This window comes from Chelonia mydas, chromosome 3 (genome assembly GCF_015237465.2).
Source record: "Chelonia mydas isolate rCheMyd1 chromosome 3, rCheMyd1.pri.v2, whole genome shotgun sequence".
In the NCBI taxonomy this organism is placed as follows: domain Eukaryota; kingdom Metazoa; phylum Chordata; order Testudines; family Cheloniidae; genus Chelonia; species Chelonia mydas.
Genome location: NC_057851.1, coordinates 6,199,142 through 6,267,274, shown reverse-complemented (window position 1 = coordinate 6,267,274; position 68,133 = coordinate 6,199,142). Strand labels below are relative to the sequence as shown.

The 68,133-nt window shown below is 45.4% G+C and overlaps 1 protein-coding gene across 1 annotated transcript; it reads left to right on the top strand.

Moving 5' to 3' along the window:
* The first annotated feature begins 8,750 nt into the window (after window positions 1-8,750).
* PNOC (prepronociceptin) lies at window positions 8,751-54,740 on the top strand. The gene is made up of 3 exons (XM_007066918.3): window positions 8,751-8,962; window positions 25,350-25,492; window positions 49,995-54,740. The coding sequence occupies exons 1-3, from the start codon at window positions 8,842-8,844 to the stop codon at window positions 50,559-50,561; spliced, it is 831 nt and encodes a 276-aa protein (XP_007066980.2). The 5' UTR covers window positions 8,751-8,841; the 3' UTR covers window positions 50,562-54,740.
* The last annotated feature ends 13,393 nt before the right edge of the window (window positions 54,741-68,133 follow it).

The following is a 68,133-nucleotide window of genomic DNA, read 5'->3' as shown; positions in this document are numbered from 1 at the left end:
TTTTGGTCCAAAGTTATTTAGAGAAGAGAACCCTCACCAGGATAGACTCTCTCTTAAGGGGCAATCTGTTGCAAGTTCTCCACAAAGAAGAGATTACAATTGAAATAGCCATTGTTTGTGTTCTTTCTTTCTCTCTTTTTGTCATAGTTAATAATTGTGACTATTTTGCTTGTCTTTGCTCGTTCTTGGGCCTGGCAAAGAATTCCATGTGGCCAAAATAGCAGGAGTCACATCCCTGAACTGGCATTGAAAGACGATTATTGAGATTTGGCCTCCCATTTCTTGTTTCTTCAGACTATACATTTGAGTAATTTTTGGGATAAAATAACTTGGCACTCAACAACTTGAACCACCAGTTTGTACCCCACAGTCACCTTCTTGTGTTGACTGGTGCACATTAGAGCAAAGTTTCCAGACCTATCATAGTTACACGGTTACAGTACAATCTTGGAGGGTCCTGCCAGCTAGTCTTAATAAGATGTTGTTAGTGTGCTGAGCATTTGAATTGTCATGATAATCATAGTCTTTAAAAACATCCCTCTCATATAGTCTTGCTTTAATAGATTAGCAGTGAAAGGTTACCCTTGTCATGCTTCAAAAAAACATTGAAAAGCAATTACTCTTTTCACAGCTAGAGCAAATCCTAGCTTTCAGAGACTGAGGAAGACAGCCACAGGCTGCCTTCCAAGGACCTCCTCACAAGTCCTGGTATAAGGTACATGGGTGGGACTTAGGAAGGGTGTTGTTGATGAGGCCAAGTGCTGCAGCCCCTAGGCAGTTGCGAAGGCTTCTATAACTTAGGTCCACAGGACTTTCTAAATTGTGCTGGGGGCCATGGAGCAGCCCAGGATCAGGAGGGGGCAAAGGTGGCTTAAAACTACCTCAGCCCCCCCCTTCACCTTGGGCTTCAAGTTCTGGGCTACACCTCTTGGAGTCATAGCACGGAACCTCACCCAATTATTTAGTGGGCCCATTCATGGGGTAATGTGCTACTCAGCATGATAAGGGCTGGTCTACACTAGAAAGGTGGGGCAACCCAGCTACCCTGGAGAGATGTAGTTAAACCAGCCTATGCCCTAGCGTAGACAATGCTAGGTCTTCAGAAGATTTCTTCTGTTGACCTAGCTACCTCCTCTCAGGAAGGTAGATTTGCTACAGTAAAGGAAGAACCCCTCTTGTTGCTGCAGAAAGTGTCCACACTGAAGTGCTACAGTGGCACAGCTGCAGCTGTGCTTCTGTAGCATTTCTAGTGTAGACATAGCCTAACCCTAATGAGAACCCAAAGAAACCCAGGAAATAAACGTATGAGAGGAAAGGCTCACAGCTATACTAACAAGCTGGCTTTCATGGTAAGTGACTCAGCTAAGCAAGCACACCCAGTGTTCTTCAATTAGAATTCAACTGAAGGCTCAGAAAATGATGAGACCACCTTTGTCAGCTTGTCTATTTCGACAGTCAGCTCTTGGAGGCGGGGACTGTTTCTCATTAAGAGTATGTACAGCGCATAGCACAATGGGGCCCCGCTCTGTGCTGAAGTCACTAGGGGCTACCATAATACATTCATAATACCAATTTATATTCACCAGAAAATTCACCAAAGAAACCATTTTTAGAATTACAAACAAAAAGTCTTTTTTTTTTTTTAAAGTTCCACCTCAGGGTCTGGAAAGTGACTATTTGCCCCACATCTGCATATTTTTTCCCTTCAGAATTCCACAGTGATGACAGGAGTGTCAGAATTTAAGATTCCCACCCTCCGCTCATACATGTGTAACCCATGCTCACTTGGTGTGGTGCTCTGTCCCCGTCAGGTGGTGGCAGGGTCACATAGAGGTTGATGAGCCTGCAATAAGCTAATTTCAAGCACTAGAGACTCATCCATTCAGATACGGAGGTCCCATCCCCAATAACGATGACCCACCCAAAAGCATGGCATTACACATGCAATGGGTAAGTGCCAGCAACAAAAATTTCCCTCATGCTCCCTGATGACATAACCTGAGCTGGACTGACTACCTTCAGCCACAGCTCAGTCTCCATGGTTCATTCATTCCTTAGCCTCTCTCTTTGAGGGTGACAATTAGTGCCACCCTGAGATGGTGGCTTCTGTAGCCAAGGCAGAGACCAGACTACACTTATTCCTTTAAAATAATTTCACAGCCATCTGGTAAAAAGAGCTTTCAGTCACTACAGCCCTGGGCTGGATTGGAGCTTGCCATTTAGCAGTGAAAAGCCCCATATTGCAGTCCTGTCCCAAAGCAGCACAGTCATAGGGAGCCTGAGTTTCAGCAGCACTGAGCAAGAGCTTCCTCAAGGAGTTTAGGTAGAGTTGTGGGTGCTCAGTGCTTCTGAAAATCCGGCCTACATTCTGGGAGCTGGTCAGTACAGATGCGGATAAATTGGAGAGGGTTCAGAGAAGAGCCACGAGAATGACTGAAGGCTTAGAAAATATCTCTTACCAAAGAGCTCAATCTATTTAGTTTAACAAAGAGAAGGTTAAGGGGTGACCTGATCACAGTCTGTAAGTACCTCCATGGAGAACACATATTTAATCATGGGCTCTTCAACCTAGCAGAGAAAGGGATCACATGATCCAATGGCTGGAAGTTGAAGCTAGACAAATTCAGTCTGAAAATAAGGTGTACATTTTTAACGGTGAGAGTAATTAGCCATTGGAACAATTTACCAAGGGTCATGGTGGATTCTCCATCACTGACTATTTTAAAATCAAGGTTGGGTGTTTTGGTAAAAGATCTGCTCTGGGCATTGTTGTGGGGAAGTTCTCTGGCCTGAGCTCTACAGGGGGTCAGACTAGATCGGGGCAGGGAACCTTTTCTCTATCAGGGGCCACTGACTCACAGAAAAAAATCAGTCATGGGCCACACACAGCCCCGCGGTGGCCCCCAGAGGCTTGGGGCTTCCCCTAGGCTCCTGGGTGGGGCCAGAAAGGAGGGGTTCAGGGAGCTGGAGGGGGCTCTGGGCAGGGGCAGGGGGTTGGGGTATGGGAGGGGGTGTGGGCTCTGGGGGGGGGCTGGGGATGAGCCATTTGGGGTGTTTGAGGGGGTTCTGGACTGGGGCCAAGCAGTTTGGAGTGTGAAAATGGGCTCAAGACTGGGGCATGGGTGCGGAGGAGGCTCGGGTGTGGACTCCAGGAGGGAGTCTGAGTGCGGGAGGGGGCTCAGAGCTGGGGCAGGGGGCTGGGGTGTGGGTGGGAGTCTGGGAGGGAGTTAGGGTGTGGGAGGGGGTTCCAACCTGGGGCAGGGGGTGCGGGAGGGGGTTCCGACCTGGGGCAGGGGGTTTGGGATGTGGGCTCCGGCCGGGCGGCACGTACCTCAGGTGGCTCCCGGTTGACAGCGCAGCAGGGCTAAGGCAGGGGAGGGGCCAGGTGGCTCTGCGCGGTGCGTGCTGCCTGCACCTACAGGCTCCGCCCCCCACCATTCCTGGTCAATGGGAGCTGCAGAGCCAGCGCTGGGAGTGGGGGAGGTGTGCGGAGCTTCCCTGATCACCCCTGCACCTAGGGGTTGCAGAGACAGGCTTGGGGCTTCTGGCCCACGGTGCCGGATTAAATGAAACGGGCCGTAGGTTCACCACCCCTGGACTAGATGATCACAATGGTCCCTTCTGGCCTTGGAATCTATGAATATGAATGGCCACCATATAAAAGGATCTGAGTTCAAGGATCAAGAATGGTGCAAAGGCAGCATGCTTAAGCAGAGGAAGGGAAGAAGGAGGACCTCACATTGATCCCCGTCCAGTGGATGCATGAAGCAGCAATAAGTGACTCAGACGTTTTGGCTCCTCTTTCCTGGAAGGAAAGTCACAGCATGGGGCCTTTTAAGGAGAGTGGGAGGAGGAAGCTAAGATCTACCAGACTCTACGAAAGACATGGGGTAGCAGCAGACCTCCGGGAAAAGGGAGGTGGTGAGAGGACTGGCTAGAGCCAGGCAAACTGCAGGTGAGGTCTGTACAAGCTTCCTACACACAGCAATGTCAATGTACCTCAGTCCTAACACCCCCCTGCTATTCCAGTCCTGGCCTCCTCCCCAGTTCTGCCAGTGCACTCAATCCTAACTCGCAGCCCCGCTGCTATTCCAGTCCTGGCCCCCTCCCCAGTTCTGCCAATGCACCTCAATCTTAACTCACAGTCCCCCACCCCCGCTATTCCGGTCCTGACCCTTTCTCCCATTCTGCCAGTGCACCTCAATCCTAACTCGCAGCCCCACTGCTATTCCAGTCCTGCGCCCCATCTCTGCCAGTGAACCTCAATCCTAACCCACAGGCCCCCTGCTATTCCAGCCCTGGGCACCCCATCCCCACCTCTCTGCAAATGTACTTGTGCTGCAGGTCTACTAGTTACATCTTTAAAAAAAGATTTATTTGTGAGATGTAAGACATAAAATCCAGTCAAGTAACACCAAAAGCAATGTGGAAACAAAAAGGTTTAACACACAAATACAAATCCTTCTCGGTCTGACTGATGTTCAGACCTTCCTAGGGTGTTGTTACAAGAAATTACACAGATTAAATCTCACCACCACTGAGCCTTTTGTTGTCTAGTTTAAAACACTGAGCTGAGGAAGCCTTTTCTCATCTCTCTGACACTCAACTTGGGCCAGATCATGGTCGAACTTGAGTTACCCGCAATTTTGTCATTGAGTTCAGTAGAAACAAAAGTTTGACCCTTCCAGACCAGTTTGTTTAGTCTTCAGGAGCATCCTTTGTCGGTGTTGGGTTGCTCGAAAAGATTAATTCAGAAGGACCCGCCCCCACCCCCAAACTATCAGAAACTCTGAACATGGAGAGAGTGGTCTGGTGGCTAGCACAGGGGTTGAGCATCAGTACTCCTGAGTTGTTTTCCTGGCTGTGGGAGGGAATGCATTCTGGTGGTTAGAGCAGGTGCACATTCCTATATTTTATTCTTGACTCTGCCACTGGTTTAGCTGTATGACTAGTGCAAGGCACTTGATCTTTGTGCCTCAGTTTCCCTGCCAGTTGCCTGATCTATGGATTGTGTATTAATTATATTGATTGCTTAAGAATTCCAGTTATCACTTTGAGGTTTGACAGGTACTTGTCCCAAGATCAGGCTCTATGGGCTACATGCAGGATGGAATTAATACTTCCCTATCTCACAGGAGTGTAGTGTGGGTTAGCTAAGAAATATTATTATACAAATGCTATTGCACTAAGTCAGGGGCCACAATACTTATGTTCACAAAGGCTAGATCCAGTGCATGACTTTAAGGGGGACACCCTGTACCAGTCTGACCAAGACTACAGGCATCTGGCGATGGAGCTATGCAGCATTTGGCTTAGTGGTGAGATTCACTCTACATTGCCTCTTCTCAGTTTCAGCCTGTTACTCTGGCCCAACCTGCGCCCCTACATCTGAGCTATTCTAATAGAAACCCCAGCCTGACCATCTGCACAGAAGGCTGCACAGCTCCTGCAGACACACAGCCCCGCCAGAGCGCCTAGGGTTTCTCTGCCCTTTGTTTGCGATGTGCCTCGGCGGCCACCTCCCTCCCTTGGTGCCATTAACCCTCCCACCATAATTAAAAAGAGGATCCTCCTATTTCGGGCATTGCGCGGGAAAAATTAGAGGGAACACTGCTCACACTGCTCACTGCCCAGGAAGCATCACAGGGTACTGTGAGATTTAGTGTGTTAATAGAGAATAAGGATGGCACAGGGGTTAGGAACTTGCCTAGGACTCAGAAGAACTAGGTCCAGTTCAGTGCTTTGCCACAAACTCCCTATGTGACCTTGGGCAAGTCATTTAGTCTCTCTCTGCATCAGTTCCCCAGATGTAGCCTGGGGATAATAGTACTGCCCTTCCTCACCAGAGTGCAGTTAGAATACATACATTAAAGAATGAGAGAAGCTCAGATACTACAGGAATGGAGGCCAGATAAGTACCTAAGAACAAAGGATGTTGCGTTCTTTGTGTGTAAGGAGCTACAGCAAATGCCTCCGGAATGGATCTGAAAGAAATGGACTGAGAATCCAGATAATCTTCCTCATAGGATTATGAACTATTTTAAGAAGGTCAAAGTTTGGGATGAAGATATTTGATAGTGACTCTCTACCAGATAATGTGTGATCCCCCTCTAGTTTGAGGTTCAGTAAATATGACCTATTTAAAGCATAATAGCTCATATTTATAGTATCTTTCATCCTAAAGGAGCTCAAAGTGCTTTCCCAACTTCCCACAAATACAGTTCCTAGATCACTTCATCAGCCTCTGATGCAGCCACCTCTAGTGTGGTGGTATGTGGCAGCTGTTTCACAACAAACAGTAACACCAGTTAATACAGGAACCAGAGAAAAATCTTATTTCCAACTAAGACTGCAGAGTGGGGGATCGGAGAAAGCAGAATGTAACTGCTAGAGTTGGAATTCAGCAGGGAAATGGGACTAACTCGCCTGCTCTGGGGGTCACTTCTACAGGACCTTTGCTGATCAGGAGTGGTTAGGTTCTTGTTTCATCTGACACACCAGACTGACATTCCTTGTCTAGCTCTTACTGCTCTATGGGTTTTGTTTCCAGCATCATCACTCTGAGTGTTTCAGCTTGAGTGGCCAGTGACTCACGCTGATCCCTTTGCTCTCTGACTTTCAGTTGTTGTTTAGCATACACCGATTCACAGAGCAGGGTGACACACTTTCCGAAGGTCCTGTCTGGAGAGGATGTTGGCTGGTGTCTCTCATATCAGTGGTCAGCTGCCTTTGCAGCGTCTTAGGGGAGAAAAGGATTTTAGTTACCTTGTGCTGCTCTTCGGGGTCTAAATTTTGAGGATCAGATCCATTCACTGCTTTTGCACAGAAATTAGTGGCTGTCTCTTCACAATCCATGGTGATCACTGCTTGATTAAATAATCCAATGCAGGGATTTTCTCCTGGATACTGCAGCCTCTAGTCAAGGTCAGCCAGAAAAATAAGACAACCAGGTAACTGCTCAGAGACTTCTTGTTTAGCAGCTTGCCACCCAGTAGACCTCAGATGAGGGGCAAGACCATGGGAGAGGCAAGTGATGGCCGCATTTCCCTATAGAGCAAATTGGAGGTGGGGCTTCACACTCAGTTGGTGCTCTGCAGATGCAAGATCACTTTGTCCTGAGCACTCACCTACATCTGGCTAGCAGGACCCATTCATTTGCTCTCCCAAGAGGTCTGCACCGTCACCTATCCACATGGACACAACCACATCAAACCTCAGCGATCTCCACCGCCTCCCAGGCACTCTGAATTCCCACTGCATCTCTACACATGGCTATGGCCCCTCCTATGCAGCCCCACTCCCTCCTCCTCCCCACTAGCAGAGGCTATTTCTATGCCTGCTGCTGTTGCAGCAGGATGAAATTGGGAACCTGACTCCCAACCCTTGTATGACACAGCCCTGACCCCCAATGCTTCTCCGTTACCACCTCTTTTCCTGACATCCCCACCCACATTCTCCCTCCTGCCCTCCAGCGTAATGTTTCTGCTGCTGTCACTGCTCTATATTGTGAAAAAGCTTCATGAATGGCCTGTTATAGATACGACATGCTGGTGTAGCAGGGTTGGAGAGTGGGCTAAGGGGGTGGTGCTTAGATTTTAGAATGGGGTGGAATGGGAGATCTCCAGAGAGCATCTAGGAGATGCAGGAAGTAGTGCTGGCAATTCCGTAGCTGGCACTCCTTCCTGAGATAGTACTGAGCCAACACCCCAGCAAGGTGCAGGCCGGGGAAGGTGCTGTGCTGTGGGAGGCACCATCTTTCAGGAAAGGTGGAAAACCCAGGGCCTATTCATTTGGTATCTTTGATCTCCTGGTACTTTTCATATAAAAATGCCACTTAATCCTGACGTTCTGGCAAAATTCTAGCTAGCGTCTTCCTAAAATTCCCCTTTGCAGTTTCAGTGGGATCCAGAATTCTCCTTAGCACTCCGGCTTATACTGTTGGGTAGGTTCAGATGTGCTTCTAAACAGCTGCTGAATTCCATTCCAGCACTGCCTGTGTTTCAGTGGTGGGTGGAGTGATCCCTCTTGATCTTTTTCCTACTTCACAGGGGTCTTGTGAAGCTTAATACATTGAGCTTGTTGGATGAAAGCTGCCGGTAACTTTATATAAAGGCAAAGAATTATTAATAATACTCTCAAACTCTTCAGAGCGTACAAAAAAAAATCACAAAGCGTTTATCTAGCACTATTCATCCTTAGATCTCCAGGCACTTTTACAGAAAGGGAAACTGAGTCACAAAGCAATAAAGTGACTGGAACAGAACCCATCTCCCAGTCCAGGGCTCTCTGCACATCACCACACAGTCTCCCTGTCAGTGTTTTTTCATATGCAATGATACAAGCCCTGGGAAGAGAACAAGAGGTGCTAAATGTTCACACCTCATCCTTCTGGATTCAGCTGAAGTGCTTTGTGAGTGAGGTGCAGGCCAGGGGATTGGGAAGCTCAGTCCCTTCCTGACTGGAAACCCGGGATTCTCTTGGCTCGTTTCTGGGATGCCGTGGCTCTGACTGAGCTGCTTTGGGGTTCTGTGCTGCAGTTCGCTGGCACTGGGAGGTCTGAGCGTCAGTTACTGCTGCACCTCCTAAGAATGAGTAATGCTGTGAGGTACTGCTTGTCCGCAGCAGGCCGGTGTCACGGCGTGTACGTTAAAGGGTTCCGGTAAAGAGATCGCAAAGTGACACTGTTTCTGGAAGGGTTTTGGGGGAAGTGGGGAGGGGGGGAGATGCTAAGGGCACAGTGCTGCTCCCCGGCTGTTAGTTAGCGTGTCAGCCAGCCAGCATCCTGGGGGTGGGCTCATCGATGCACGTGGTGGTAGGCTGGGGCGGGAGATACGTGGATGTATGTGTGTGTGTGTGTGTGTGTATACTGTATATATATATACACACACACACCACTGTGACAGAGACACTGTGGAAGAGTCACATATCAGAGGAAGCCTTGCTACTGACAACACACCCTCAGGTAGGTAATTGCTTGATAATACCAGCACTGCTTCTCTTTGTGTCGTTGGGGAACAGAGGACCACAAGGGCTCTCTCTCTCTCTCTCTCTCTGCATGCAGGTGCTTCTTCAGATCAGGACATCCTTTTAGTATAAAGACAATGGGAGAGGCTTTTGGTTTTACTGAGATTTCCCCCCCGTTTAAAGGGTTACAATAAATACATTCTCTTTAAGGAGTTTCTCTGGCTGAAAGGGACTAAAAGATCAGACCCTGCTTAAGATGCTAGTTTGAGTGAGTGGTTCAGAAAAAAAAGTTTTGCCTTCACAATCCAGCTGCCTAGAAAATCTTTCTTGGACCTAATTACATGAAAGACCAAATGTAACTGAAGATGGAATTGCTCGGTGTATTGAAATCTACTAACCCTGTGGAAAAACCACATCATCTTCTTAGTAATATGTTTATTGATTTCTACCCTCCCTGTTATTTCTATTGATATTTATTAGACAGGTATCATTTACATGACTGCTCATTCTAGACAAATATTTTGCAGGTGCCTGATCCTCAGTTGAACAAAATGGGGGATTTTTTGTTTGCTATCTTTAAAAAATAAATTGCTATGAGCCTTGTGCAGTTATTCCCAGGAGAATTTCTTTGACCCAGGCTCAGAATTCCCTCTGGCACTGCACCATTATTTTCCCCATTCGGTATTTCTATCTCATCTAATTTAAAGCAAGAACAAAAGAGATCACTAACTTTGGAACTTGACTGGAAGGTGTTCTCAAAGACATGTGAATTAGGGGCGGTGCCTTGATCTTTTTGAAAACACACAAAAAGCTAAACAGAGTATTCTTGCAGTCACCCGTGCAGGACAAGAAAGGGTAGGAAGACTGAGATTCAAACTGGGTTATACTGGAAGGAGAACGGCAAGGAAACCTTTTCCCAACATTGCTCTACCTCTAAATTGCATTTCTGAATCTATAGATTTACTCCATCTTATAATTTGGCCAATTATGACCAATTGAACAATTTAGTGAATTAACAAGAGAATACACTTGCTTTTCTGCAAGCATCAAATAAACTAGAGGAATCTATGGCCAATAAAAACCCTCACTGAAATCTCACTAAAGACAGAAATAAAATTTTCTTCTTATCCGCCCATTCTTGCAAAGGAGTGTGATTTCAATAATGTTTGTGAACTGCTTTAAGATACTCTAGACATGTTAAATATTCTTATTATTTTGTATACATACGTCTTTTAAAACAGCATTTTCTGTTTTATGAATCAGATTCTTCCTTGCTTACAGACAGGCTAGTCATAACTTTATACTTAGCATTGGAAGAGAGATTCAGAGAGCAAAACTGCCAATGTTTTAACTGTTGCCAGTGGGGGGCACTATGGGACAATGTTGTGGCTATTTGCTGAAATCTGTTGGACACATTCCCTGTGACTAACAGAAGCTGACATCTGCTAGCCACAGCGTGTTCAGACCAAGGGCCTGATCCAAAGCCCATTGAAGACAATGGGAGTCTTTCCAATTGGGCTTTCGCTCAGGCCTCACTTCGGTGTGTGTGCATGAATGAATGAATGAAAGAATGTTATGGATGGATTAACTTTATAAATGAAAACTTTAAAGAATGCAGGGTACAATTCTTTGTCATTCCCTGGTATGGAAATCACCCTTTTCCTTGTCTGTTAGCTCAGTAAGAGCATGACTGATTCAGTATCACTTCACCCACAGAGCAACAGCTCCACACACACCAACAAAGCTATAGAAAACTGATCGTATTGTCACCGATTCTAACTTTTCCGGCTGTTGAGTCTACAGAAGGAAAACTAGACCATCCAGCCCATCCCCTCTCCCCGCTGTGGGATGGTTCCCTCCTAGACATTGTGTCCAGCCTCATGTCCCAAGCAATGGGGCTTCTGCCACGTCCTTTAGGAGATTGCTGAGCAGCCAGTGGGTGGGAGGGGGAATTAATGATTCTGAGCCTGCTCTCACAAACGCTCAGTATAAAAGCATCAGTACCTTTTAAATTAATTTTCCAAAGACAAACAAGAGGGCAAAGATCCTGCCACTGGTTCTCTGCCTGGATAAAGTGCTTTAGTGCAATAGAAAATGCCTATGAGAGGAAGTATTCGGTCTTTAGTACTGCCAGACTCCAGCATTAAGCTTATCTGCAGCGTGAAGTAAGACTAGCTCTGAGCTGAAGAGTTGGCTGCCTTGGATACAGTAGGTCACAGGAACAGGTTCAGTCTTGACTTCTTAGGTTGTTTCACAGCAGTATTACCAAATGGCAACATGTTTTGACCGACAAAGTGCTTTCTGCAGTGTTATCTGATGGGGAGGAATTTCTTCCTAGTAGCCTGCTACTGATCAGTTTGTGCCCTGATGCATGAGGACTGATGGGCCTTGTAGTTTTTATTCTAACTGGCCGGTACTATTCTTAGTCATCTAAATGTCTAATCAATTTTTGAATCTTACTAACCCATTCAACGCAACAACATCCTACAGCAGCGAGTTCCACAGCTTAATCATATGCTGCTTTTTAAAAATAGCATATTCTTTTTATGCCTCCCTTTCCACTTGTATCATATGGAAAAGGGTTATTAATGGACGTGCTTGATTGATCTCGTGAGCTGTGCTCAGTACAAGTGGCCTCAGTATTATTCATAATTTTATATACCTCCAACATGCTCCTGTCTGGAACCACAGATATCCCTCCAATAGCCAGACTCCTAATATCTGAATTGGTAGGCTGGATTTCCAAAGTGCTTTACAGCTTGGCTACTTCACAATAGAAATTGAGCACAATTAAGCTACATTGAGTGATAATAATTACCAATATTTTATGCTTCCCTAACACATTCCATCCAGAGATCCCAAACACTTTACAAAACATGAATGAATCTGCATACCCCCGCCCCTCCCTGTCAGGTTGGAAGGGAGAGATGCCTTGTTTCCCCCCCTCCCCCTTCCCCTCTGGAAGCTACATCAATACCCCTATTCCAGGCAGAGATTTCTGCTGAGCACGTATTTGTTCTGGGGAAAAAATCTTTACAGCTTCATCTATACTTTTTGCTAATTCCGTGAATAAGGGTACATTCTTCTCTTGACACCCTGTGGGTGGAGATGTGATGACTATAGGCTAGTACGCTCGAGTGTCTTACGCCACCATTTGCATTACTGGAATGCCTCTCACAGAAGCTATCGGCATCTCTTTGGTTCCCTGCCTTCACACTCATTCTTCCTCCCATGCTCCCTGCTGTTTATAAAGCCTCATAGTTCTGACCCTGCAGTTCTGTTGATTTCAACTATGAAGGAAGGGCTCCAGGGCCTGGCCCTGTGTCATTGAGCATTCAGAAGACAAGTTCAAATCCTTCTTCATACCTTGGTACCTTAAATGCTATTCCTATTGGAGAGGGCAGTCACCAAGCTGATGCCCAGAGAGGGAATCTGGAGAGAAATTCTCCTTTTGCTCACTGCTAGACTTAGACTGGCATATTTTTGGCTACATTTAATGACACCAAATTTGGAATTTGAATGTTATTACAAGTCTATGGGCCAGAACCTCATCTATGACCAGCAGAAGGGTGTGGGTGGGGGTGGCTTCCCAATCCTGGGGCTGGTTGCAAGTCGGCCCAGCCCTCGTGTAACTTAAGACAACCTAGGGGCTGCTCTGAACTACCCTGGCTGGCTCTGGGCTCCAAAGGCTGTCCACCAATCAAGATTGCCAGAGTGCTCTGGCCATGTGCCCCTACACCTGGGGCTGCGTGGGAGGTGGGGTGGGTGAGGCCAGGGTAGGAACTGTTTACGCTGGCTCTACATTCACTAGCTGGGGACTTGTGGCTGCTTCTTGACCATATCTCAGCCCTCTGTGCCCTTGCTCAGATCTCTGCCCTCCATCCCTGGGACCCCCCATCCCTTTCTGACTGGGCTGATTTTGGGAGGTTTATGACAGCAGGAAGGTTCATAGCTGCTGCTCTGACCCCACCTCACGATTGATCTCTTGAGAGCCACAAGCAATTGTGTGCCAAGCCAGGATTTCACATCGCACAGCAGTACAAATCAGCTGCTTCGCTTATCTCTCTAACCAGAACATGTCTGTCCCAGCCAATTCTCTGTGGTGCGTTTCATTCACTGGGTGATGATTGCTAGTGCCTGGAGAGACTGGGCTGATAAAATCTTTCAATTAGCAGGAAAGAAAAGACTCAATGGTAGTCTGTGTGTCTCCTCAGCCACTTTGTGACAGCCAGTTGCAATCTGCCTTTCTAGGGCACAGTGAACTTGAAACCTCTTTTGGGGACAAAAGGAGTGTGGTAAGCTGCCTGGAGGGCCTGATCCTGATCCCAGTTACTTTGGTATGAATCAGGATCAACTCTGTTGCAGTTACATGGTTTACACTGTGTGAGTGAGGTCAAAATCAGGCTCACTGGAGTTTTGCCCTTTGTAGTATGGGGGAGAGCACAGCCTTTGTCTAGTTAGGCTGAGAAGTAGCAAGAACTACTGGGTCTTGAATATGTCCAGCAGCTGCCACAAAAGAATCCCCTTTATATTAATTACAGCCAACACCTGCCTCTTTCCCACTGCCTTGCATGAGAGCAGGATGGAAGCCACACACTCTCATTGACGTCAGTGAGTGTGGTGCCAGCCGTTCTGGGCTGAAATAATAATTAATAAAGTCAAGGGAAAGAAGAGGTCTTAAACATTAGACTCCAATAAAAGGGTTGTAAATGAATAAGTATTGGTAGGGTGTTGTTTCTTTATCCTAGTCTTAATTCTAAAATAACCACTGCGCTTTGTAGAATGATTAACAGATTTCACAGTCAGAAGGGCCATTAAGATCATCTAGCCTGGCCTGAATGGCCAATGTAAGAGCTTGATAGCACTTCCTTCCACTACAGCACCTTTCATTCAAGGATCTCAGGTGCTGCCCAAATGTAAGAGTTGAAAAATGAGAACAGGCTTTAAAACCAGAGCCTTATAGTGACCAGGTAAAGAAGCAGGAGATGCCACAGACAGAGAGATGCTGCAGATAGTAACAGTTAGCACTTCTATAGAGTTTTTCCCATCTCCAAGAAATTCTATGCACTTCAGTAATTAGCCCTCATAACACTGTGTGAGACAGATCAGCCAGAACCAGTAACCCCCATTTTACAGATGGGGAAACTGGGGCACAAAGGGGTGACACAATGTGCATAAGGACACCCAGGGAATCAGTGGCAGCACGGGGTTAGAACACAGCACTGCCTGACCCTCTAAACCATGCTCTGCCCTTTAGGTCACTCTGCCTCTGTGCATCGTGAGAGAGATTAATCCGAATGACTTTTAGGGGTGAGTTGAAAGGGTGATTGCCATTCCCAGCCCCTCTTCTGGAAGCTTTTGCCAATCCTCTGACTCATTCTGCCATCCAGCTTTAATGAGACTCAGCAAAGATTAAAGTAGTTCCAAACCTTATCAGCTCTCTCCCTTATACAGTCGGCAAACAACAAACAAGCTACTGAGATTAACCCTTCCATGCCCTCGGCATACTCTATTCCAGCCACAGAGAAACTGTGTGTGACCCTGGTACCAAAGTGCTATGAATCTGATACTCCAGACTTTATGGGAAGCTGGGTAACACTCCTACACTGCTGGTAACACTGAATTAAGGAAACTTTGTATGAACCAGACCTTCATAGTATCACTTCCAAGCAGAAAGAAGAAGCCCAGCTTTCATTTCTTTACTGCCTTATGTGTTCCCTGTACTCAGCCTGGGAAAAGAATCATGGTTTGAGGATCCTGAGGGCAGCCTTTTCCTCTCTACATTTGCCACTATCACAAGCCCCAGAGAAGTTAACTAGGTCAGACCAGATCAGATTGGAACCAGCTCAAATGTTTCCCCAAGTTAGAGCTGACCCTGGCTCAAACTGAGTCTTTGTTCTCAGGCGTCAGAGCTTCGGACAAACTAGTTTTTCATGGCACTGCAACCTTGATTTTCCAGTAATAGACGGATGTCCCCTCCTATGCCTGTCCGATCCCCCAGCTTCAAACTGTTTACACTCAGCTTGCTTCCCTCTACCCAAATCCCCTTTTTCTCACTTGGGTTCTGATCAACCAGTGAAATGAGCATTTACAATAGGACGAGAGTCACGGGACCACATTCAACAAGGCAACCTGGAACAAGCAGCTGCAACATCCATAGATATCTCTGGGCCAAGTTCAGCAGTGACATACACAAGGGTGTGCTCAGATGCCGGGGTGATGGGTGGCGGTAGAAACCCCTAAGGTAAACAAACTACATGTTAGCTCCAAATCTCAGAACTGCTCTAATTACTTTGCCTGGTCTTGTATGTGAGATGGCATATTCATGCCCTGCATGTGACTGCACCTGTTTCCTCCACGAACTGCTGGAAAAACATGCCATGGCCCCAACACCAGCCAGCAGAGCCAGCTGGAGACACCAGGGCCAGACATGCTGTACCATCCTAAGGTGCAGCAGAGGCCCAAGGAGCCATAATCCTTTCCGCAGCTCCCTCTGGGGTAGCGCTGAGACACCAGCTCAGGGCAGCGCTTATCAGGCATGCTTGGGCCCTAATGGATTCCACACCCTGACATCCCTCTGAGGAAGATGAATGATCCCCATTTTGCAGATGGGATAAATGAGTCACAGCAAGGTAAAGTGACTTGCCCAGGACCACACAGTGGCAGAGCTGGGAAATGATCCCAGGTCTCTTACCTTCACATCCAAACCCCAAATAAATCCATTTTACTCTGTATAAAGCTTATACAGGGTAAACTCATAAATTGTCTGCCCTCTATAACACTGATAGAGAGATATGCACAGCTGTTTGCTCCCCCGGGTATTAAGCACTTACTCTGGGTTAATTAATAAACAAAAGTGATTTTATTAAGTATAGAGAGTAGGATTTAAGTGGTTTGAAGTAATAGCAGACAGAACAAAGTAAGTTATCAAGCAAAATAAAACAAAACACGCAAGTCTAAGACTAATACATTTAAGAAACTGAATACAGGTAAATCTTACCCTCAGAGATGTTCCAATAAGCTTCTTTCACAGACTAGACTCCTTCTTAGTCTGGGCCCAATCCTTTCCCCGGTACAGACCTTGTTAGTTCCAACTCAGGTGGTAACTCAGGGATTTCTCATGACTGGCAGCCGCTTTGTTCTGTTCCACCCCCTTTTATAGCTTTGGCACAAGGCAGGAATCTTTTGTCTCTCTGGGTCCCCACCCCTCCTTCTAAATGGAAAAGCACCAGGTTTAAGATGGATTCCAGTACCAGGTGATATGGTCACATGTTCTGTGAGACCCCCAAGCCTCCGTTCTTTCCGGCCTGAGTCACACAATAACAGGAAGGCTTACAAGTAAACAGAGCCATTTACAACCAATTGTTCTAGTTAATGAGAGCCATCAAGATCCTAAGCCACCATTAATGGCTCACACTTTGCATAGTTACAATAGGACTTTAGAGTAATACTTCATATTTTTAGCTTCAGATACAATAATGATACGTTCATACAAATAAGACGAACACACTCAGTAGATCATAAGCTTTGTAAAGATACCTTATCTTTTGCATGAAGCATATTTCAGTTACATTATATTCATATTCATAAGCATATTTCCATAAACAGATGGAGTGCAACATCACAACCCCTTTCAGGAGTCTGACTTGTCTTGCGTACCCCAAGTTTGACCTCACTTAAATTCTACTTATTGACAAAATCAGACATAAAAATACAAGTGTCACAGCACACTACGACTGAAAAATTGCTGACTTTCTGATTTTTACCATATCATTCTAAAATAAATCAATTGGAATATAAATATTGTACTTACATTTCAGTGCATAGTATACAGAGCAGTATAGACAAGTCATTGTCTGCATGAAATTTTGGTTTGTACTGATTTGGCTAGTGCTTTTTATGTAGCCTGTTGTAAAACTAGGCAAATATCTAGATGAGTTGATGTACCCCCCTGGAAGACCTCTGCGTATCCCCAGGAATATGCGTACCCCTCGTTGAGAGCCACAGATCTAGTCCATCCCTCAGATGCCAGTACAAGGTGATTCCCTATGTATATACTCCAGTGCATTGTCCAGTCTAGTTTTCCCTTTGGGAGATTCTTCCACAGGCTACATGCATATGTGTGCCTGGATTAGCTATACACTGCAAAGGTGCCACGTCGGGTGAATGGGGCAGCACCAGCTGTGGGCACCACCCCAACCTCAGATCTGTGCTACGTGAGGCAGCTCTGACAGGGATCTGATCACTTATTTTCGGTAAATTGATGCTGCAGCAGCAGGTGGTTAAGTAGCATTATCCTGTGACCACGTTCCAACCCACTGACAGTATCGCTGCAGTAAACTGTACCCAGGGGAATGATTTTAAAGAGGATTCACAATGTAATATGCAACCCTTCAGTTATGCAGGTGGACTCATTTCATCTCTCTGTAACAAAGCCCCTTTTAAATCTCTTCCAGTGAGGCACCCTGGGCCAAGTCCTGTACACCCTTTTCACTGAAGTCAAGAGAGCTATGCATGCAAACTCTATACATGAGGGAGTTATGCCCATCCTCTTGGCATGAGCTAGGGGCCTGGATTCTCATCCTTGTCTGGAATGAGATAGCTGGCACAAAGGGAACAGAACCAGGATTTGGCCCTAAGTCTCAAAGTATCTTCTTCTCCAGCCTTCTCTGTTTTCCCACCTCCTCTCTCTCTCTCTCTTTCCCCACAAAGACTTTTAGGGGTTGCACTAGATCCTGTTTCACACAGCAACCACAAGCAGAAGCAAAAAGAAATGTTGTGGTCCGAATCCTGGTCTTACTGAAGTCAACAGGCCCAGTTCTGCTCTCATACCAGTTTGACACCCGCTGAACTCCACTGACTTTGACCAGGTTACTTTCAATTTACCCTGGCGTGAGCAAGGTCAGAATCAGGTCCAACTGGCATTGTGCCATGGACTTCAACTGCATCAGGATTTGGCCCTCGTTTATTAGGTCTGTATCAAACATCTCACTTTTGCATTTGTTCAAAGGCAACTACAAGCTGGATAGCAGGCAGAGCAACAAATGCTGCAATCACAAGCACTATACCTGATTTCTTATTGCAACAAGGAGTTGGTAAAAAGCATACTCAAGTGCTTAGTTAACCTTGTAGCCTCCCAAATCATCCCAATTAGACAGTTTCCTCTTAGAATTTGTTTATCCCTTACTATTGTCATCAGAAACACCCTAAAAAAAACTAGTTCACAAAATGTTTTTGATTATACAGGTGAATGGGAATTTCAGCTCTGAGCTGCTAATCATTTGAATAAAAGCTGTTATCCCCACTGTGGAGAACGACACTGTGACAAATAAGACCAGTGTGGAGAGAATTGCCTTTCCTTACATAAAATGATTCATTATTTTTGTTTTTGAATGGTGACGTGCGCTAAGGTTAAAGACCTTGCTCAAGCTATTCACCTAACTGAGTAATGGCAAATGAGCCTCTGGAATAAGATTCACGTCTGCCTCTTCTAAGCTAAGTTTATTCACAGTGGCAAAAAAATGGTAGTCTTAAGGCACAGGTTACAAAAGTGAGGAATGAGACAAGCAGCTTCTTTAAATGCTACAGGCACATCTTAGATCTGTCGTGGCATTTTTGGCTGCCCACTCCTTCAGCAGCCTGGGGCCAGTTCAGGGAAGCCCTGGCTAGTCTAAACTACACCCGATGGCCATGATCCCAAGGAATCATCTGCCATCTACTTGCCAGAGCACATCATGTTCTGGCTATGCCATCTTCCCCTCTGCCACCAAGAATGACTTGACATGCCCCCTGTACTATGGGCTGCAGAAGGTGCTGGTGTAGGAATCAGCCTGACTCTCTGCCAGTGGAGAACTTGTCCATGTGGGGGGATTTCCCAGCTGGGGAGATCTGGCTGCTTTCTAACTTCTTCGCACCAAGACCAATGCCCAACAGGGCCAGAGCGGGGCTCAGGATTGAATCCCACTGTTCTTCTGTTCATCCACATCCACTGATGTGAGAGTGAGTAGAATTTGTGCTGCTCTACACATCGTCTCTGGATCCAGTCCTTGGTCTCTGATCAGAAGGAGCTCCTGGCCCTCAGTGTATTGCTCAGGGAGAACAGTGCCATCGAAAGCAATGCCCCATGCTGTCCCAGCTCATGTCCAGTTCATAGGGTGGACCCCCATTCATGGATTGTCACCTCTGAGCAGAATTTTACAGTGTCAGGGAAGGAAATGAAAGTCACAGTGCAGGGAGGGGGCCTTCCGAAGCCTGCCAGCTTCGTGCCACACATGCAGAGATTGCTTGACACTGAGGACGGGAATGCGAATCACAAACAGAACATCTCATTAGACAGGAGACATAATGCTGAACATCTGTCACACCACCCTGCTTTGTGGGAGTCATTGCCCCATGCAGGGGAAATGCAGATCAGGAATTTCACAGGAAGCAGAGAGACTGGCATCCCCACTGTATTCAGCATAAATCACCTTGGTGACAGGCACCCTGCCTGCAATACAGCGCTGCTCCTGGACTCTGTTCATGAGTAATTGCGTGTCATGTCTCCTCTCTTACTGTCATGCAAATAAGAAAACCTGCTTCTCCCGTGTGCCAGGACCCAAGTCCTTGTTCCACTTCTCCCAGCCCTGCTGATTACATACAACAGCTCAAGAGAGAGCTTTCAGATAGGTCAGACCTCAGCCTATATGTACTTGTACAGCACCTTGCACAGTGACTCTCAGACCCTTGACCAGGGTGCCTGGGTGCTCTTATAGTACAAACAATAAACAATAATATATCCAGTGCTGGAATTGCAGTGGTGAGAACTTTGGGGGACAAGGGAAAAGATGGTGGGCCACCTGCTTTACTCACTTTTTTTTAAGTTGATATCTTAATTTGAAATGTACCAAGTCTCCTTAACAAGGGGAGGAAGGATGGTTAAAAGAACAAGCCACTGGCAGGAGTCCTGGGTACCACTTCTTCAGGCCTGATTCACTGCTGCACCTTGATTTTGTCATTTCACCACTATTTGCCTCAGTTTCCCAATTTATAACATGGCAATAAACAACCCCAGTCTCACAGAAGTGTGAGTCTTCATTCATGGCTAAAAGTGTATTCAGATCTTCAGATGAAAGGTGCTTGAAACAAGGTAGCATAGTCTTCTATTGGCCCATTCCAACTATTCCCATATTGACTGGATACATGTCATCTCAGGATGGGATGCAGAGATAAAGTTTCTTGACACCTTAAATGCTTACTTCTTGGATCAGCTAGTCCTGGAACTCACAAGAGGAGAGATTCTGATTTAGTCCTAAGTGGAGCACAGGTTCAGGTCCAAGAGGTGAATATAGTTGAACCTGTTAGTAATAGTGATCATAACATAATAAAATTTAACATCCCTCTGCGGGGGAAAACACCGATGCAACCCACCCTGGTAGCATTTAATTTCGGAGAGGGGAACCACACAAAAGTGAGGAAGTCTGTTAAATAGAAATTAAAAAGTACAGCGCCAAAAGTGAAGTCCCTGCAAGCTGCATGGAAACTTTTTAAAGACACCATAACTGAAGCTCAATTTATATGTATACCCTATATTAAAAGACATAGTAAGAGGACAAAAAAAGTGCCACCATGACTAACCAACAAAGAAGAACCAGTTAGAGACAAAAAAAGCATCCTTTAAAAAGTGGAAGTTAAATCCTATTGAGGAAAAGAGAAAGGAGCATAAACTCTGGCAAGTGTAAAAAAAAACATAATCAGGAAGGCTAAAAAAGAATCTGAAGAACAGCTAGCCAAAGAGTCAAAAAGCAACAGCAAAAAAAATTTTAAGCACATCAGAAGCAGGAAGCCTGATAACAACCAGTCGGGCCACTGAACGATCGAGATGCTAAAGGAGCACTCAAGGACAATAAGGCCATTGCAGAGAAACTAAAACTAAACTAAACTAAACAAATGAGGCCATTGCAGAGAAACTAAATGAATTCTTTGCAACAGTCTTCATGGCAGAGGAAGTGAGGGAGATTCACAAACTTGAGCCATTCTTTTTAGGTGACAAATCTGAGGAACTATCCCAGATTGAGGTGTCATTAGAGGTGGTTTTGGAACAAACTGATATATTAAACAGCAATAAGTCACTATGACGAGATGGTATTCACCCAAGTTCTGAAGGAACTCAAATGTGAAATTGCAGAACTACTAACTGTGGTTTGTAACCTATCATTTAAATCAGCTTCTGTATCAGATAACTGGAGGATAGTTAATGTGACACCAATTTTTTAAAAAGGCGCCAGAGGCAATCCTGGCAATTACAGGCTGGTAAACCTAATTTCAGTACCAGGCAAATTGGTTGAAACTATAGTAAAGAACAGAATTTTCAGACACATAGATGAACATGATTTGTTGGGGAAGAGTCAAGATGGTTTGTGTAAAGGGAAATTATGGCTTACCAATTTACTAGAATTCTTTGAGGGGGTCAACAAGCATGTGGACAAGGGTGATCCAGTGGATATAGTGTACTTAGATTTTCAGAAAGCCTTTAATAAGGTCCTTCACCAAAGGCTCTTAAGCAAAGTAAGCAACCATGGGATAAGAAGGAAGGTCCTCTCATGGATCAGTAACCCGTTAAAAGAAAGAAAACAAAGGGTAGGAATAAATGATAAATTTTCAGAATGGAGAGAAGTAAATAGTGGTGTCCCCCAGGGGTCTGTACTGGGATCTGTATTTTTCAACATGTTCATAAATTATCTGGAAAATGGGGTAAACACTAGTGAAGTGGCAAAATTTGCAGATGATACAAAACTAATCAAGGGTTCAGAGTAGCAGCCGTGTTAGTCTGTATATGCAAAAAGAAAAGGAGTACTTGTGGCGTCTTAGAGACTAACACATTTATTTGAGCATAAGCTTTCGTGAGCTACAGCTCACTTCATCGGATGCATTCAGTGGAAAATACAGTGGGGAGATTTATATACACAGAGAACATGAAACAATGGGTGTTACCATACACACTGTAATGAGAGTGATCACTTAAGGTGAGCTATTACCAGCACGAGAGTGCGGGGCGGGGGGGAGAACCTTTTGTAGTGATAATCAAAGTGAGCCATTTCCTTAGAACAACACTTCCTCAGCTCTCGTCCCCTAATGCCCCTACTCTACTTGCGCTATATTGATGACATCTTCATCATCTGGACCCATGGAAAAGAAGCCCTTGAGGAATTCCGCCATGATTTCAACAATTTCCATCCCACCATCAACCTCAGCCTGGACCAGTCCACACAAGAGATCCACTTCCTGGACACTATAGTGCTAATAAGCGATGGTCACATAAACACCACCCTATACCGGAAACCTACGGACCGCTATTCCTACCTACATGCCTTCAGCTTTCCTCCAGACCACACCACATGATCCATTGTCTACAGCCAAGCTCTACGATACAACCGCATTTGCTCCAACCCCTCAGACAGAGACAAAGACCTACAAGATCTCTATCAAGCATTCTTAAACCTACAATACCCACCTGCGGAAGTGAAAAAACAGATTGACAGAGCCAGAAGAGTACCCAGAAGTCACCTACTACAGGACAGGCCCAACAAAGAAAATAACAGAATGCCACTAGCCATCACCTTCAGCCCCCAACTAAAACCTCTCCAACGCATCATCAAGGATCTACGATCCTGAAGGACGACCCATCACTCTCATAGATCTTGGGAGAAAGGCCAGTCTTTGCTTACAGACAGCCCCCCAACCTGAAGCAAATACCAGCAACCACACACCACACAACAGAACCACTAACCCAGGAACCTATCCTTGTAACAAAGCCCGTTGCCAACTGTGTCCACATATCTATTCAGGGGACACCATCGTAGGGCCTAATCACATCAACCACACTATCAGAGGCTCGTTCACCTGCACATCTACCAATGTGATATATGCCCAGCAATGCCCCTCTGCCACGTACATTGGTCAAACTGGACAGTCTCTATGTAAAAGAATAAATGGACACAAATCAGACGTCAAGAACTATAATATTCAAAAACCAGTTGAAGAACACTTCAATCTCTTTGGTTACTCGATTACAGACCGAAAAGTGGCAATTCTTCAACAAAAAAACTTCAAAAACAGACTCCAACGAGTGACTGCTGAATTGGAATTAATTTGCAAACTGGATACAATTAACTTAGGCTTGAATAGAGACTGGGAGTGGATGGATCATTACACAAAGTAAAACTATTTCCCCATGTTTACTCCCACCCCCACCCCCCACTGTTCCTCAGACGTTCTTGTCAACTGCTGGAAATGGCCCACCTTGATTATCACTACAACAGGTTTCCCCCCCACCCCTGCTCTCCTGCTGGTAATAGCTCACCTTAAGTGGTCACTCTTGTTACAGTGTGTATGGTAACACCCATTGTTTCACGTTCTCTATGTATATAAATCTCCCCACTGTATTTTCCACTGAATGCATCCGATGAAGTGAGCTGTAGCTCACGAAAGCTTATGCTCAAATAAATTTGTTAGTCTCTAAGGTGGCACAAGTACTCCTGTTCTTTTTGCGAAAACTAATCAAGATAGTTAAGTTCCAAGCAGACTGCGAAGATCCCTTTCTCACAAAACTGGGTGACTGGGAAACAAAATGGGGGATGAAATCCAATGTTGATAAATGCAAAGTAATGCACACTGGAAAACATAATCCCAACTATACATATAAAATGATGGGGTCTAAATTAGCTCTTACCACTCAAGAAAGAGATCTTGGAGTTATTTTGGATAGTTCTCTGAAAACATCCATTCAATGTGCAGTGGCAGTCAAAGAAGCCTACAGAATGTTGGGAGTCATTAGGAAAGGGATTGATAATAAGATAGAAAATATTACATTGCCTCTATATAAATCCCTGGTACATCCATATCTTGAATACTGCGTGCAGATGTGGTCGCCCCATCTCAAAAAAGGTATCTTGGAATTGGAAAAGGTTCAGAAAAGGGTAACAAAAATGATTAGGAGTATGGACCAGCTTCCATATGAGGAGAGATTAATAAGAATGGGAATTTTCATCTTGGAAAAGAGACGACTAAGGGGGATATGATAGAGGTCTATAAAATCATGATTGGTGTGGAGAAAGTAAATAAGGAAGTGTTATTTACTCCTTCTCATAACACAAGAACTAGGGGTCATCCAATGAAATTAATGGCAGCAGATTTAAAACAAACAAAAGGAAGTATTTCTTCACATAATGCACAGTCAACCTATGGAACTCATTGCCAGGGGATGTTGTGAAGGCCAAGACTATAACAGGGTTCAAAAAAGAACTAGATAAATTCATGGAGGATAGGTCCATCAATGGCAATTAGCCAGGATGGGCAGGGACAGTATCCTTAGCCTCTGTTTGCCAGAGGCTGGAAATGGGCGACAGAGGATGGATCACTTGATGATTACCTATTCTGTTCATTTCCTCTGGGGCACCTGGCATTGACCACTGTCAGAAGACAGGATACTAGGTTAGATGAACCATTGGTCTGACTCTGTATGGCCGTTCTTACGTTCACATTCTCAGCAGCTGCTCACTGATTCCTGCTAACTAGTTTTGGCACTTGTGGAGGTGGAAGTGGGATAGAAAATTAGGATCTGAGGTACAAAGGTCCTTCAGGTAGAGCCCTAGAGTCAACCAAACCTGGGGAGAGGGCTCGGGTTGTCATATTGTCAATGACAAGGGCTATGGAAGCACTTAGATAGAAGAAAAGGAGTACTTGTGGCACCTTAGAGACTAACAAATTTATTTGAGCATAAGCTTGTGTGAGCTACAGCTCACTTCATCAGATGACATGCATCCGATGTCTAAGATCTCTAAGGTGCCACAAGTACTCCTTTTCTTTTTGCGAATACAGACTAACACGGCTGTTACTCTGAAACCTGTCATTTTCAGACCAGAGGCTCTTCATTAACAGTTTACTTTGACTATTTGCACCTTTTGTTCCATGATCTTAAAGTGCCTTACAAACAATTAAGTCTCACACTGCTCCTGTGGAGAGACACGACCTGCAATTTAATGATGGGAAACTGATCTGAAGAAATTAAATGAGTCATCCAAGGTCACATGGGGAATCAGTGGCAGAGTTGGTAACAGAACAGTGGAGTCCTGACCATTAGTTTTGTAAAATCATGGACAGTTTGGGGAAGCACCAACTGACTGGGGCAAAAGCAAATGCAGTATCTGTTTCCAAAAATGAAAGCGTGATCCTGGCAGTTACTGACCAGTCAGACCACATGCACCTTGTTAGTATACTGGGAAAATAATCTGGTTGCTTAAGAGCTTTTGCTGCTCTGGTGACTCAGCAATGGAGAAGTTCTCTTTCTAACAGACCGGGAGTGATCTCTTCAATGCGCTACTTGTCTTTGTTTCTCTGTTCTCTAGGTCTTGCAACTGCCGCCATGGGGGCTCTGCTGTGGGATCTCTTGCTGCTGTGTTTGTTTGCCCACGTGCTCGGCGACTGTCAGAGGGACTGTCTGAGCTGCAACAGACACTTGTACAACCAACAGGACAACTTCAATGTTCTCGTAAGTCAGTCAAGGCCATAGCCTCACTCACTCTCCAGCGACTGACATGCAGATGTCCCAGGTGCACCAGTAACGCTGCCCTGTCCCGATGTCACCAGCATTAGGAACAGATAACACAAGCAATCACCTAGAGCCACATCAGGAGGTGGGGGGCAGTAGAATTGGTAAAGTGCTTCACGGGAATAAATGAGCCCTTCTGTCAGGGTTCCTTCCCCACTCTGAACTCTAGGGTACAGATGTGGGGACCCACATGAAAGACCCCCTAAACTTATTCTTACCAGTTTAGGTTAAAAACTTCCCCAAGGTACAAACTTTTCCTTGGCCTTGAACAGTAATCTGCCACCACCAAGCGTTTTAAACAAAGAACAGGGAAAGAGACCACCTGGAGACGTCTTCCCCCAAGCCCTACACACCCCCTTTCCTGGGGAGGCTTGAGAATAATATCCTAACCAATTTGTTATAAAATCATCAAAGACCCAAACCCCTAGATCTTGGAACAATGGAAAAATCAGTCAGGTTCTTAAAAGAAGGATTTTATTCAAAAAAAGAAAGGTAAAAATCATCTCTGTAAAATCAGGATGGAAAATACTTTACAGGGTATTCAGATTCAAAACACAGAGGGCAAAACCCTCTGGGCAAAACCTTAAAGTTACAGAAAACAGGAATAAACCTCCCTCTTAACACAGGGAAAATTCACATAAAACAAAAGATAAACTAATCCGCCTTGCCTGGCTTACCTATACTGGTTGCAATATTGGAGACTTGGATTAGGATGGGTTGGAGAAGATGGATTTCTGTCTGGCCTGTCTCAGTCTCAAGAGAAACAACCACGTAAACAAAGAGCACAAACAAAAGCCTTCCCCCGCCCCAAGATTTGAAAGTATCTTGTCCCCTTATTTGTGCTTTGGGTCAGGTGCCAGCCAGGTCGCTGAGTTTCTTAACCCTTTACAGGTAACAGGATGTTGCCTCTGGCCAGGAGGGATTTTATAGCACTGTATATAGAAAGGTGGTTACCCTTCCCTTTATATTTATGACACCTTCTATCCCTCTTTTTTTGTTTGTTTGTTTGAAATATACCAGGGTGTAATCCTATAGAAGTTAATGGAGTTACACCAGTGTAAAACTAGCATAGCACAGTGGTGAATCAGATCCACCCTTCTCTTCTCTGAATTTGTTAGGAGCCCTGGAAGGCACCTCATAAAGCTGGAATACTTTGTGGGACCTGTACGTTTGGCACAGCGTACCTATAACATAGCACCGTGTACAGCTATGGCATTATATACATAGCTAGCAATGGTAAAGGCCTGTGTTTTAAGAGCAGCAGGTTACAAGTTCTCACCCAGATGTCACCTGTGTGCAGGTCAGTTAGACACTGAGAGGTCTTATTTCCACCCACAATCCTAGAATTTCTGAGATTCATTACATTAGGACACTTGCTTCTTGGACTTTCGACACTATAGCAAGGGGTGCATTAAAAATAACGCAGAAAGACAGGCTTGCTGGGGCTGTGGACACACAAGTGGGGTGTTTCAATCTGATATGTTGAGGGCCCCCAATCAGAAAGCTGAGATCTTGGTGTTGTCAGCTTCCCACCCCCCAAAATACGGTTGCCAGGTGTCTGGTTTTCAACCAGAAAGTCCAGTAGAAAAGGGAACCTGGCCGGGTCCGGTCAGCGCTGCTGACCAGACACTAAAAGTTTGGTTGCCTACAGTAACCAGCCTCTGACACCAGGGCTGCTGTAGCCTGGAAGAGCGCTCAGGAAGGGCTTGGGTGGAAGGAGGCACCAGCGGCTCCCCTGTCCTGCCCCGAGCGTGGCTCTGCCTGCCCCACTCACCCACCCCCAACCGCCTGCGCCCGGAGTGTGGCTCTCCCTGCCCCACTCAGCCCCCCTGCACCCCACCCCTGGAGCACAGCTCTCTCTTCCCTGCCCTACCCCAGTCACCCTCCCACCCTCAGAGCCTGGCTCTCCCTCCCGCGTCTTGTCCCAGTTACTCACCCCTGGAGCCCGGATCTCTCTCCAATGTCCTGCCCCAGTCACCTCTAGAGCCCTGCTCAGCTGGGAGTGGGAGGGTGGTGGAGATAGCAGCGAGCAACGGGGCGGGGAGAGGAAGAGGAGCAGGGGCGGGGCCTCGAGGGAAAGAAGCAGAGCAGGGGGTGGGAGAGGTTCCAGCGCTCAGTGTCCGGTTTTCACAAATGCGAAAGTTGGCCACCCTACCCCAAAACAATCTCTAGGCCCAAACTGCTCATAGAAGGAATCTGAGCCATTTCCTGATGTGACTTTGTTCTGAGGACAAAAGAGTTTTTCGAAGTGTCAACCCTCGAGTCAGCCCAGACAGAGACAAGACTGTTGGGAGTGATAGGGACACTTAATTACAGCACCTAGATCACAGCTGGCTTGAACCATTTCACTGCTCCCCCCACTATTCTACTGCAGCTTTAAGCCCATAGAGAAGAATGGTCCTGCATTTCTTCTTCTTCACACCTCCTTCTTTCTCTCTAGCACAGTGTTTGTTAGGCAGTGAGTCCTGACCAGTTTTATTGACAACAATGTGTTTGAAAGGCCTTGTCTGGCTCTATAAATTTCTGTTGAAGTTTATGGCTCACGAGAGGTACCACAGAATGCACCAGGCAAAGGAGCGGAAAAGCCCAGCTCATAAAAAACAAGTCTCAGTAACTGCACCCAGGAGAAGGGTTTGCAGTTTGCCTAGGGAGTTACAGCTGGGCTCAAGGAGAGTCAGGATTTGATTCCCGTCTGGTGCATATTAATAATCAGTGGGAAGTGGCTGATAGAATGCCCATCTGTATGGGTAATGGTAGCTTCAATTGGTGTCCTGTGCAGAGGAAGAATTTCCAAGGATTTGTATTTACACTGGAAGAGGTGGATAAAGGGCCTGAAGTAACCCCCACCCCCTCATCACAGGGTTGAGGTGGCAGAGCTGGGGGACCTAATGCACCAGCTTTACCGTGTCTCTGACTTCAGACTGACACAGTCTGCTAGGATACCTGCTGCACTGCGAGTCCTGATCCACAAACACTCATGTAACCCTTCTCCCTGTCAGAGTTGGCAGCAACAAGGGCCGGGTTCAGTATCTAGGGGTTCCATTCCAATAACACAATGCAAAACCGGCTCGAGCCCCCACCCAGTGACAAATATATACCACCCCCGCTGGGCGCCTCCAAGAGGCAATACTTCCCCTCTCGCAAGCACATAGTCTGAGTGTAGCAAAAAGCCTTTTAATAACAGAGAGAAACAATGTGGCATTATGTTGGGGAAACACCACCAACAGTATTCATAACACAACCCATGAGCAAAAAAAACCCACCCCAAGCAAATTGGGGGGTGTCCTTTCCCTTTGGTTCTTGAGTCCAGCAACCCAAAATCACCCAAAGTCCCAAAAGTCCAACGACCCAAAAGTCTCTGTCCCTGGTCAGGGCAGCCCCAGAGTTCAAAAGTTTATCTGCAGAGTTTTACCTCCCAACCTGGGTGGAGATTGGGGGGGAGGAATTAAGGGGCACTTTATGTGGTCCAAATCTGATGGCTCCAACTCTCCATGGGGCTCCGCTCTGCCAGCCGCCCCATGAGCTGCTCTAGGCATCCAACAAACTGCTCTGCTCCACCAGCTGCTCTGCTCACCGTCCCGCAAACTGCTCCACCCTATATCTTCAGGCTCCCCTACTACTTAACACAACACTCAGTGATTTCAGCTCTTAGTAAGTTTAGCTCTTTTGTGATTGCAGCTTGTAGTAGGGGAGCCTCAGTGCTAGTGCACCATTAGCCTAAAGTGAATTCAGCTCTGCAGCCTGTAACTAGACTCCTAATAGAATCAAAATTAGCTCTGATATTCCACAGTGGAAAGAGAAGAAAGTGCAATTAGCATGTGAGGCCCATACCACCAAGTATTAATACCTATCCTCAACCTCTGTCAATTCACAGAGTTTTGGAACCATGTCCCTTGCCTAGCGAGTGCTACTTAGTTGATGGCGAGTCCCTCCATCATAACAAAAGGCCAAGTACAGTTCCACTGTCCTTGATTCCCATAATCAGGGTAATAACAATTTATTCTTCCTGCCCCAATAACAGAGACACAGAGGATCCCACAGCAGCCAAAGTGACCATTTGGGCAGCTATGGCCTCATTCTAGGCGGTCTGGGTATGCCTATGCAAATGAGATTGGCCCCTGAAGTTCTTTTCCACAACTTGCCACACCTCACCACCAGATGTCAGGGTGGAGCTCATCCTGACTCTGCTTACATACTCATGTTCAGGGCTGGCTTTAGATGCCTCCTGGTACTGATTGAAGTGTCAGGAAAAGGATTTACAAAGTTGGTCACACTAATCTGGGCACATGATGATGACAGACTAGGCCAAATGAATCATATTGCTGAATGCAGATTGGCTATGGTTAGTGCTCTTATCCATAAGACTGTTTAGATTCCATCCAGTCTCCTGCTTCCTGCGTCAGTGGCAGTGAGGGGTTGTGCAGGAAGGCTGCTCAGCCGCTCCCATTGCTTAATAGGGACCACTCTGGCCGGTTGGGCTCTGAAGAGCCAATTATTCATATCAATTTTAGAGTGCAATCTGCCTTCCCACTCCAAGCTAGGGCTGGACATGGGTTACAATAAGGGAGGTGTGGGGATACACAGCTAAAAGCCAAGGGAGAAATATCCCTCTTCTACCAGGCTCAAGGGAGCAGAACTCCCCACACGTCCTCCTCAGTTCCAGTTGGGTTTGGGTGAACTTTGCCATCCCTATTCTGTTTCTTTCATACAACCCTGTGCACTGCAGCTAGAAGGGAAAGTGCTAAATACTCAGAGAAAAGCAGTTCTCATGTGATTTCCAGCCTCAGCTGTTTAAATCCAAAATGTCTAGATTATTCTTCATTATTTGTATTACTGGGATGCCTAGAAGCCCCAGTCATAAACCAGCACCCCTTGGCAAGGTGCTGTACAAACCTAGAATAAAGAGACAGTCCCTGCCCCAAAGAGCTTCCAGTCTCAGTAATGTAAGCCAAACTTTTGGATGTTCATCTGAACCTCTGTACCCTTTCGGAAGCTCAGCCACTGCTAATGCAAACCACCATTTAGAATAAAGGCGTTGGCCACATTATAGTTTCATGCATGAATATTACTCTGAAGTATTTTAAGTCTCATCCTCTCTTTTACATGTAAAATAGTGCGTTGAAGACACACACACAAAAACAAACACCTCTGGCTGAATCCAGCCTGGGTTGGTAATAATCAAAAGCAGCTGCTGCCTGTTTGGTGGCCTCTGTGACACTCTTGGTGTCTTTACACCCCCTTTCCAGCACCCAGGTACCCCTAACATAATGGACAATAGCTAGTCCCCTTTCTCAGCATTCTCAACACAGACACCAACAACTGCATGGTCCATGGAGGGTGCATGGCCATCTGACTCCGAGAAGTGGTCTCTCCTCCTGGGCAAGGTTGAGGCATGGCGAAGGAGGAAGCTGACACGATCACTCCTCCTGTTGTAAATGTTCTGGGGATAACAAGAGGACTTCAAACTCCAGGGCTGTCAAGCTAGCAGTAAGTGCATTCAGAATGGAAACTTTTAATTGGAAAGGAATGAATCAGCATGTCAGACCCGACTCCCCGACCCCAACAGACATGAGCCTTGGGAGCTGGCGCGTAACTTTATAATCTAGTCTTTAGACACATTTTCAGAAACCATGCTAAGCTTTGCTAGTCTCCTGAGTCACTCCCACTCTAACTCGTCTCAACAACTCATCCCTGTTGCCAGCTGTTTGTCCCTCAGGACTCAGCCTTACACGTACAAATGAAAACTGTCTTTGTCAAGACCAGCGAGGCTCACTGTGCCGATACAAGGCGACGTTCTGATCTGATTCAACATGTAAACTGATTAATGAGCATTACTGAGTTCAGAGCATCTCCTGATGCAGATCACACATGTGGAGAGGGGCAGAGCAGGACTGGAAGGATAGGAAAAAGGACATTGCTATCCTCCCTAACCTATGATGGAAATGAAGGGCCTGATCCCGAGAGGTGATGAGTAGCTGCATCTCCCATGGAAGTCAGTAGGAGGTACACTTGCTGACCACTCTCCGGATCAGGCCCCAGCTTTCCTAGGGAAGTTTGGGTGTCTAGATCAGTATCTTCTCATTCCTTGGTTATCACTGCTCCAATCTTTCTAGCCTGTTGTGCAGGAAAATGAGACTCGCCTTCAGCACTTGATTAAAGAGCACACAGGGATGAGAGCCATTAAAGACTCTGGCCAGTACTTTTTCACAGTTCATAATGTTTTCTTTTCCTCTCTATTGATCCTCTCTGACAGCCTTGGTAGGCGCCTCTCTTTCCCTATTGTTCTTTTCTACTTGGTATGTATTGATTTCCCCTCCCCCTTTCTATTTCTTAACAAGCCCAAGACAGTACATCACGGCAGTGTTTTACTTGAGTTTGTCATGGTGACAAGTCCTGAGTCACTTGGGTACATTTCATAGGATGCATCTTCTGCACTGAATGCCCTGCAGGATCCATCACCCTGCAGCAGATGGGCCAGACTTGGCCTGCAGGAGGCACCTTCTGCATCAGCAAACCTCCTATAAATGTGCTGAAGAAGTTAATTCCTATTGTGGGGGGTTCTTCTAGGGACCCTCAGTGCACCCGTTATCTGCAGGAGTGGGAAGCAATATGGCCCAGTGGTTAGGGTACTACCCTAGGACTCAAAAGTCTTGCACTCCCATCCTAGCTCTGCCATTAACTTGCCAAGCGATCTTTCTCTGTGCCCATGTTTCCCCAGTTGTAGAATGGGGATAATAATGCTTAGATGATGATGACCAGATACTATGGTGATGAGCACAGTGTAATTGCCTAGCTACAGCCAACCAAGACATCAGCTGATCATGCTGCCTCCACATCACCCAGCCCAGTGATTTTGGAACCAAACATGGATCTTCCAAATCTTTCAAATCTTTGTGTTAGGCTTATGTTTTGTAAGTGTGATTCTGGCCAGTGCCAACCTGGAAATGCAGGGGGAGAGGGAGGAGATGGTTGGGACAGTAGGGAATGCACTGCACTTCTCTGGGTATGCCTACATTGCAAATTAAAACCCACGGCGCTGAGTCTCAGAGCCCAAGTCAATTGACTTGTGCTCTGGGCTAAAAATAACAGCATAGAAGTTCCCACTTTGGCTGCAGCCTAGGCTCTGAAATCCCCCCAGTGGGGTGGGACTTGAAGCCCGGGTTCCAGCTCAAATTGGAGCATCTACACTAGTATTTTTAGCCCCACAGCACAAGCCCCACAACCCCCAGTCACTTGACCTGGGCTCTGAGACTTGGTATGGTGGGTTTTTCTTTGCAGTGTAGACATACCCTCTGAGCTGGCTGGCTCTGTTTGCCAGGAGAAGACTCACCATAAACTGCACATGGATTGTCTTTTAACATATGTGGATTTTACAGTTCTCTAAATGAGAGAATTATTGTGTGCAATGCTTTCCAGTAGCACCAAGAGGCCGCAGCGAAGATCAGGGCCTATTGCGCAAGTGCCTGTCGATTTAGATTTTGAGTTCTTCAGGGCAGGGACTGTCCCAAAGAGTTTGCAGCCTAAATATATACAGACAAAGGAAACGTCTTTGTCCCCATTCTATAGATAAGGAACAGAGATTAAGTAACTTGCCCAAAGCCACAGATTCTGTGGCAGAGCAAATGACTCAACCCATATCTCCCAAACCCTCCCCCAAGGCCTTCACCACAAAACTAGTCTTCCTCTCTATTCTCCTGCTTAAAAAAACATGGACTGACAGTTGCGTTTTTCAGTCTGCACTCTTTTAGACCTGGAGAGCAGCAACAGGGTATTTAATACCTCACACAGCTTAACAGCTCTCAGAGGGGCAGCACATATAAATAATTTACCATCTTGAAGAAAGAGGGCTACCACCTGGAAGATGCTCAGATACTACAGGGCACAGCGCTTGGATCAACTACATGAGCATTCAGCTCAGTCTGAATCTGCTCAGACATCTAGAGACATCAAGTTCACACAGGACATGCTCAGAAGTACTCAGTCCCGTACTGGTAATTGATCCCTCTCCTTAGTCACGTAGTGTAAATCCAAATGACCCACTGATGTCAATGGAGTTACTCCAGTTTGTCAGGAGCGTAATGAGAATTTAATTACATTTATAGCTCTTCACTTGTTGTTACTCATCCTATCACTCAATCTACTAGAGCAGTAGTTCTCAGACTTATTTGATCAGGCCCCTCTTCTTTGTGTCTGTAGTCATTTATGCCCCCTCCCCAAATACATATATCACCAGCCAGCTCTGAAGGCAGAGCGGAAAGCAGCGGCTGCTGGTTGGGTGCCCAGCTCTGAAGGCAGTGCTGTGCCAGCTGCAGCACAGAAGGGTGGCAATGTGAAAAGTGATATTTGTCAATATCACTTTTCACAGCAGACTCAGCGCCCCATTGCCACCCTTACTTCTGCACTGCTGCTGCCACCCTGGGGCTGACCAGGTGAGGGATTGGCAGGGGAGGAGATCCTGAGTCTGGGCTGCCTCCCAGTGAGGGATTCCTGCGGAGGGCGGGGAGGAGGAGCACCTGGGTGTGCACAAGCCCCACCATCCGAGCTGACAGCTGGAGCTCTTTTAAAAAAAAAAGGCACACAGCTCGTGGTTCCCTTAACACATTCCTGTGCCTCTCTTGGGAGGCCCGCCCCATTGTTTGAGAACCGCTGTACTAAAGCAGGGGTCCTTAATCTTGTCTGAATCACACCCCACCATAGACATTTTTTTTTAAACTTAGAGCCCCATCCCTTTTTCCAATAGCAAAAATGATACCGCTACATAACCATGTATTCCTCAGACAAGGCACCCAAACTACCCTAACTCTGCCCCCAGAGAGATGCCAGCTTATCTTGTTCACACGTCCAGTCTTGAAATTGTGCGTTTCAGGATATTAGCTTTCTAACGTCTCATACATGGCTCTGGTAGTAAATGTGCTGCTTTGACACCACGGCAACCTTTTCCTTTTTCATACAAGTGCTCTACCTTCATGATCTGACCAAATAAAGTTTGCATACAGAGACATGTTAGCCACATGTCTAATGACACTTGGAGAGCTGGCCACCTGATTCAGCAGGTTATGCTGAACACCAGCTGAATCATAGGATTGGAAGGGACCTTGAGAGATCATCTAGTCCAGTCCCCTGCGCTCATGGTGGGACTAGGTATTATCTAGACCATCCCTGACAGGTGTTTGTCTAACCTGCTCTTAAAAATCTCCAATGATGGAGATTCCACAACCTCCTTCTGCAATTTCTTCCAGTGCTTAATTATCCTTATTAGGAAGTTTTTCCTAATGTCCAACCTAAACCACCCTGGCTGCACTTCAAGCCCATTGCTTCTTGTCCTATCCTCAGAGGTCAATGAGAACTTTCCTCCCTCCTCCTTGTAACAACCTTTTATGTAGTTTAAAACTTATGTCCCCTTTCAGTCTTCTCTTCTCCAGACTAAACAAACCCACCTTTTTTCAAACTTCCCTCAAAGGTCATGTTTTCTAAACCTTTAATCATTTTTGTTGCTCTTCTTGGGACTTTCTCCAATTTGTCCACATCTTTCCTGAAATGTGGCACCCAGAACTCAACACAATACTCCCATTGAGGCCTAATCAATGCTAAGGAGAGCAGAAGAATTACTGCTCATGTCTTGCTTACAACATACCTGCTAATACATCCCAGCAGGATGTTTGCTTTTTTTGCAGCAGTGATCCACTATGACCCCAGATCCCTTTCTGCAGTACTCCTTCCTAGGCAGTCATTTCCCACTTTGTACATGTGCAAATTATTGTTCCTTCCTAAGTTGAGTACTTTGCATTTGTCCTTATTGAATTTCATCTTACTGACTTCAGACCATTTCTCCAGTTTGTCCAGATCATTTTGAATTTTAATCCTATCCTCCAAAGCACTTGCAACCCCTCCCAGCTTGGTATTGTCCACAAACTTTATAAGTGTACTCTCTGTGCCAGCGGTTTTCAAACTTTTTGTATTGGTGACCCCTTTCACACAGCAAGCCTCTGAGTGTGACCCCCGCTGATCCATTAAAAATGGGAGGGATAATTTAATTTAATGGAGGCTGGGAGCTGTCAGTCCCAAGGAGTTGTAACCACCTTGTGACCTCCTGAGGGGTCAGTACCCGCAGTTTGGGAACCCCTGCTCTATGCCATTATCTAAATCATTGATGAAGATATCGAACAGAACCAGACCCACAACTGATTCCTGTGGGACCCCCACTTGATAGGCCCTTCCAGCTTGATTGTGAACCACTGATAACTATTCTCAGGGAACGGTTTTCCAACCAGTTATGCACCCATCTTATAGTAGCTCCATCTAGCCTGTATTTCCCTAGTTTGTTTATGAGACGATCATGCGAGACAATATAAAAAGCCTTACTAAAGCCTAGATATACACATGTGCTGCTTCCCCCCATCCACGAGACTTGTTACTCTGACAAAGAAAGCTATTAGATTGGTTTAACATGATTTGTTCTTGACAAATTCATGCAACTATTACCTATCATCTTATTATCTTTTAGGTGTGGACTGATGTGGAGAAAGTAAATAAAGAATTTACTCCTTCTCATAACACAAGAACTAGGGGTCACCAAATGAAATTAATAGGCAGCAGGTTTAAAACAAACAAAAGGAAGTATTTCTTCACACAACGCACAGTCAACCTGTGGAACTCTTTGCCACAGGATGTTGTGAAAGCCAAGACTATAACAGGGTTCAAAAAAGAACTAGATAAATTCACGGAGGATATTGGCTATTAGCCAGAATGGTCCGGGATGGTGTCCCTAGCCTCTGTTTGCCAGAAGCTGGGAATGGGCAACAGCAGATGGATCACTTGATGATTACCTGTTCTGTTCATTTCCTCTGAAGCACCTCGCATTGGCCACTGTCAGAAGACAGGATACTGGGCTAGATGGACCTTTGGTCAGACCTAGTATGCTGTTCTTATGTTTGCAAATTGATTACTTAATTATTTGCTCCATTATCTATCCAGGTACTGAAGTTAAGATGACTGGTCTGTAATTCCCCAGGGTTGTTCTTATTCCCCTTTTTATAGATTAGCACTATATTTGCCCTTTTCCAGGCCTCTGGAATCTCACTCATCTTCCATGACTTTTTGAAGATAATCGTTAATGGCTCACATATCTCCTCAGTCAGCAGCTCCTTGAGTATTCTAGGATGTATTTCATGAGGCCCTGGTGACTTGAAGACATCTAACTTATCTAAGTAATTTTTAACTTATTCTTTCCCTATTTTAGTCTCGGATCCTACCTCATTTTCACCGGCATTCACTATGTTAGACATCCAATTGTTATTAACCTTTTTGGTGAAAACAAACAAAAAAGTCATTTAGCACCTCTACCATTTCCATATTTTCTGTTATTGTTTTTCCCCCCTCACTGAATAACAGGCCTACCCTGTCCTTGGTCTTTCTCTTGCTTCTAATGTATTTGTATTGAGTATCCTCAGCACCTTGAAGGATCAGGCTCTTAATGAGGTGTGGGGAATTACTGCCTTCTGTGTCTAATTAACAATTTGTAAAATGTTTTGGTGTGTGCTATGTATGGCTTTAAAGAAGGTTGTGAAGTAGCTCAGCCACTGTATGATTAGGATTGTTTTTTTCACTGACAAATGAAACTCTTTGTTGTGGATGGATAAGGTGGGCTGAGTTCCCTACACTCAGGGCATAGCTGCAGGAGTAGAGCTGAAGTCATTAGAGTGCCTAGTTTGAGAAGTGCAACCTGAATTCTGTGCCAGGTCTCAACACCACTAACTCAAATTTGACTGGTTCACTGCACTCCCCTAAAGTTTGATGCCCCCCAGTTGAGAACCTTAAGCACAACAGTCCCCCAGTTAGAGTTACCTCCTCCTGTACGCTCTACCTTGTAACCATGCACAGGACATGAGTGCAAATGACTTGGTCCTAGGAAGGTACTGGTTTAAATTCTACACCAAGCCCTGGATTCATTCTGAGGGCAAGTCTACATTTAAAATGCTACATTTGCACAGTTGCACCACTGTAGCACTTTAATGAAGACACTCCTGCTGGCTGACTTGGTCTGTGAGAGGAGCCTTTGGAACCTCTACAGCTCTTGACTCCCCACCCCCAATTTCCCCGTAAAGGACAACAGACAGTTAACACAGCTGATGCATCATTACGGTTAGTTTTGAACACCCATCACCATCCCATGCTGCGCTCTCCCGTGGTCTCTGTGCTTCAGCGCTATGACTAATCCCTGCCATAACATGCTGCACCTTCAACAGCCCTTCAAGGGCACAGCAGAAGGGAGAGGGCTTCTGTGAGCTCTTGCTGCTGTGCTTGGGAGCAGCGATGTGATGGCCTCGCAGCGAGGGACTGTGCAGATGGTCACTTTCTGGCTCAGTAGCCCAGGCAATCACTAGGGATGATGAACGAATGCATGCACTGGAAGAATCTGCGTTAGCAGCTGGCGTCATGAGCGGCCCCTGGCAGGCAGCTAAGCGAACGGGTATTTGGAGCAGGAGGGAGGGTGGCAAATGAGTACAAAAGAATGGACTGCATGGGGAAGTAAATAAGAACTAGAAGGTGATAAAGCAAGGCTGTTCCTATGATCCTGTTGCTCACTTATCATAGGTTTCAGAGTAACAGCCGTGTTAGTCTGTATTCGCAAAAAGAAAAGGAGTACTTGTGGCACCTTAGAGACTAACCAATTTATTTGAGCATAAGCTTTCGTGAGCTGTAGCTCACGAAAGCTTATGCTCAAATAAATTGGTTAGTCTCTAAGGTGCCACAAGTACTCCTTTTCTTTTCACTTATCATAGTCATTAATATAGGACCAATGACTTAAAGGGAAACAGGATCAGGACCATAGTCTGCCCAGGAGGTTGCTCTCCCTTTCTGTATTCATAGCAATAATTTGCGAATCAGCTACTATAAACCCCCATTATTATCAGATTTCTGACACGTTCCCAGCTCAGTCTAAGATTCAAGACTCAAAGATTTATTTTTTTCCTCTTGAAAGTTAGAGCAAAGTCCCTCCGGTTCCTTTTTTTATTGCAAAAAATTATTTTCCCATAGCTGGCTCTAGCCCCCACTCCACCATTTTTTCACAGAACTACCTCAAAAGGCTGAAGCTTGAAGCATGCTCAGTTATTCCCATCTCTGCTTTCCCCAGCATATCAGGTCTTCTCTGTGTCAGTAAACAGCTTATCCATAAGCTCGTCAGGCAGCGCTCCTTATTGCTGTGGCTCGTACAGCACCGAGCACATACTTGGAGCTCCCTTTTATAGGAATTGGGGAAACTGATCCAGGCTACCAGTTCTGTAGAGTGACAGGTCAGATTCAGATCTCAGTCACACTTGGACATAACTACTGAAGTCAAAGGAGTCATCTGGTGTAAGCGAGATTAGGCTTTTCCCTGAGGAATATAGACATATTCTGTTTTGGAGAGGATCTGGTTCTGTCCAGTCTCTCAGCTACACTTTTTGCTGGTGCACTAGTAGTGAGGACTGTCTCCTTAGCCTTAAAGGACAAAAAGGTTAGTACGTGGTTGCCCTAAAGAAACAGAGTTTAATAGCAAGGATGACAGGTAGTTAGATCTTATGCCCATTGAGTACTGATAGTTGTCCATGTTGGGAATATTTCCAGGCAAGATGAAGGAAAGTGAGATGTAGGCGAGAGCTCAGACTTCCTGCTAGCTCGCGATTCTGGGACACTGGGTGGTGTCCAGTACAATCTCACATTTTGTCTCAAGCCAGATGCAAGTTGAGCACCAAAGAAGAGCATTTTACATTATGACAGACTTGATTTGCCCTGCAAGGAGCTAAGTTTCTTGTTCCACTTGAGAGCGTGGCAGGACGGATATGAATGATAGCTGGCCATGCAGCCACCAGCAACAATGACCAGTAAAATGTAGGTGACTAGTGGCATTGGAAATAATTGCCATGAGAGGAGATGACTGGCTGGTGGTGGGCCAGTGTGTGACACTGAGACAAAAGCAGAGGATGACTTGAATCAGGGAGGCTCAGATTCCACAGTGATAGGCACAGTAGACTTAGAAAGAAGATTTGGTTTTGACAGTGAGAACGTTATACTGAAACCTGATATGGGATGCCTACATTTTCTAAGCATCAGCCAACTAATTCTCATTCAGTCTCATGGGCAGGTGAAGCCCCACTCGACACTTGGAAAATGTAGGAGTAGTTTTTCAGTGTTGTGACCTAATTGGCTGGCTGGTTAAGACTTCTTAATGATGCCCTAGCCAGCTTCAGATCCTGCAAAGTTATGGGCATGACCTCAAGTCCTTCGTCATCATATCAACTTGCTGTCAGTGGGGGCAGGAATTTGGGGTGAGGTGTAAAGGACTAGGGGGAGAAACTCTGTGGAGCAGGTCTATCTGGCAAATGTAGAGGAGCTGTTCAGTCTATTTCACTCTGAGCCAGACCCACACCTGGTGTAAATCAATGGGGCGCTATTCACAGTTCAGGATCTATCATTAAGGCTCTGGGAAATTAAAAACAAAGGGGTGTTAGAAACTGGGAGTAGGGAAGTGGATCTGGCATGTAACATTCATTGGGACAGTCCCAACCCTTATCTCCCACCGCCATTCCAACCCCTGGCAGTGTCACTGTGTCAGCCTTAATCAGTAGGTGCCTGTGTGCCCTGGAAGGCACAAGTTAAAGAGAGAGAGAGAGGAGAACCCTGACAACGAGGGCCTCTCGCTCCATTAGAGCTCCATTGAATCCTCCTGAGGAAGCCATGTCTAGCATGTAATGTTCCTAATGTAGACACAGATCAGTGCCTAAACGGCAAGTGGAAACCCATTTGCAAGTACGCTTGAGTGGCAACAAAGGAGTTTCATTATCTTTTATTGGAAATGAAGCATTAAAAATTGCACCTGCTCTCATTCTGATAGAGAATAGTCTGGGGGCAGCAGGGTCGGGGAAGGAGAGACAGATGTCATTCCCTCTCCCCGCACCCATCAGCTCAATCAATAGCATTCAGGACCTCTATTTCTGCTCACTGGCTTGGAAGTGAAGCGGTGGCGCGGTACGGGGAGGCACAGTTGATAGTGTCTTTTAGCTGACTTGTTAAATTGACCGTTAGCATGATCTTTGTGGGGAAGTAATGCTCTACTTGCTGTCCTCAGTGTGTGCGCTGCACGGTCGGGTTTAAAGCAAAAGACAGGGAAAGGCTGCAGTCCTAGGCTCCGGTGGGACAACTTCCTGTGGCCATAACATTTGGCCAGACAGTATAAACTAAGAGGGGCTGGCTAGGAGACCTCCAAAGGAAATCTCACTGCTGTAGGACGTGGAAATGACGATGCTCTTTCTTTTGAGTCAGTGCTATGTTAATGCGTGAGGACAAGCGGCACTAAGTACTAGCAGTGCTGTCTTATGGATGAGCTACAGAACAAAGGCCACTAAAGCCGGGGGTATCAACCCTAATGTCTTGACTAACTTCCCATTGTGCCTAAAATTCCTCTGTAGCTCTAACTGGATAAGGTACTCTAGCTTGAGCCAGTGTGTTTGAATCTACCACAGTGCAAAGTGTGGTGCAATGTGATTTCAGTGAGTAGAGAGAAGGTACAAATGTTAAACACTTCCCAAACATTTCAAAAAAAAAAAGGAAAAGAAGACTTAATTCTTCTTCTAAATTATTTTAAATTAATTGTGATTAATCGCAGTTTTAATTGTGCTAGTAAACAATAGAATAGTAATTGAAATTTATTAACTATTTTTTGATGTTTTTCTACATTTTCAATTATATTGATTTCAATTACAACACAGAATACAAAGTGTACAGTGCTCACTTTATATTATTATTTGCACTGTAAAAATGATAAACAAAAGAAATAGTATTTTTCAATTCACTTCATATAGGTACCATAATGCAATCTTTTTATCGTGAAAGTGCAACTTACAAATATCAATATTTTTTGTTACATAACTGCAAAAACAAAACAATGTAAACCTGCAGAGCCTACAAGTCCACTCAGTCCTACTTCTTATTCAGCCAATTGCTAAGACAAACAAGTTTGTTTATGTTTACGGGAGATAATGCTGCCAGCTTCTTATTTACAATGTCACCTGAAAGAGAGAACAGGCGTTCACATGGCACTGTTGTAGCTGGCATCGCAAGATATTTATGTGCCAGATGTGCTAAAGATTCATATGCCTCTTCATGCTTCAGTCATTGTTCCAGAGGACATGCTTCCATGCTGATGACACTCGTTAAAACAATAATGCGTTAATTACATTTTGCTGAACTCCTTAGGTGAGAGTAGTATGTCTCCTGCTGTTTTACCTGCATTCTGCCATATATTTCATGTTATAGCAGTCTCAGATGATGACCCAGCACATGTTGTTCGTTTTAAGAACACTTTCACAGCATATTTGACAAAACGCAAAGAAGGTACCAATGTGAGATTTCTAAAGATAGCTATAGCACTCTAAGGTTTAAGAATCTGAAGTACCTTCCAAAATCTGAGAGGAACGAGGTGTGGAGCATGCTTTCAGAAGTGTTAAAAGAGCAACACTCCAATGCAGAAACTACAGAACCCGAGCCATCAAAAAAGAAAATCAACTTTCTACTGGTGGCATCTGACTCAGATGATGAAAATGAACATGCATCGGTCTGCACTGCTTTGGATCATTATTGAGCAGAACCTGTCATCAGCATGGACGCATATCCTCTGAAATGGTGGTTGAAGATGAAGAATCTTAGATTTCAGAGTAGCAGCCGTGTTAGTCTGTATTCGCAAAAAGAAAAGGAGTACTTCTCTAAGGTGCCACAAGTACTCCTTTTCTTTTTATAGAACCTTAGAATATCAGGTTGGAAGAGACCTCAGGAGGTCATCTAGTCCAAGCCCCTGCTCAAAGCAGGACCAATCCCCAACTCAATCATCCCAGCCAGGGCTTTGTCAAGCCTGACCTTAAAAACTTCTATGGAAGGCGATTCCACCACCTCCCTAGGTAACGCATTCCAGTGTTTCACCACCCTCCTAGTGAAAAAGTTTTTCCTAATATCCAACCTAACATACGAATCTTTAGTGCATCTGGCACATAAATATCTTGCAATGCCGGCTACAACAGTGCCATGCAAATATCTGTTCTCACTTCCAGGTGACATTGTAAGCAAGAAGCGGGCAGCATTATCTCCTGCACTTGTTTGTCTGAGTGACTGGCTGAATAAGAAGTAGCACTGAGTGGACTTGTAGGCGTTAAATTTTTACATTGTTTTATTTTTGAATGCAGCTATTTTTTGTACATAATTCTACATTTGTAAGTTCAACTTTCATGATAAAAAAATTGCATTACAGTACTTGTATGAGGTGAATTGAAAAATACTATTTATTTTGTTTTTACAGAACAAAAATTTGTGATAAAAATAAACATAAAGTGAGTACTGTATACTTTGTATTCTGTGTTGTAATTGAAATCAATATATTTGAAAATGTAGAAAACATCAAATATTTAAATAAATGGTATTCTATTTGGTTCCAAATATTTGGTTCTATTTGGTTCTATTGGTTCCAAATCCTACTACCAATGAAGTCTGTTGACATTCATGTCAAGGGCATTTTTTTGCCAGAGGACTGAGCCCCAAACTATCCCTCACAAAAACACTGTAAGCAAGCAAACTTATTAATGATCTAATTTCTTCAAACACAGCTAGTGCCTGGGCTTGCAAGGAGAGGTGACTATAAAAAGTTTGAAGGGATAGTGATAACCAGTCTGCACTAGAGGGAGACAAACGAATGTTAGACCATTTTTCTTCAAATCTAGGTATTTATTGACCAGTCAGTCACTTAGACTGATTTTCTTCAAACTTTGCAGAAACAGTCCTCCGTTGTTTCAGACTAAATGTGGCACTTTTTAGTTTAAAGGAATTTTCTGAACCAAAGCTGTAGGGTGTTAAAAATAGGATTTTATAACAGAAGCTGGCTGCAACTAACTACTGTATGGACAGGCTGCCCCCTTTTCATAATGCCAATATAACAAGGGTGAGCCTTTACTGTGTTTGTAAAGCACTTTGGGTTCCCCAGAAGCAAGATGCTATAGAAATGCCACATGGACCAGAGTAAAACCATACCACCACATAGGAGTTACAATGAAAGTGGCATACAGTTCACCAACTGGTCTATACTTACCTCTGAAGAGAGCATTCACAACTCAGGATAGATCTTACCAGGAGTGCTGAGAATAGCATTCCATACTCCTAGAGCCCTCTGTTTTAATGTAAGGTGTTCTCCTCATTATTAGATATACAAAAAGATGGTCACAACCAAGACTCCAGGTCCAGACACCCCTGGACTTCGGTAAGACAGGCCCATGAGCTACACAATTAATAAACCTACTGGTTTCTAACATGGGTGTGGTTTGGCAGGGCACTGGCAGGCACAGAATTCCCCCCCCCCCCCGACCCGCAAACGCAGCCCCACTGGCCTGACTGCAGCTGCTCCCCCCTCCCCCCCACAAATATAGAAGTCAAACTACACCTATGGTTTCTAAGGGTAGTTCCCTCCTAGAGGGTCCCAATCTGTAAAGGTGGTGTAGTCCCTGATTCCACCCCCTTTGGTTACTCTCAGACCCTCTCCCTTCCCCTTAGGACCCACGGGCTCTGGGTCCAGGTGACAGGTGCCCCCACCTAAAGGCAGGCATACACAGGGCTAATACCCCATGACCTCTTAGATAAAACTAACATAGCAAATCTAAACCACATCAAAAATAACAACAGTTTACACCCTGGAACAGGAAAGGGGATCATTAAGGGAGGAGAAAGGGACAGGAGACGAGGCTAGGGATGGTGACTAAAAGCTGCAAGCAATTTTACAACACCTAGTAAAAACCCACCACGATACCAGAATATAAGAACATAAGAACGGCCATACTGAGTCAGACCAAAGGTCCATCTAGCCCAGTACGCTGTCTTCTGATAGTGGCCAGTGCCAGGTGCCCCAGAGAGAATGAACAGAACAGGTAATCATCAAGTGATCCATCCCCTGTTGCTCATTCCCAGCTTTTGGCAAACAGAGGCTAGGGACATCATCCCTGTCCATCCTGGCTAATAGCCATTGATGGACCTATCTTCCATGAATTTTTCTAGTTCTTTTGTGAACGCTGTTATGGTTTTGGCCTTCACATCATCTTCTGGCAAGGAGTTCCACAGGTTGACTGTGCGTTCTGTGAAGAAATACTTCCTTTTATTTGTTTAAAACCTGCTGCCTATTAATTTCATTTGGTGACCCCTAGTTCTTATGTTATGAGAAGTAGTAAACAACACTTCCTTATCTACTTTTTCTACACCAGTCATGATTTTATAGACCTCAATCATATCTCCTCTTAGCAGTCTCTTTTCCAAGCTGAAAAGTCCCAGATTTATTAATCTCTCCTCATACAGAAGCCGTTCCATACCCCTAATCATTTTTGTTGCCCTTTTCTGAACCTTTTCCAATTCCAATATTTCTTTTTTGAGATGGGGCGACCACATCTGCGCATAGTATTCAAGATGTGGGCATACCATGGATTTATATAGAGGCAACATGATATTTTCTATCCTATTATCTATCCCTTTCTTAATTATTCCCAGCTGTATTAGGAGAGAACCTCACCTCTCCCCAAAGGCCACCCGCAGCGTGATCAAGAGAGCTGTTTGAGGGGCAGATAGGTATCACTGTCTGAGCTGCAGGCAGCTTCTGCATGCAGCTGGTTGATGTCCCAGTCGAATCAAGGCCCAGCTGACTCCTGGCTTCCAGTGTGGGGAGTGGCCCATGGGTTCTCTGGGGCTCTGAGGCAGACTCAGGCCCTCTGACTGGGACAGTCAGAAAACGGCTCCCTCTCCATGTGGCGGTGGAGGTTAACAATCACCCCACCCCCCTTCTCTTCTGGGTCTCTCTTGCTCTGGTCATGCAGTCCCTCGGACAGTACCTCGCAGGGGAAACCCAGGTTGTCAATCACACTTCTGGTATGTCCACTCCCCAACCCAGGTAGATAGTCTCTGTGCGGCCCTGTTCCCTGTGCGAGCTACATCTCTGGAGCCCCCAAACTAGCAGGGTCTACACACATTGTTTAGGTTTCAGAGTAGCAGCCATGTTAGTCTGTATTCGCAAAAAGAAAAGGAGTACTTGTGGCACCTTAAAGACTAACCAATTTATTTGAGCATAAGCTTTCGTGAGCTACAGCTCACTTCATCGGATGCATTCAGTGGAAAATACAGTGGGGAGATTTATATACACAGAGAACATGAAACAATGGGTGTTACCATACACACTGTAAGGAGAGTGATCACTTAAGATGAGCTAATACCAGCAGGAGAGCAGGGGGGGGGGGGCGGGGGGAAAGAAAACCTTTTGTAGTGATAATCAAGGTGGGCCATTTCCAGCAGTTGACAAGAACGTCTGAGGAACAGTGGGGGGGGGGAGGGGGAATAAACATGGGGAAATAGTTTTACTTTGTGTAATGACCCATCCACTCCCAGTCTCTATTCAAGCCTAAGTTAATTGTATCCAGTTTGCAAATTAAATTCCAATTCAGCAGTCACTCATTGGAGTCTGTTTTTGAAGTTTTTTTGTTGAAGAATTGCCACTTTTCGGTATGTAATCGAGTAACCAAAGAGATTGAAGTGTTCTCCAACTGGTTTATGAATGTTATAATTCTTGACATCTGATTTGTGTCCATTTATTCTTTTACGTAGAGACTGTCCAGTTTGACCAATGTACATGGCAGAGGGGCATTGCTGGCACATGATGGCATATATCACATTGGTAGATGTGCAGGTGAACGAGCCTCTGATAGTGTGGCTGATGCGATTAGGCCCTACGATGGTGTCCCCTGAATAGATATATGGACACAGTTGGCAATGGGCTTTGTTGCAAGGATAGGTTCCTGGGTTAGTGGTTCTGCTGTGTGGTTGCTGGTATTTGCTTCAGGTTGAGGGGCTGTCTGTAAGCAAGGACTGGCCTGTCTCCCAAGATCTGTGAGAGTGATGGGTCATCCTTCAGGATAGGTTGTAGATCCTTGATGATGCGTTGGAGAGGTTTTAGTTGGGGGCTGAAGGTGATGGCTAGTGGCGTTCCCTTCCCCCCCGCTCTCCTGCTGGTAATAGCTCATCTTAAGTAATCACTCTCCTTACAGTGTGTATGGTAACACCCATTGTTTCATGTTCTCTGTGTATATAAATCTCCCCACTGTATTTTCCACTGAATGCATCCGATGAAGTGAGCTGTAGCTCACGAAAGCTTACGCTCAAATAAATTTGCTAGTCTCTAAGGTGCCACAAGTACTCCTTTTCTTTTTACACATCGTTTAGTTTGATCGATCTGTTGCTGCAACCAGTGTGTCATTCGGGCCCAGCCTGCATCATACAAACAACTTTGGTGAGGACCAAATTGGTTTCTTTCTGAAGATAACAAAAAAATAGTATTTCTCCCTGAACCAGTTTTCCCCGTTGGCTGGTTTAGTCATCAACATGAGGCTTACTAACCATGACTAACAGCAAAAGCTGTGGCCACATGGCCCATTGTTTGATCTGCATCCTAGCCTGGGGAGAACTAGGTCTGATAAAAGGAGGAAGCATGCGGATGATGCCTGGATTAAGGACAGAGCGGTAATAAGCAGAGGGAGAGTGGAACAGAAGCACAAACTTCAAAGGGAAACGTGAATCATTTTCACCAATGAGTGGATATTGTTTTTTGAAGCAGTTGCTGTCTGCTTCCCCAGTAGTCAGACTGAGGATGCACAGATAAGTCCTTGCGAAATGGGGGTGAAGTGAACAGTCTTGAAGATCAGTTTGGATAATTAATACATTGCGCACTTCTAGAAGGCATTGCATTTCTGTGGCTCTTTTCAACTCAGGGGAATCTATAGTACTTTACAAGCATTAGCTGCCCCCGGATAGGCAAGTATTATCATTCCAAGCTGATGGATGAGCAAACAGACATATGGCAAAGTGACTTGCCCAAGATCACACAGTGAGACAGTGTCTGAGAACCCATAAGTTCAGATACTTACTTGACCTATTGGAATCTCTCAACTCTCCTATATTTGGGGTGGAAGCCTCTCAGGGTCAGACTTGTTATTATAAAGATAACCAGTAATGTTAAGTCAGACATATGGTGAGAACAGCATCCCACATGTGTATTTCATAGTGGGGATGCCAGAACCAGAGACCAGAAGGTTTTTAAACAAATGAAAGCTAAGGGAGAGGGAGCAGTTCCAAAGCTCAAAAAAGGATCATTTCAGGCTAGTTAGTTCTGATTTTGGGTAGACTAGTTCACCCGATGCAAGTCAGTGGAGTTACTCTGGCTTTGTACCAGCACAACCGAGAAGAAAATCTAGCTTTGTGTCTACAGTGTCTAAAGGGATGCCTGCTGGGCTGTAAAAGGTGCCCAGATACTATTACCCAGGTACTATTACGATGGGTGCAGTATGATAATTCCAACATCAGGTTTGAATATTGTCTGTGAATCCTCTGCACAGACAGTTCAGTGCTGCCAAGCAGCCAAAGCAGAGAAAGGAAGGAAAAACGTGGAAGGGTGTTAACTATACAATTTCCAAACATGCTTCAGTGACAGGATTACAGGGCTGGCTAGATAGCCCCATTGTGAGCACAACTGCTTTCCCCATAGATCTTTTAGTCACTTACAAAAAGCTAATTAAATACCATTCTGCAGATCAGAGGGGCTGTTGTGCAGTATTACAACCTCAACATTACATAGTTGCAGGCATTTTACAGGCTGCTGTAATCGGACAGTTGGGATGAGCATGAATGGGATCTAGCCCCCTCAGCAGGGGGGGCTCTGCACAACCTTATACAGCTGTGGCTGATGGGAATGTATTTTGCCACGAGGCTGAAACAAAAGATTTGTTTCAAAATGTCCTCCAGCAGAAGGGTGCATTTAACGCACACACTCTGTATTTTAAATGCTGCTGTTATGAACTGGATTAAACCTTGTGATGGGTGAAATAAAAACCTCATTGAAACTGATGTGCGAATTCACCCTTCACTTAAAATAGCTGTGAAGCGTTTCGGGTGTGGCCCCTTAACTAAGGCCTAAGAGAGCCCACCCAGGAGCTCTTTGACTGAGTGGGTGGAAGGGTTTTGCTGAGTATTGGTTGTAGGGGGGGTGTTCATGTGTAGGCAGAACATACAGAAATTGAGAGACAGAACAAAGAGAGGCGGTGGGGGAGGCAAGAAAGCCCAGCAGTAGTCAGTGAACACAGTGTGACCCTGGAAAAGGCTAGAGAGCGTGCAGCTGCTTTTGTTCGTGGTTCCTACTGCGTTTGCGGAAGCAGGTCCTTGTTCACTCCTTGTAAATAAACAAGATTGTATCAAAGCTAAATACCAGATTCCATCAATTTCTACTTCCAGCTAGAACATCCCCATTACCTAGGGTGACTAGATAGCAAGTGTGAAAGACAGGGGCTGGGGGATAATAGGTGCCTACATAAGACAAACTCCCAAATATCGGTACTGTCCCTATAAAATTCGGATATCTGGTCACCCTATTGTGGCCCCAAAATGTAACTAGTTGCCTAGGTCAAAAAAGCAACACTATGTCATGGGCATCCCAGCTAGAAAAGCAAAGTCATGCCATTCCTCTGCTGTGCAGAACTCCATGCATACCAAAATTAGCTCTGCCTGCAGGCCTGGGAATTAGCATAATTACTTGCTTCAGTTAATCCTTATTCTGTGCAGCCCTTTTCAAACATCTTGGCATTACTGGTTCCCTAGCAGTTTAGGCAGAATCCTGGAAAGACTCTGAGGTCTTTGCCAGATCTATACAATGGTCTACAGCTATTACTTGTTGGCTAACAAACAGCCAGCTTGGGAAACCCAAGTGTAACACCAACAGACCCTGGTTGTCGGCGGGTGGGATCACACCTGGGACCTCTGAAGCTAAATGCATGAGCTTCTACTGAATGAGCTAAAAGCCATATGGCTGTTAGCTAAGGCTGTAGAGCAGAATCATTAATCTCGCTCTCTTTTTCTAAGTGGTCTCAGTACCACTAGATGGAACAGAACACCACACCCAGCAGGTGTGTGGGTTACACTTCCCCTAGCTGAGGAAGCGCGTCCCAAGCTTCAGAGACTTCCCAGTTGAAATCCCAGATGAGCCCTAACTTGTAACACTAACAAACCCCAGTCCCGGTGGGCGGGATCGAACCTGGGACCTCTGCTAAATGCATGAGCCTCTACTGCATGAGCTAAAAGCCATATGCTGTTAGCTAAGGCTGTAGAGCAGACTCATTAATCTCTCTCTCTTTCTCTAAGTGGTCTCAGTGCCACTAGCTGGGACAGAACACCACACCCAGGAGGTTACACAAGCTCACCTTGGTGAGCAATTGTCACTGAGGGCTTAAGTAGGGCTTGAAGCAGAGCACAGACCTTGTACTACTGTCCTGCAGGAGGTTACTTCCACTTGCTGGAGAAAAGGTTGCATGGCCGATTGAAAGCCTCCTTGTTTTGTTCCTCTCTGCAGGTCTGCATCATGGAGTGCGAAGGGAAGGCCTTTTCGAGTACTACCTGGGAGCTTTGCACCAAAGTGGCTGGGAAGTCATCCATACAGGTGAGCACTGACAGCCTGGAAGAAGATTCCTACCAGCCATTAGAGATGGAAGACAATGGCCTGTTCAGAGGCAGCCGGAAGCACTTCAATGACCTCACCAAAGTGGTGGATCTTAGCAAAGTGGAAGGTGAGAAGAGAGTTTCCAAGGTGAGCAGCCTGATCCACCAGCGGGAGGTGGACAAGGGTGTCAGCAATGGGAGTGAGACCCCGCTGGGTGACTTCCAAGAGCAGCCCAAGGATATTTCCAAGCGGCTTGGTGGCTTCCTCAAAGGAAAGTACAGTTACAGGCAGGTGCTGGAGCCCACCGTGCAGGGGGTGCAGAAGCGGTACGGGGGCTTCATCGGGGTCAGGAAGTCAGCCCGGAAGTGGAACAACCAGAAGAGATTTAGCGAGTTCTTGAAGCAGTACCTGGGCATGTCACCGCGCTCCAGCGAGTACGATAGCTTAACCAATGACCTGAATGAACAGAACGAGATCTAACTGGAAACTCTGTTTCACATCACTGACACATAGTGAATCGGTTTAAGTCTGCTATGGCCAAAGAAGTCAACCCCTTCCCTGATCCCAAAGAGCCTGTGTTAGGAATGGTTCACCAGACACAACCGGATTCATTGCTGCTCAGAATCAAGGGGGGAAAGCCTTGTGGTGGTGGTTTCTGAATCATCCAATGTATTTATTAATTCTTCTACATTTTCATGGCATTTTTGACTGCAAATACAAGACAACTGTCCCTGCCCTGAGCTTACATTCTAGGTTTACTAGAATGGGAATTTACTTGTGAGGGGAGAGAGAGAGAATCAGTCAGGTTTCTCTTTTCACATTCAAAATGGATTTCCAAGTGTTTTGGTCCCTTAGGATACGTCTACACTGCAATTAGACACTCGTGGCTGGCCTGTGCCAGCTGACTTGGGCTAAGGAGCTTTTTAATTGCATGGGCTCGGGCAGCAGCTTGAGCTCTGGGACCCTCCCACTTTGCAGGGTCCTAAACCCTGAGTTGAATGCCTACACTGCAATTAAACTGCCCATTAGCCTGAGCCCCCTGAGCGTGAGTCAGCAGGCACAGGCCAGCAGCCGGTTTTTAATTGTAGCGTAGATGTACCCTAAGTCTCACAGGGCCACATGAGTAACTCAAAGCTCCACTAACTACAGAATCCACAAACCTATGAGGCCTGTGACTTCCAGGGGCTGTGCTGGCACCCATTACCACCAAGGTAATCCCCCTCCAGAGCAGCGAAGGGAAATCCCATGGCCATCCCTCTCTACCTGGGACCAGCGTGCCCTGGGGGATACAATTTCTAGCCCAACAAGATGGAGTTGTTAAAATCAGTAATGTCACTCTTTCCTTCTTCAGTCTGGGCTTTTGCTTTTAAAAATGTAGCCCTTCCAAACCTAACACCCATGCTGCTCTCCCTGCTCCACATGGGGACTTTGTTTGTTTATTTTAAATGCATTTTCTTTGGGTTAAATGTGCTGGATTAACATCCCTGGAGGCTAATCAACTACAAAACAAGTATGCCATGGGCCAGCAGAAGTGCAAGTCTGATGGCCGCCACACCACGAACTGAATCGGGAACCTCCTGAGCGTGAAAGCTTGAGCTGCTACAGCTTGAGCTAAAGAGACAGGCTCTGTAGCTCTGGCTGTGATAGACTCATTGTCTAAGCCCAGGCACAAACAGGGACCTGTAATATAAATTTCCCAGTGGTTACAGAAGCTTCAGTACACACTGCCCCACCACCATGCCTGAGCCCTGCCCTGGGGGCAGAGAGGAGAGTTGATTCCCAATGCCCATTCATTCTTTGAGCTCTCTTCTGAGACTTAACCCACATCAGAAGGCTCCAGGTACACTCCAACTGTAACCTTGGCAGAGGACAGGGTTAGAACATGGTCATCACATAGCCCAGTTTCAACATGGATAAATCTGTAGTGTAGATGGGACCTATTTGTGTCCCCACACCAGGTTAACACCTTGGACTGATTAAGGGTTTAGTGACAGGGACACGGTTACTACAATTTTTATCTGTGTTGTAACCACAGCCCCCCCAAGCCAGAGAAAACCTTTCCTCTCTGCATGAGTTCACCTCGCTCCTGCCCACTGCCGTCCTTCCTCAGTGAAGCTGGCAACCATCCTTACTCTTTGACTTTATCCAGACACTGCAGTGTCACTTACAAGATGAACCCCCATGCTCACAGCTGGGGAGGAAAAAGAACTCTGACACCAGAATCAGTTATGTGGGCTAGGAGGATTATTCTGGGATCAGAGGATTGATTATGTACCTGCACCGCCTGGAGGAGAGTTAGGGCATATATACATGACAGCTGCACGGTTACAGTGCAGGGTTTCAAAGTAAAAAGGCGGCCTCTTCAGAGTTGGAGGTGAAAGAGCCATGGTAGGACAGAGGGAGAGAACTGTACACGATTAGAGATTCCAAAATACTCAGCTCTCATGAAACAAATGAGAGCTCACATACACACCTGAACAGGAAAGCCACTAGCTGGCAGCCTCAGCAGAGACTCAGGGCTGACTGGGCCATGGGAAATGAGCTCTACCACTAGAAGTGTCCCTCCAGGACAGAATCAAGGCACTTTGGGAGTGGGTAATATCTGATCAAAGACAGTGGGCATTACCATTGCCTGTACTGCACGTGCTCTGTGGTTAAAGAGGACTACAGTTTTCAGGACTGCTCATCCAGCACCAAATTCATTGCCTTTTTAAAAAAAAATTAAAGAAGCTTAATGGCCTCTTCACTGTGTGTAAATACAGACTCATTCGTGAGAACATTGCTTCAGTTTGTCCTTAGAAAAATCCTTTGGATTAAAATATCTCATATACATCTATATAGCATCCAACTCATTCTGGTGGATCCCAAAGCACTTCAGACTCTTATTCAGGAATCACTTTACCAACTACCACAATGCAGCCACCTCTATGGTGGGGCATGAAAGCTGTTTAACATTACAGTTTAACAGAACAATAACAGTTAAAGACAGGATGTAAAGAAGGGTGCATCCATCTGCAACTGGATTGTGAATTTACTGGAGCAAAGGACTATGGGTAGTACAACTGGTGGAGGAAACAGATTTTACAAAAGAGTTAACATCTGATTGGTCACTGAAAATACCAAACTAGATCTGTGGGTCTGGAATTTCAACAGAAATTTTTTTTCATCCCCCTGTAAAAAGCAATAGGCCATTCCAAGTGGTGATACTATGTAAGGATATTTAAAATGATACTCCTGTTATGTCCTCTGTATCTCTAATACATGCTGGTTCTATTTTCAGCTCCACGACTGACTCACTGTGAGACCACAGGCAATCGCTTCCCCTCTTTGTGCCTCAGTTTACCCCTCTGTATAATGGGGGTAATGATCATATTTGCCCCCTTACTACTCTGGAGAGTGCACTGAGTTCATTAGAGAACAAGTGCTATTGCAATACAAAGTGCTGTCATCTCCCTATCTGAGTATTGGCAGGTGAGGTCCTGAGTCCTCCTCCTCCTTCTTCGCATATGCACATGGCTCAAGTTGCACATGACCAGGATTCATCACCGAATTTGGTCCGCTGGTTGGATCACTAGCTTCCCTGGCTTGGGCCAGGTACTGACGGAGATGCGATGAGAATGTTGACCAATGCCCCCCCACCTCCCTGAGTCCTTTACCCAGCTGGTCGTTAATTGCCAGGAAATGTCTGACTAGGAGATCAATATTGCTATTAGAAACTACAGAAATATAAGAGCGTAAATGAAACCTAAGGACTGTATTCTGCTTCCCTTACTGATGTTAAATAATGCCTTACTGCATGAGTGGACCCACATATGGAGTAAATTGCTATTTTGTATGAATAAGGGCATCAGAATTTGATCCTACTGTAATTATTTTAAATGCCTCACACTTCTCTACCATCTTCCCCCAGGGGCCACAAAACACTTAAATTTTGATAGCATTAAGCCTCACATCACTCTTGGATTGTTATAGCTCATTTTACAGATAGGGAAACCGAGGCACAGAGAAGTCACATGACTTGACCAAGGTAATCCAGTGAGCCCAGAGGAGTGCTGGGAACAGAACCCAGATGTCCCAACTCTTAGTCCCCTTCTTTAGTTACCAAGTACTTCTCTTTCCATCCCAGTTAAGAGTTGAACTGTTTACTGCCATGAACACAGGTATCCATTTACAGTTCAATTCCAGTAAGGTATACAAGGGTTGTCAGAGTCAGCACCAGCCTGTCAGTTAAAGGCTGGTACAGGAAGCAGCAGGAAAACAAGGTTTCCTGGTCAGCATTCCTTGAGATTTTATAATCACTCCGGGGTTGACTTCTTTGCTCAGCGATACAGCGGTGTCTGTGTTTTCATTATGTCTCTTTCCCATGGCATGTATCTTGTCCTAGCTGCTGTCTCAGTGCTGTCACTTTAGAGGGTGTATTTTTGTAACTCCCAGGACGACAAATGGAGCCGGGCCTGCCGCTCTGTCCTATTCTGCCTAACTCGCAGACGAAAGCATGACCAATAAACAACAAGCCTGGGTCTTACCTGCGTCACTGCCGTTACTGTTTGTAAAAAGAACCAGTTCTTTTTAATTGTTTCATACAAATATTTCTCCATTAAACTTGTACATAGCAAAAAATGATTAATAAATTAGTTTACTATTTCTACTGTATCATTGTGATCGACACAATCACTGGGTCTGGCTTCCTGAGCACCCCACCCACAAACGTCCACATAATACCACCTCCACTGCTAGGGTCCCACAGGGCAATATAACCAACCCCAAACTGTTCAAAAATCACCAATCAGACCTCAACATAATTATGAGATTAGTTTAAAAACCATGAAAATTTTTAATAAAATAAAGCATTTGGGTTATTGGCCTCAGAGTCTTTAGAGTGCATTTGGGTTCAGGTTTTGAAGCTTTTCTCTACTGCCACAAGGGTAGAAGTTTGTTGGGTTTTTTTACAATGAAGGCTGAGATTCTCACATCATCACGTGACTCCAGGTGCGGGGGCATTAGGAAAAGTACTGCTGGACTCATGACAAACATTGAGAGTTGCCATGCCTGCATGGAGGAAAGCAGGCTTCCCTTAGGTATGGAAGGAAGAAGAGACCAGGGCCATGGGTCAGTTCCTTCCCACTTTGGTCTCGCTTCTGGGGAGGAGATAGGGAAGGAACCGACTTGTGGACCCCATTCTGATCCTGCCTCTGGATCCTTACAGAGGATGGTAAGGCAATGAGCATTGCCTCCCACTAGTCTCACACCCACAAGGAGAGACAGGGCCAAGTCTTCACAGAACTGTGGAATTCCAAGAAGTCATTTGTGCCCCACGCCATGCCTGCATCCACCTCTCCTGGACACAGGTGCCGACTTTCCAAAGTGCCGGGGGGTGCTCGACCCCCATCTCTGCCCAGGCCCCACCCCCACTCCACCCAGCCCCGGAGTCGGCGCCTATGCAGCTGGATCTTATCCAGCGCCCTACCAACCACATCCATTTCGTCTGTCTAGTCACTTACACCTTCAGGACCATGAAGGATGTAACCGTAGCCGGCTGATGTGCAGCATGCAAGTGGAGCTAATGTAGACATAGGCTTGGCAGAATTCAATTATTTTTTTATAATTTTGACAGATAATATTGATGTTTATTTTTAATTATTCGTTTAGATTTTTATCTATTTAAATGTTCATAATTGCACAAAATTATGGGGGGTGGCACACAATAGGGCAGTGGTCCCCAAATTTTTTAAGTCACCCCCCCCAGGCCTAATGTAATTTGCCTGCACGCCCTGGGAGCCACAGCTGGGAGGTGAGGCCGGGAGCAGGGCCGCGGTCAGGGCTGGGAGCAGAGCCGCAGCTGGGGCCGGAGCCGTGGTTAGGAGCCAGGGAACAATGTTAGGGCTGGAACTGGGGCTGGGGCTGGGAGTGGGGCTGGGGTAGGGCTCTGGCCAGGAGCCAGGGGCCACGGCTGGGACCCAGGGACTGAGGTCGCAGCCAGGAGCCACAGCTGGGGATGGGGCTGCAACGGGAGCCAGGGCTGAAGCAGAGCTGGGGCCAGGAGGGCTGGCCCGGGCCCCGCTGTGCCCCCCAAATGTTCCTCCTCAATTCCTTGGGGGGGGGCGCGCCCCACAGTATGGGGACCATTGCAATAGGGGGATGAGACAATCATTATTTAATTAGAGTAGACATTGAGATTCAAATACTGTAGTTAAAGCTTTATAACCCTTAAAACACAAATTGTAAGATCACAGGTCAAAATACACAAAGTAAATATCCTTAAATCAAACACTAGTAAGTTCTAAAGCAGCATTGTTCTTACTTTGCCTATCTCGACATTTCAGTCGACATTCACTGATAAAAATTCCAAACCGGTTTATACAAATGAACTAGCTGGCACGCTCTCAGTTTGCAGACACATGCATACACATTCTTCTGAGTGATACACAATCTTCCATCCATAATGAAAAACAGAGTTTTTATTTAGGCAAGAAAACAAAACAAAAAGTCTTTGTGCATAGCATGGGGGGTGGGGAGGGAAATTCATCTAGATCAGCACAGCAAAGCTAGTCCAATCATGAGATCCCTGGGGTGGGAGGAGGGGTTGTCTCAGTAGATGCTGGTGTCCACATCTCAGACCAGTCTGTATCCTTACTGGAAACCAGGCCAAGTCTGATGGATATGATTACTGAATGGCTGTCTCACCCTAGATACCTGTGTAATGACCCCTCCATCAGTTAGTACCCTTCATTCTATTTGCATGCTAAGGGAGAACCTTCAGCACCACAACACAGATCTCTAACCCCTGAGGTACAGGATTAACTTGATTAGATGGTAGCGGCAGTCAGCTATTTCCCTTCAGCCAAGGACACTACATACACTTTGCCAGTGTGTTTCATCTGTACTACCCACTGCCTGCCTTATGCCTGCCTGTGGCTAAACAGGGGGCTTCCATCTTCCAATGCCATCAACTCAGTGCCTTTAGTCAGCTTCAAATTCACCAGAAGAGACATTTTAACCAACTCCCACCATGCAAACTATTTCGGGGGGATAATAACACAACTAATTTGCAGCCAGCTAGGACTTCACAGCAGCAGCTGTGCCGCGGGCCACGGCTACTCAGAATGTCACGGAGACGGCAAAGATAGAGCTGCACAAGCCCTAGAAATACCTTACCCAGACAGATGGATCGCCACTCCCACTCCGTGCTGAGCTCCGTCTCTCTCTCTCTCACACACACACACACACACACAAATTTCCCCTTTATTCTTTTGGGCCTAGAGAGGATACACACTTAGCTCCTGAGAAATCTCTCCGCTGCAAAAGGCAGGCCGTGCAAAACAAAATTAAAGTAATGATTACAAAAGCAGTTGATGCCATCAGGACTCGTCTCCAGTGTTTATTAGAAATTGCCTCCTCCAGGCTGAGTGTTGGGATAATAATAAGGAGCAGCACCAATTGTGCTTCTGAATCCCATCCTGCCTCTGAGCATTTCCTGAATACATGATCATTTTCTTTCACTTGCTAGTAGAAATTTTTAAACTTCCCTAAGGATACCGATATCCGCTCTGCCCCCCTCCAAGCCATGGTCATTCACGTTTGAATGTAAAGCCTGGATTAGATCCACAGGTTTCTCAGGAATTTAACAATCTAGGTCATTGTGAATATCACCTTTAACATTGTGTCTCCTGTAGCTCTTTGCAGCACATGGTATTAAAACATTGTGTGATTTAAGTATTAACCAATCATGATGCTTTTACTATGTTATTAATCAACTGTAGTTAATAAAATAATACTTGGTGTAGTGAGGTGGAGTGGCCTCCCTCCTCACTTGAGAGCGAGCGACTACTACACTCCCCCTGGTGGACAGAGCCACACCCTCCTTGCTGGAAGTACCAGGGTGGGACAAGAAATATAAAGGGAGGGCTCTGCAGCTCAGTTGAGTGGAAGCCAGGGAAGGAGATGGACGCCTCCACTTTGCTGAAGCACTTTGGATCTGAATCTGTGCTCTGCCGCACCCTGCCCCCAGTGGAGACTGACCCTGAAGAGGAGTTGTCGGGACTGCCAGCAGCTGTGTACCCAGAGGACCTGTGGATTACAGAGGTACCAAACCCCCGGGAGGTAGGCAGTAGCTCGGGGGCAGCTGACAACTGTCTGGCTAAATTGCTGACTGACTCTAGAGCAGCGTGTTGCGGCTGACCCAGTGGCAGACCACTCCGCTGCTGTTAGGGTCCTGGGCTGGGATGCGGTGGAGTTGGGCAGGCCCACGTCCCCTTACCCCCTGCCACCCCACCCCTAGGGTGCCAGACTCTCCAGCCTAGGCCAGAAGGGGATACACAGGTACTGTTGCTCTGAACCCATAACTTTTCATTGTTTTACTGTATCAACTTTTCATTGTTTTACTCATACAAGAAGAGGCGGCCCAGCAAGGGCACCCATTCTTAGGCTCCCAGCTTTTGCCTCTCTTGGGTGGAGGAGAGACATGTCCCTCTCCCTTCTGTCCCAGGTATTTCCAGGCTGCACAGTTCCCCACCTTCACTGTCTTCCCCAGTGCAGACAGGGTGCCCAAGCACATCTGCTGGCTTTCTCTTCAGGGATGGTTAACAGGTGTAATTGCTACAGTTATCAGTACCACACACTTCTTTCTCTGCAAGCCTATTTTATTCTTCAGATAAGAAGCATTAGAGAAACCATATTAAAAATGATAAAAGAACCCACGCACATGCTAATATCAGGGGGTAGCCGTGTTAGTCTGTATCCACCAAAACAATGAGGCGTCCGGTGGCACCTTAAAGACTAACAGATTTATTTGGGCATAAGCTTTCGTGGGTAAAAAACCCACTTCTTCAGATACATGCTAATAAGCTCACCAGAATTAACCCCAACCCTAACATAGATTCTGGTAGGATAAATCCTTCATCTGACTCTAAGGGTTTCTTTGTAGTTACCAGTTTGTCGGTACAGTTGCCCTGAACCATACCATGTATCAATTTTTCATTGTTTTACTCATACTCAAGAAGAGGTAGTGGTACAACAAACAGCGGTAGAGTTATCATCTGCTTTTCATTCCCCGTAGGATTAGGCAAAGAGTGGGGGGGGGGGCATGCAGAGCAGTTTGTTGATGTCCCTCATATCCTTCTGGGAGATCTCAATGAAACTTTCATGGAGATACTCTGTGGTCCTCTCCTGAAGGATTCTAGGGATGGCAGCCTTATTTCTTCCTTCACAGTAGGACGCATTCCCACACCACTCTTTACAGAGTTCGTCTGGCATCATTGCAGTAAACAGGCTAGTGGCATATGGGTCCAACTGGCTTTTGGATGCCAGCAGCAGCTGTGTTCTCTGTGCCTTTGTCACTCTCAGGAGTGAGATATCCGCTAAAATCATGGCCGCCTGTGGAAATTAGAGCCAATTTTCAGTGCCATTGCCCTATGCTTGTACCCATGGATATATGGACCAAATTGTTTCATGCAACTTAAAATGTTAATTTCATTCTCCTTCCCCCCCAGTCCCAGTCCCTCATGGGCAATACTCATCATAGCTGGGGCTGGAAAGCAGTACGGTGCACAGCAGAAGTGTCAATAAGACATGCCTCATTAAAAAAATGTTAATGGGGACGAAGGAAGAGAGTTTTGAAATGTATCTTTCACTTTCCATTGTGATGGTAAAGACAATACGTTTGTCTGTTTTATCTATAGCTGCCGCCATTGTGGCCTTGAGGGGGAATCTTCCCCACACCCACAGAATGCCTGACCCTGTTGCAGAGGAGAAAGAAGAGGATTAGGGAGAACATGTTCAGCAAGATGCTGCAAGCCAGTTCTGCATCGAACTGTGAACAAAGGGCCTGGCAGGCCAACATGGCAGACAGCATGGAGAGAGATAGCGAGGACAGGAGAAAATGGAGAAAGAGCCAAGAATCACATCAGGAAAAAAAGAGAGGGAGATGCACCAGAACACAATGGGGATTCTCAGGCAGCAAACACAAATGCTGCAGACTCTAGGTTGACCTACAGGTCCAACAATCATGGACTAACCACCCTTTGCAGTTCCTGGAGAACTCCATGATGGCAGCTCCCTACACCCCCTCCAACAATCCAGGTGGCACCATGGGTCACATCCTTACCACTGTATGCTGGGGGACAGTAAGGACAACCACAGCTTCACATACACCAACCATGCCTCTCATAGGTCAGTGTATGTGTAGCCAAACTGGATTGTATTTCTGCACTGAAATGGACAGAGCTGTTTGCTGCCTTTCTATATTTAAAGTTTCATTTGGTTAATTTATGTTTGAAGTTTGCATTGTATTGTCCTCTTACTTGTACATTTTTTACACTGCTTTTGTCAGTTGATAAAATTCCATTTAAAAAACAATATAGCTTCATTAGCTCACTGCACATACTGCAGAATGTATAGTAGGACTCAAAGCACCCAGTACTTTAAGCGTGCAGCCCGACAGTACTCATACCTTCAAGAAACCACCCAATCGTGTGTAATGTACAGCAAGCACTGCATAATGCATTGTGTGAGTGAAAGAGTGTCAGTTATAAATGCACAGCAAAACAGGGTAATTCCTAGGTTCACTATAAGACACAGGGTTGTACGCATAAACGTACACCAAGCACTACAACGTTACATGCCTAACAAACCGTTAGGGCCAGAGCACAGTCAGGCACAGCACATTACTGTAGCTGATTGTTAAAATGCTCTTTCAAAGTCTCCCCTAACCACATAGCTCCACGGTAGGCTCTGGCAATGGCCCTTGTGTCCAGCTGTATAAACTCAGCAGACAGCCACTCCACCTCCATTCTCCATTGCAGCAGCAACTTTTCCGACTTTGCCTCATGTCAGGGTTCCTTCCCCACTCTGAACTCTAGGGTACAGATGTGGGGACCTGCATGAAAACCTCCTAAGCTTACTTTTACCAGCTTAGGTTAAAACTTCCCCAAGGTACAAACTATTTTACCCTTTGCCCTTGGACTTCCACTGCCACCACCAAACTTTATCTGGGTTCCTGAGAAAACGTAGTTTGGACACGTCTTTCCCCCCAAAATCCTCCCAACACTTGCACCCCACTTCCTGGGGAAGGTTTTGTAAAAATCCTCACCAATTTGCATAGGTGACCACAGACCCAAACCCTTGGATCTTAGAACAATGAAAAAGCATTCAGTTTCCTTACAAGAAGACTTTTAATAGAAGTAAAAAGGAATCATCTCTGTAAGATCAGGATGGTAAATACCTTACAGGGTAATTAGATTCAAAACATAGAGAATCCCTCTAGGAAAAACCTTAAGTTACAAAAAAGACACACAGACAGGAATATTCATTCTATTCAGCACAGCTATTTTCTCAGCCATTTAAAGAAATCATAATCTAACACATACCTAGCTAGATTACTTACTAAGTTCTAAGACTCCATTCCTGTTCTGTCCCCAGCAAAAGCATCATACAGACAGACACAGACCCTTTGTTTTTCTCCCTCCTCCCAGCTTTTGAAAGTATCTTGTCTCCTCATTGGTCATTTTGGTCAGGTGCCAGCGAGGTTACCTTTAGCTTCTTAACCTTTTACAGGTGAGAGGATTTTTCCTCTGGCCAGGAGGGATTTTAAAGGGGTTTACCCTTCCCTTTATATTTATGACACTTCACATATAATATGCGGCACAAAACAGGCATCTAACACCATTGGAATATTTTTCATACTTAAATCCAATCTAGTGAGTAAACAACACCAGCGACCCTTCAATCTACCAAAGCTTACATAACCATAGAAACTATTAACCATAGAATAACCATAACCATACACCATTACATAACCATAGAAACCATATACTATGTATGTAGACTATAGCAACATGGGCTGGTGCCAAAATAGGGATATGCATGCCATCTATTGTCCCATCAGAGTTCATAGCGAGAGTCACAATCCTGCATAGCAGGCCACAATTAATGGCCCTGCACACTTGCATGACAATGGCCTCCATTGTGGATTTTCCTACTCCAAAATGATTTCCCAGTGACTGGCAGCAATGCAGCATTGAAGTTTCCAAAGTGCAATCACCACTCACTTCCCCACTGTCAGGGAAGCTCTCATTCTGGTGTCCATGCGCTGAAGGGCTGGAGCGATCTCTGCATACAGACGCAGAAATGTGGCCTTTTGCATCTGAAAGTTCTGCAACCACTGCTGATCATCCCAAACTTGCATTATAATGCGATCCCACCAGTCAGTGCTCATTTCTCAAGCCCAGAAGTGGTGCTCCACCATCTGCAGCTGCTCTGTGAACACCACTAAGAACCTTGAATTGTTTTTCACTATGTCCCTCAGCAAATTGTCCTCAAAGAAATCATCATGTCCCCCCAACTGTTACGGACCTTCCTGCAGCTCTGATAATACTAGAATATTTTGAACACTGCAAATACAGGATGCACGACACTAGTATACAACTGTGTGGGCTCCATGCTTTTGTCAGAGTTGGCAGACACTGAATAGTGCCATGTGGATTTGTGGGATTTTTTTTTAAGCAAAAATTATGGGATATAGATGGCATTAGGGAGGGGAAAAGTTGCATGCTGGGAACTTGACCTCTACCTCCCAGAGATCCCTACGTGAGTTATCTATCCCCCAAACTATTTTGTAAAAGCTTCCCAGAAGGCATTACACAAGATGGTAGCACATGGCACACTGGGATACCTACCCATGGTGCACTGCAATTTTCCTCAAGACTCAAGCACTCTTGGTATGTGCAGCACCAATGCAAAACAGCCAGGTATGCACGCACATGAACAATACACTAACTTCCGCAGCTGAATGCCAATGTAACTTGCATCGAACAACATTTGTAGTGTAGACATAGCCTCCCATCCAAGAACTGATCCAGCCATACTGGCTGATAACATCTCTTGGTGTACATGCAGGGAGGAAAGGAATGAGCTTCCCAAAAAGCTGCATTTAATAAAAACTACACAACAGCTGTAGGGAAAGGAACCTGCTGAGACTTCAGAGTTCAGAACACCTCAGGAATGGAGGGTGTTCGTAACTTTGAAATGTTCGTAACTCTGAACAAAATGTTATGGTTCTTCCAAAAGTTTACAACTGAACATTGACTTAATACAGCTTTGAAACTACTATCCAGAAGAAAAATGCTGCTTTTAACCATCTTAATTTAAATGAAACAAGTACAGAAAGAGTTTCCTTACCTTGTCATATCTACTTTTTTAAAAAAAACTTTCCCTTTTTTTTTTTGTAGTTTACATTTAACACAGTACTGTACTGTATTTGCTTTTTCCCCCCTTGACTCTGCTGCTGCCTGATTATTTCCAGTTCCAGATGAGGTGTGCGGTAGACTGGTCAGTTCATAACTCTGGTGTTCATAACTCTGAGGTTCTACTGTATCCCGATTTTGATTAAGAACAGTTGTAATTTGGTCTGCATTTAGTGCAACTCCCTGTTCAATCGTTTACTCTTTCAAAAGACAGACTGAGACCCTCAATATACACAACACAATGATCCAGGCAGGGGAATGGGATTTTTACAGTTGTGCTTGAGGAACCTGAGATGTCAAAGCAAGTTCCCCTAGGCCCATTCCTGGTCTCTGTTCAGGAGCAAGTTACAGATGCCCTGGCCACGTTCAATCAGGGTAGGGAGTGCCCTGGCCCCAGCTAACCTTTACTCTCTCAGGAAAACAGCTGCTAACACCCACAGCTGCACGTGAGCTACAGCTGAGTGCAGGAGGGCTGACGCATTTACCTGCAACAGTCACAGCACAGGAAGTATAGAGCTCATTGCTTTGTTAAGTGCCTAGAGTATGAAAGACACTAGTTATAAAACCATATTCTATTCGAACAGGAATAATGGTCTTGGCTTACAGGATTTCTTGTACGTTAATGGCCCACAGCAATCAGCTCTTGGCAGGGAATTCGTTTCCCTGGAAATGCCACATACTTGCACCTTTTTTCTGAAGGAGAAGGAAGTCTGGTCATGTAATTAAAGACCCAGATCCCAGCTCTACTGCCAAGAATTTTCTAAGTGACTTTGGGAAAGTCACCACCTCTGTGACTTAGCTTCCCTATCTGTAAAATACGGATCATATCTTTCTGCTTCACTGGGATATTGTTGCTGTAAGCCAAGGGGTTCACCAGCTGCAGAAACAAGGGAAACACTGGTGTTTCTCTCCCCATCCTCTTCTCCTGCTGAGCTGCTCCTTAGCTTCCTTACCAACCCTCAATAATCCCTGCAGCTCTCCCAACAAAAGCCTCTTCCCCCATGTTCTTAGGGCATATGACCAGTCCATAGGAATAGGGCTTCTGGGATAGGAGTTTGGAGGCACCCACGCCCTCCTAAAGCTCACAGGGATTGTGGGACCCTTTGCCAACCAGGTGATACAATTGTCTGAGAACAGCTCTATTCCTGTGGAGCCCCTATGGTCAGCAGAAAATGGGCTCCCCTCCTAGAGAATGTCGGAGATGTGCATTAGTCTGGCTCTCACCCTGCCAACCTCAGGAAGCCAGGAGGAATGGAGGGGGATGTCCCCAACCTGAAAACTTCCATCATTCACCAGTACCATGCCATGCCTGTTTTAAAAACTAAGGAAATTTCTACACCAACAAACTTCATTAAAATGAAGTTAAGGCTGCAGGCACATATCAATGGTTGGAGTGCTTATTACTTTCCTTGAATGTAGGAGTTAAAACACTCTCAAGCATTAGATACCCAGGAAATGCAGAGATAAAGATATATTACTCAGATACCCAGCTCGCCTTAGCACTGCATATGTATCAATGCCCTTAAATAAAATAAGAGCCTGCTATTGTTCCTCAACCATTCATAGAATATAGAATCATAGAATATTAGGGTTGGAAGAGACCTCAGGAGGTCATCTAGTCCAATCCCCTGCTCAAGCAGGACCAACACCAACTAAATCATCCCAGCCAAGGCTTTGTCAAGCCGGGCCTTAAAAACCTCTAAGGATGGAAACTCCACCACCTCCCTAGGTAACCCATTCCAGTGCTTCACCACCCTCCTAGTGAAACAGTGTTTCCTAATATCCAACCTAGACCTCCCCCACTGCAACTTGAGACCATTGCTCCTTGTTCTGTCATCTGCCACCACTGAGAACAGCCGAGCTCCATCCTCTTTGGAATCCCCCGTCAGGTAGTTGAAGGCTGCTATCGAGTCCCCCCTCACTCTTCTTTTCTGCAGACTAAATATCCCCAGTTCCCTCAGCCTCTCCTCATAAGTCATGTGCCCAGCCCCCTAATCATTTTCATTGCGCTCCACTGGACTCTCTCCAATTTGTCCACATCCCTTCTGTAGTGGGGGGACCAAAATTGGACACAATACTCCAGGTGTAGCCTCACCAGTGGAGGACCTGACAAATTTTGTGAGAACAGTTCCAGACAAATTCACAATAAAATGATTAAAAGTAATAGTATGCCTTGCCCAGGAAAACAATACAATAGAAATACCGAAATCATCAAGATGCTTTGATACAGACATGGTATTCCTATTCTGACAGGATAATCAAGAAGGATATACACAGAGGATAACAACAGAATTACATCCCTCTTTCTCCTTTATCTTTCCTTTCTTTCTATTCTCCTGAGATACTTCCCTGACCACGAAACATTCTGCTTCCTCCCCGCCCCCAAAGAAGTTAATATGAATGGTATAGCATGTTAAGGTTGTCTTTAAATAATTGGGGGAGGGAGTGCTATAACTATAGATGGTCAATATACAATATGTTGCTTAGTATTGGTAATTCTGTAATAAGATATGTACTTAGGTGTGTCAAGACTATGTAAACGACCCAAATGATCCTTAGGAAGCCCCAGGAGGATAACCAATCAGAAAGGGTCACACAAAAGGAAATGAAGACTTAATCTCTCATTGGTTATTGGTAGCTTCTCACTGGAAAAAGAAAAATAGCCCAACCATGGAGGATGGTTAAAAATATATAGGAAGTTGTGGTTATGGAAGAATTCACACACCAATTACGTACTCAGCAACAGAGGACAGATAGATACGAAGGTATTTGGTTGTCTTTTATTCAGTACTCAGACAAAGTACATTCACCTGCAAAAAGCCCAGCACACCTGTCCAATTATTTTTAATATTAACATTTGATAGACATACCTTGTCTGTTAAATGTGTATATAAAGATTTCACTCTATTTAATAAAATCACTCGAAACATAGGTGTTGTAATGATGCTCACTCTGTACCATGGTAGCAGCCTGTTAAATAGAAAGATACAGTGACTATATTCCTGTATCATGTCTCTTTAAACAAAAGATAACTGCTGTAATGGATTGTTTTGTTTCTGATAATTGCATGGCAAGGATTTGTAAACTTGTTAAAAACTTCCCAAATAAATAGTTTAAAAAAATTAAATAAATGAAATCTCCCTCCCCTCCAAAAAAACAATATCTATAACACTCTTTTCATTTTCAATCGTATAGCAGCTGGGTAGTTTTGTGGCTTTCTTTATCATCAGACACATACAGGGTTTTTACAAAACCCCATTGCCTTCAGCATGCTATCATTCTCCACTCTTCTTTAAGGGGCCTGAGCCTGCAGAAGCGGGCAGGAGCGGGTCATAACAGAAGGCAAACACTCTGGAAAGTGTTGCTTTATTCGAACACAGGGTGAACACAGATAGCCTCTGATGACATCATAATGTAGGCATCATGTCTATGGTTACAGGGAGCTGGCATCAAGCCTGTTTCCCAGCTGGCTTAGGATGTGTTTCTGAGGACACCATCCAGATGTTATTCACCTACCAAATGTAGGGTGCTTGGAAAAAAGACTGTCTTGCCAATAGGGAGGGAATCCTAAAGAAGGGATTTCCAGAGAAGGTCTCTAAGAAACAGCTTGTACCTGTAGCTTCCAGGTAAGTGATGCACCTGTAAGCCTCAGCATTAAATCAAAAGACTTAGCTCTGCTTATCTTCTCCATCCCGTCCCATTGTATTGTTACACCCTATTCCACGTTTGCTGTAACATGATAATTTTGCCTACAGTAACAAAGGCATCAGAGTTCTCCCTGATCAAATTGTCCCACATTCTGCTAGATAATTCAGCGCAAAGGGATGAAATTCTCCATCTGCTTTCTCCTGCTTGCCAAGGTCTGTCTAAGCTGCATTGTGAACCTGGGTCTGCAGGACCCAGGCTTGTGGACTCAGTGTTTCCGGTCCACATTTGAGCATCCCCACTGCTTTGTAAATCTGGACTTCCATTTGCTGGACCCAGGTCTCACAGCTGTGCTAACGCCTCTGTACTACACTGCGCAGACCTTCTGACTCAAGTCTGAGGCTTGAGCTGCGTCCACATTGCAAAATGAGAGGAACTGTATCCAAGTCAGAACAGGATTCAGGCTCTGACCCATCCCTCTAGTGGTGTCCTAGCACCTGGGTACTGAGTGTTGCTGACCTGAATCAGACTGATTTGCGTGTGGACGGAAGGAAGGTTTGGGCTCAAACCTGAGTCAGAGCCCAGGCTTAGTGTGCAGTGTAGACAGACCCCCAGAGGAATGCCTGCCTTCTTCTCAGCTCCCTCTGTTTATCCAGCAGGAGCCAGGCCTTTTTGACTATCTAGTCTTTTCACTCTCAGCTCTCCTATAAAGCTCATGCCACCTAGAAGAGCTTACCTGTATTTCTCCACCTGACTCACTCCAATTTCAAATCTCATCTTCAAGCCTCATCAGTCGATTTGACAGTGATCATGGACAAACAATCAGACTGCTTTACCAATGCTATAATCTCATCCTTGTGACAATTGGTAACATTATATATTCATGTCTTAGTGAGGCTGATGAAGGAATCGATCAACCATTTGCTACATTAGGACTGAAGAATTCCCATAGCTTTTGGTTGTCCATATTTGTGCAAACAAATCCATGTGTAAGGTTAAAATTTAGAGTTACGTACTTTACAGTTTTCCACAGAATTTTGAAATGAGGAATTTTTGTTCCTTCACAAATAAAGCCGTTGCCACAATTTGAATTCCCATCTTTCTTTTGGTGAAAACCCAAATCCAGCTGCCTGTCAACAGACCCTTTTTGGTAGTGATCGACGGTAGCA

Bases quoted from the DNA above. Each gene is read 5' to 3' on its own strand.
- PNOC (XM_007066918.3), top strand. From the start codon at position 8,842: ATGTGTGTGTGTGTGTGTGTGTATACTGTATATATATATACACACACA. The intron at 8,963-25,349 runs GTAGGTAATTGC...TCTGTTCTCTAG, and splicing joins TACTGACAACACACCCTCAG to GTCTTGCAACTGCCGCCATG. The intron at 25,493-49,994 runs GTAAGTCAGTCA...TCCTCTCTGCAG, and splicing joins AGGACAACTTCAATGTTCTC to GTCTGCATCATGGAGTGCGA.